We start from the raw sequence: 72089 nt of genomic DNA, 5'->3' as shown, positions 1-72089 counted from the left end.
AGGGAAATATAGGGTGGGGTTGGGTACATGGTAAAAATAAATAAGAAGTATATTTTGAAAGATTTATCTTTTTCCCATGAATAGACATATATAAACTTGACACTCTAACTGTCACACCTTACTTTTTTATAGGATATAACATAATTTCGTAATATACCTAATAAATTAACACACTTCACTTACAGATAATTCATTAAATATATTACAAAAGATTTTAAATCAAATTCAATTTATTTTAAGATATAAAGTGAAGTTGAATCATCATTAAAAGTCTTTAATTAGAGTTTAGGTCATAGGTTAGAATTTTGATTAATTTGACATTTTAAAAATTTTAAAAAAATTTTCGCAGAGTGCCGACTGTAATTTAAGAAAATAATTCTGCAAAACCTGTTAAAAATACTTCCAATATGTATTTCAACCACAACTCCAATAATTTCTAACACAATTCACCTCAATCAACACAATGCAACACATTCTCAATAAACCTCATTATTATTTAATTTAATGCAATTTACATACAAAAGTCTTAAGTGACAGAAATGAAAATAAAAAATATTATTAATACAAACTTTAGGGTACAACTACTCGATTATTTCAATAGATACATATGAATAAAAATATTTATATCAAAAGAAATTACAAGGGTATAAAATATTATACCTATAAAAGTCCTCCAAAGATGCTTCTTCGCCACTATAGCAGCTCACTCTACTGCTTTATCCTTTTCCCTATCTGTAACAGCAATAAAAAGTCATCGCTGAGTAATTTTAATTAGTGGTGCATAATAAAAATTTAAAGTTATTGAACATAAAATCATATATTGATAAACGAATATTTAAACCATTTCATAATCACATTTCAAAAAATTGATGTCAATATTTATAATATCATATTATCAAAATTATTTATAAATTATAGTGTTACCAATCAATAACACAACTTAGGTCATGATACAAAATTTCCAATCAATGTCGTGTTGTACACCACGACAAAGCAAACTCAACCCCACTAATCGAAATCAATGAGGGAGGTGGCTAGCTAGCTATATGAGTACTCATCCAATCTCAACCTCAAACTGGCAAGCCAGAGAGGGAGGAACATAGTCAATTTTAACCCCATAAATGGAGGAGGAACACAATGATATTGTCATGCCAAGTGTAAATCCAAAACCAAATTCAAATCATATTGTACAAACATTTCATGCAAAGCACTAAGCATTTTTCATTTCAAATTTTCATTTATAAAATAGGCAACACAACATTTCTAAAAGCTATAATAAGCACAAATTGTTCTCCATACATATTCAAATAAATGTTTTTCAAGTAGCAAATAAGAAGTCAAAAATTATTGTACACAAACCTCTTATATTAGTCTTGTCTTAGTCCACACTTCTTCCTTTCTTAGAGGGCTCATTTTCAACTGAAACACATAATTTAAAGTGTTTCAATACTCATTTCCAATTATTTTTTACAATAATTCTAATAATTAAATTTTGTATTTAAAATTTACTTATAAGGTCTTCTAAGTTGAGTTCTTTATATTTAAGATTATGAGATTACTATTCATTTGACTAATTAGGTAAAATATTGACTTTTTCATATTTAATAGGTATACTAGTTCTAATTACACTCACATACCACATTTTGGATTACAATTATGTTGGCATTGATTGCCAATTGAAATTCAAAACTCCCTAAGATAAATTCCAAATTTTTAGTTTTTGTTTCTAAAGATTACTATTCCATTGGACCTATCTACAATGGAAATATGACCAACTTTTCTTTATCAAAATTGTTCCTTAACGTCTTAGTTTTAATTCCTTTTTGGAATCACTCCATTTGGAGTTTTGTAGCTCAAGTTATGCCATTTTTACTAAGGCTGGCCTGATTGACCAAAACTCAGAAATTCTAGGCAATTTAGGTACTAGCAGATTTAGTGAGTCAACTTTGATTGGCAATTTGACTAGGTTATGGTCAGAATTTAAGTTTGTGTTCTTCATGAAAGTTGTTCTAATATGTTTAAGCTTTCCATTGGTATAAAAATCAGTTCATTTGGACTTTTTTTATACCAAGTTATGACCATTTGAATATGTACTATTTATATGGTCAGTTTTGTCTAGTGACAGGGTACCTAATCCGGATTTAACCAAATTTTAAACCAACTTGTGGTCGGTTTTAGAGAAAGGTTTCTACATGAAAATTGTTGCTTTGGATAATTAGTCTCACACCAATTGGAGTAACAAAATTCTAATTCTAGCCATTTGAGTGGGCAAGGGTCAAGCTGTCCAGATTTGGGCATTACCTCATTCAATCCCATTTCAATTCCATGCATTCACATGCACTTATAAGCATACCAATTGACTAATTTAAGCATTAACAATGTCAATTGGTCATCAATTCACCAAATCCCCAAATTTTCTCAAAACTCTAATCACCAAGAACCCTAAATGTCTAATTGCCATAATTCATGAAATTAAAGTGTACCATTTACATCTACACACTCATTCAAGTATGAATACATATTTAATACCATCAACTACCATTAAACCCTAATTCCCACATGTTGGCCGAATTTCCTAGGGTTCCATACATGCATGATTTCTTGATTTCCTATGTAAATTCCTACTTATTCAATTCCATCTCCATACATAATACTTAATTTAAGTGGAAAAAAAAGACTTACCTTATATGGAGCTTTCCAATCTTCTTAATTCCCACTTCTTCCTTGAATTTCTCTCTTCAATCTTTCTTACCAAGGTCTAATTGAGGGTTTTTAGTGGAGAGACTACCAAAATTAGGGTTAAGTTTGGGAGTTTGAAACCTTGGATTTGGTTGTTAATGGTAGAATTTGGGAGTGAATTTTAGAGAGAGAGAGGCCGGCACAAGATGATGAAGAAGAAGACTAATTTTTTTTTCTTTTTTTTTTATTTCATTTCTTTCCTTTTATACTTATCTCAAAATAATTAAATTAAATTAAAATTCTTTATTGTGTCATGCTTGCGTCATGGATGATGTCATAATTCTTTTTAAATTTGAAAATTTCCTTTTCTTTTTCTTTTTCTTTCACACACACCTCTTCACTTTTAATCAATCTTTTATAATTTTAATTTCCTACATTTTAATGAACATTTAGGTCAAAAGTCACCTCTAAGGGTGAATTGACCATTTTGCCCCTTACCGGTCTGATCCATTTTTTCAATAGCACTAAATTGCTTCTGGAACTCTAGTTCAATTATTTGAGCTGGTTCTCTATTCTTTTCTGTGGTTTTCACAATACTATTAGCTTCGCAATAATCCTTAGGCCTAGGGTGCCATAGAGTCCCACTCGAAAATAGGGCAGCGACTGAACTCGCAGTCACTTTCCAGTTCGGTTACCCATCACTGTGGCCTCGGCTCATTTAACCCATTATGCTTTGTTTTCTTCATTTCTATTTTACCTTCATATAATTGTTATTAATTTTTATTTAGGGCTTTTCTAAATTGCACAGACTTAGTTTTAGACATCATGACTGTCTGATAGACACTAATCACCAGAACAGTGGGATGTATGAAACTAATGAATATATGGGTGTTGCAATTCTCCCCCCCCCCCCCCCTTAAAATAAATTTCTTCTCGAAATTTTACCTGGTGTTAGTCTCTGAACAGCTATGGGTACTGCCTCCTTATGTCCTCCTAGCGTTCCCAAATAGCTTTCTGGCCTGAATGGTGGTTCCACAGCACTTTCACCAGTGGTATCTGCTTGTTCCTCAGCTGCTTTACCTCATATGTTAGAATCTCTATGGGTTCTTCCTCATAAGTGAGGTCTGGATTCACTTCAATCTCTTTTTCTAGTAGAACATGAGAGGGGTTTGATCGGTACCTCCTTAACATAGATACATGGAAAATATTATGTATCTTTTTCAACTCTGGAGGCAGTGCTAATCGATATGCCAGAGGACCCACTCTTTCCAGCACCTCATACGACCCAATGAAATGAGGACTTAGCTTCCCCTTTCTGCCAAATCTCATAATCCTCTTCCAAGAGGAAACCTTGAGGAATACTTTTTCACCCACTATATATTCAATATCCCTCCTTTTCAAATCAATATAGGACTTCTGCCGGTCTGATGCAGCCTTGAGTCAATCTCTGATAAGCTTAATCTTCTCCTCTATCTGCTGAATAACTTCTGGGCCAATTAGCTTCCTTTTACCCATTTCATCCCAACACAGAGAAGTTCTGCACTTCCTGCCATACAGAGCTTCATATGGAGGCATCATTATGCTTAATTGGTAGCTGTTGTTCTAGGCAAACTTAATTAAAGGCAAGTGTGTATCCCAACTTCCTTCAAACTTAATCACATAAGCCTATAGCATATCCTCCAATATATGAATCACCCTCTCAGACTGGCCATATGTCTGTGGATGGAATGCCGTACTGAAATTTAATCTAGTTCCTAGGGCTTTTTACAAACTACCCCAGAACCTAAAAGTGAACCTTGGATCTCTGTCTGATACAATCGATACTGGCACTCTATAAAGTCTCACTATTTCATCAAGGTATAGTTTAGCCAATCTGTCCAGGCTATAGTCCATTCTCACTGGCAGAAAATGTGTAGACTTGGTTAATCTGTCCACAATGACCCATACTGCATCATAATTCTTCTATGTTCTAGGAAGTCCCATCACAAATTCCATTGTGATTCTTTCCCATTTCCACTCTGGAATCGGCAATGGATTTAATAAACCAGCTAACACTTGGTGTTTAGGCTTCACTTGCTGATAAGTCAGGCATTTGGATACATATTCAGCTATGTCTCTCTTCAAACACATCCACCAATAGTGCTTTTTGACCATTCTATACATTTTAGTTCCACCAGGATGCATAGCAAAAGGAGAGTCATGTGCTTCTTTCATAATGATTTGCCTTAGTTCCACATCATTTAACGCACACTCTGCTCTGGTATAGCAATAACCCATCATTGTAAATTCAGGTTTCTTGTCATCTCGAGTTTCTTCCATCAATTTCTGATATTTTTCATCATTCTTGGCTGCCATTTGGATCTGTTCTATCAGCACTGGTTTCACTTGCCAAGTAACTATCATCTACCTCTCATCATCAACCTCCAAACTAGCATGCAGTGCTTTTAATTCATTCACCATAGACAAAGGAGAAACTTTTAAGCTAGCCATGATTTTACGGCTCAAAACATCAGCGACCACATTTGCCTTTCCTGGCTGGTAGTCTATTAAGTAATCATAATCCTTAATCAATTCTAACCACCTCCTCTGCCTCAAATTCAACTCTTTCTGGGTGCCCAAATACTTCAAGATCTTGTGATCTGTGTAGATATAACACTTCTCCTCATACAAATAGTATCTCCAGATCTTCAGAGCAAATACTATGGCAACAAGCTCCAAGTCATGTGTAGGATAGTTTCTCTCATGTGGTTTCAGCTGACGTGATGCATAAGTAATAACATTTCGGTCTTACATTAGTACACAGCTTAACCCATTGTGAGAAGCATTGCTATAAAAAATGTACTCTTTACCCGGTGTAGGTAAAGTCAAGACTGGAGTTTCAGTCAAATATCTCTTCAATTCATTAAAACTCCGCTGGCATTTGTTAGTCCACTAAAATTTTATATCTTTTCGAAGCAACTTGGTCAGTGGAGATGCCAACATAGAAAATCCCTTAACAAAACAGTGGTAGTATCTAGCTAAACCCAGAAAACTGCAGACTTCTGTAACATTTATGGGTGACTTCCAATTAAGGATAGCTTTTACCTTGCTGAAATCTACCTTAATGCCCTCAACTGGCACAATGTGCCCCAAGAAAGAAATTTCTTTAAGCCAAAATTCACATTTTAATAATTTGGCATACAACTGTTTCTCTCTTAAGGTCTACAGTACAATCCTCAAGTGCTTATTATGCTCCTCTGCATTCCTCGAATATACCAATTTATCATCAATAAACACAATAACAAATTCATCTAAATATGGCTTGAAGATAGTGTTCATCAGGTCCATAAAAGCAGCTGGAGCATTGGTTAACCCGAATGGCATAACTAGAAACTCATAGTGGCCATATCGAGTTCTGAAAGTGATTTTTAAGATACTCTGCTGTTGCACCCTCAACTGATAATAGCCCGATTTCAGATCAATTTTAGAGAACACAGCTGCACCCTTCAATTGATCAAACAAATCATCTATGTGAGGCAGTGGATATCTATTCTTTATTGTCACCTTATTCAGCTGTCTGTAGTCGATGCATAGACGGAGAGTACCATCTTTCTTCTTAACAAACAGTACTGGTGCTCCCCAAGGTGACACACTAGGGCGAATAAAGCCCTTGTCAAGCAATTTTTGCAACTGAACCTTCAACTCCTTCAATTCAGCAGGTGCCATTCTATATAAAGTAATGAAAATTGGGTCCACACTAGGAATAACCTCTATTTCAAATTGCACCTCTCTTTCCGGAGGTAATCCTGGTAACTCATCAAGAAAGATGTCCGGGAAGTCACATATAGTAGGAATATCCCTCAATGTTGGATTCCCTGCTTGGGCGTCTATCATATGTGCTCAGTAAACTTCACACCCCTTTTTGATCATATTTCTAGCTAATGCAGCCAAAATGAGATTTGATGTCAATAATTGCCTCTCCCCATGTATTACTATATCACCATAGTGAGGGAGACCAAAAGTGATTGTCTTCAATCTACAGTCAATCATAGCATGATGCCTGGCTAACCAATCCATGCTCAAAATGATGTCATAATCTCTAAAGGGAATTTCTATCAAATCTGACAAAAAAGTATCTCCTTAGATCACCAAAGGACAATCCTTATACATCCTGTTTACCCTAACCTCTTGTCCCAAAGGACTTCTCACTAATACCTCAAAATCTATTTTCATACAAGGAACAGCAGTAAAGTAAGCAACGCTGGCACTGACATAAGAGTGTGTAGACCCCGAGTCAAGCAATACATACACATCTTGGTTAAAGATTGAGAAAGTATCAGCAACTATGTCAAAAGTCTCGGCCTCTTCTCTCTGTTTCATAGTATACACTCTGGTTGAGGTGCCACCCTGTTCTGGCTGGTTCACTATACTCTGACTACTAGGTGTACTACCCCTACCTCTGCCTCTGCCTCTGCCTCTACTAACTGATGGTGAACTCCTCAAGATAAAGACTTGGGTTGATCCCTCTGAAGTAGTAGGTGGCCCAGAATGGCGTGCACTTGTACAATCCTTAGTAAAATGATCGGTGTCTCGACAGTTAAAACATGCTCCTGTGGCTCTATAGCATACCCCACTGTGTGTCTTGCCACAAGTTTCACAAAGTCAAACTGACAGTGCAGATCTGAGTGTCTGCTGAGTTTGTTGACCAGATCAGGGTGGTCTCTGTCCAGAAGATCTGCCTCTACCAGACTTACGTGAACTAGATCGTCCAAAATTTTTTCTCTTCCCTGACCCACTATCAGGAGCTTGACCAGTAGCCTTTCCACCCTTCTCTTTTTCCTCTGATCCCTTTTTATGTGCCCCTTCCATTTCAATTCTCTCCAGCTCTAGGGCTTGGAAAATCAGTTTCAAAAAATTTTGATGTCTGAACCCTACTATTTGCATTCTCAAGCTAGGCCTTAACCCAACCTCAAAGCGTTTACACCGATCTCTGGCAGTAGTGAGTAAGCTCCTAGTGTAGTGACTCAGCCTGGAGAAATCCCTTTCATACTCTGCTACTTTTATGTTCCCTTACTTCAAGCTCAGAAATTCTTGTAACTTCATGTCAACATATGTGTTGGGGACCTATTTCAGCTGAAACTACCTCAGAAAATCCAACCATGTGAGGACTGGGAGCTCTACTAGACTGTGGGGGATGGTTTTCCACCACTCATATGCATCCCCTTACATCAAAAAAATAGTGTACTCGAACTTTAATTTTTCTTTACAGTGTAGCTTCTTAAACACCCTTTTCATTCTCTCCAACCATTGCTCAGCTTCTAGTGGTTCCACAGTTTTTTTAAATTCAATAGCCCCATACTTTATCAGCTTGTCATACTTTCTGGTTGGAGGTTGGGGTTGCACTGCTTGTGTTTGAGTTGGAACTTGGGTGGGCATACTTCCATCCATTTATTAAAATAATGCAGCCATCTGCTGAGCGAATTGAGCAGGAAGCTGCAGCTTGGGTGGAGCTGGTGTAGCTGACCCACTAGTATTCTGTAAAGCTAGGGCTTCCTCTTGTGCCTCAGGCTCAACTAATTACTCAACAGAGCGGTCTCCTTCCTCTATGTCACTTACAGAGATTCTCTACTCCCTGTCAGCCAACACTAGGAGGATTATCCCTATTAGTTCATATTCATGATGTAAATGCATCATATGTATCAATTAAGAACACTTGAGTAGTTGTACTTATCAAGAAAATAATTCAAATGCATAGTTCAAAACTCATTCAAAACATGGCTCTGATACCACTAAAACATGTCACACCTTACCTCTCCGTGAGGCATAACATGATCCGATAGTATACCTAACGAATTAACGAACTTCGCCTATCGATAACTCATTAAATATACTACAAGGGATTTTAAATCAAATTCGATTCATTTTAAGATATAAAGTGATGTTGAATCATCATTAAAAGTCTTTAATTGGAGTTTAGGTCACAAGTTAGAATTTTGATTAATTTGATATTTTGAAAATTTTATAAAAAATTTTGGCAGAGTGCCGGCTGTAATTTGAGAAAACAATTTTTCAAAACCTGTTAAAAACACTCCCAATATGTATTTCAATCACAACTCCAATAATTTCCAACACAATTCACCTCAATCAACACAATGCAATACATTCTCAATAAATCTCATTATCATTTAATTTAATGCAATTTACATACGAAAGTCTCAATTGACAGAAAGGAAAACTAGAAATATTATTAATATAAACTTTAAGGTACAACTGTTCACTAGTTCAACAGATACATATGAACAAAAATAGTTACATCAAAAGAAATTACAAGGGTATAAAATATTATACCCGTAAAAGTCCTCAAAAGATGCTTCTTCGTCACTATAGCAGCTCATTCTGCTGCTTTATCCTTTGCCCTATCTGCGACAGTAATAAAAAGCCATCGCTGAGTAATTTTGTTCAATGGTGCACAATAAAAATTTAATGTTGTTGAACATAAAAGCATACATCGATAAACAAATATTTAAACCCTTTCACAATCACATTTCATGAAATTGATGTCAATATTTATAATACCATGTTATCAAAATAATTTATAAATCATAGTGTTGCCAATCAATAACACAACTTAGTTCATGGCATAAAATTTCCAATCAATGCCGTATTGTACACCACGACAAAGCAAACTCAACCCCACTAATTGAAATCAATGAGGGAGGTGGCTAGCTAGCTATATGAGTACTCATCCAATCCAAACCTCAAACTGACAAGCCATAGAGGGAGGAACATAGTCAATCTCAATCTCATAAATGGAGGAGGAACACAATGATATTGCCATGCCAAGTGTGAATCCAAAACCAAATTCAAATCATATTTTCAAATATTTCATGCAAAGCACTAAGCATTTTTCATTCAAAATTTTCATTTATAAAATAGGCAACACAACATTTCTCAAAGCTATAATAATCACAAATTGTTCACTATACATATTCAAATAAATGTTTTTCAAGTAGCAAATAAGAAGTAAAAAATTATTATGCACAAACCTCTTATATTAGCCTTGTCTTAGTCCACACTTCTCCCTTCCTTAGAAGGCTCCTTTTCAACTGAAATACATAATTTAAAGTATTTCAATACTCATTCCCAATTATTTCTTACAATAATTCTAACAATTAAATTTTGCATTTAAAATTTACTTATAAGGTCTTCTAAGTTGAGTTCTTTGTATTTAAGATTATGAGGTTACTATTCATTTAACCAATTAGGTAAAATGTTGAATTTTTCATATTTAATAGGTATACTAGTTCTAATTACACTCAAATACCACATTTTGGGTTACAATTGTGTTGGCATTGATTGCCAATTGAAATTCAAAACTCCCTAAGAGAAATTCTAAATTTTCAGTTTTTATTTTTAAAGTTTACTGTTCCATTGGACCTATCTACAATGAAAATTTGGCCAACTTTTCTTCATCAAAGTTATTCCTTAATGTCTTAGCTTTAATTTCCTTTTTAAATCACTCAATTTGGAGTTTTGTAGCTCAAGCTATGCCATTTTTACTAAGGCTGGCCGCATTGGTCAAAACCCAGAAATTCTTGGCAATTTAGGTTTTGGCAGATTTGGTGAGTCAAATTTGGTTGGCATTTTGACTAGGTTATGGTCAAAATTTGAGTTTGTGTTCTTCATAAAAGTTGTTCTAATATTTTTAATCTTTCCATTGGTATAAAAATCAGGTCATTTAGACCTTTCTACACCAAGTTATGACCATTTGAACATATACTGTTCATATAGTCAGTTTTGTCTAGTGGCAGGGTACCTAATCCGAATTTAACCAAATTTTACACCAACTTGTGGTCAGTTTTAGGGTAGGGTTTCTACATGAAAATTGTTGTTTTGGGTCTTAATTTTCATCTCCAATTGGCCTTACACCAATTGGAGGAATAAAATTCCAGTTCTAGCCATTTGAGTGGGCAAGGGTCAAGCTGTCCAGATTTAGGCATTACCTCATTCAATCCCATTTCAATTCCATGCATTCACATGCACTTATAAGCACACCAATTGATCAATTTAAGCATTAACAATGTCAATTGGTCATCAATTCACCAAAATCCCCAATTTCCCCCAAAACCCTAATCACTAAGAACCCTAAATGTCCAATTGCCATAATTCATGAAATTAAAGTGTACCATTTACATCTACACACTCATTCAAGCATGAATACATGTTTAATACCATCAATTACCATCAAACCCTAATTCCCACATGTTGGCCGAATTTCTTAGGGTTCCATACATGCATGATTTCTTGATTTCCTATGTAAATTCCTACTTATTCAATTCCATCTCCATACATAATACTCAATTTAAATGGAAAAAAAAGACTTACCTTATATGGAGCTTTCCAATCTTCTTAATTCCCACTTCTTCCTTGAATTTCTCTCTTCAATATTTCTTACCAAGGTCTAATTAAGGGGTTTTAGTGGAGAGACTACCAAAATTAGGGTTAAGTTTGGGAGTTTGAAACCTTGGATTTGGTTGTTAATGGTAGAATTTGGGAGTGAATTTTAGAGAGAGAGAAGCCGGCACAAGATGATGAAGAAGAAGACTATTTTTTTTTCTTTTTTTTTTTATTTCATTTCTTTCCTTTTACACTTATCTCAAAATAATTAAATTAAATTAAAATTCTTTATTGTGTCATGCTTGCATCGTGGATGATGTCATAATTCTTTTTAAATTTGAAAATTTCCTTTTCTTTTTCTTTTTCTTTCACACACACCTCTTCACTTTTAATCAATCTTTTATAATTTTAATTTCCTATATTTTAATGAAAATTTAGGCCAAAAGTCACCTCTAAGGGTGAATTGACCATTTTGCCCCTTACCTGTCTGATCCGTTTTTCCAATAGCACTGAATTGCTTCCGGAACTCTGGTTTAATTATTTGAGTTGGTTTTCTATTCTTTTCTATGGTTTTCACAATACTATTAGCTTCGTAATAATCGTTAGGCCTAGGGTGTCATAGGGTCCCACTCGAAAATAGGGCAGTGATTGAACTCGCAGTCACTTTCCGATTCGGTCACCCATCGCTGTAGCCTCGGCTCATTTAACCCATTATGCTTTGTTTTCTTCATTTTTATTTTACCTTCATATAATTGTTATTAATTTTTATTTAGGGCTTTTCTAAATGGCACAGACTTAGTTCTAGACATCCTGACTGTCCAGACAGACACTAATCACCGAAACAGTGGGATGTACAGAACTAATGAATATAAGGGTGTTACACTAACCTTGGAAAAAAAAATTAGAACAATTCTCCAGCTCCTGCACAAAAATAAAGAACAGAAGATTAGGGTAAACATTGGGGAAGGTGACAGTAATTAGAATAATAAGAAAAATAAAAATCAAAATAATAAAGGAAAACTTAAGGCGTGGGCACGCCTAAAACTTGGGTTGCCTCCCAAAAGCGCCCTTGTTTAATGTCCTAGGCTAGATGACCTATATTTTCATTTTTCGTCATTAACCCTGTCTAGGATTATTTCCTCCTTCCTTTGAGCTTGGAATCCTTCATAAAATGTCTTGAGCCGCTGTCCGTTCACCTTAAAAACTTTGTTTGTCCCTAGGCTCTGTATCTTCACTGCACCATGAGGAAAGACATTAGTAATAATAAAATGGCCAATCCATTTTGACCTTAATTTTCAAGGATATAATTTTAAATGGGAATGATAAAGCAAAACTTTTTGTCCAATTGAAAATTGCTTTCTAGAAATCATTTGATTGTGAAAAGTCTTTATCTTTTCCTTGTAAATTCTAGAACTCTCACATGCATCATTTCGGAGCTCTTCTAGCTCTTGTAGTTGCAATTTCCTATGTCCCCAGCCTCATCCATCTTCATATTTCATTGCTTAATAGCCAAATAAGTGCGGTGTTCTAATTCCACAGGAGGATGGTAGGGCTTACCAAAAATAAGACGATATGGAGACATGCCTATGGGAGACTTGTAAGCTGTTCGATAAGCCTAAAGTGCATCATCCAACCATAAACTTTAGTCCTTCCTATTTGGATTAACTGTCTTCTAAAGTATGGACTTAATTTCTCTGTTTGATACTTCGGCTTGTCCACTCGTCTATGGATGATCGGCAGTGGAGGTACGATGAGTTACGCCATATTTGGTGAAGAGTGCTTCCATGATGGGATTGCAAAAGTGAGCCCCTCTATCACTTATAATCACCCTTGGCACTCTGAACCTAGTAAAGACATTAGACTTGACAAAATCTACAACAGTCTTAACATTATCAGTTCGGGTAGCCTTAGCTTCCACCCACTTAGAAACATAATCCACAACAATAAGCATATAAGTATGACCAAATGAAAGTCGAAAAGGACTCATAAAATCAATACCCCACACATCGAATATTTCACAAAGAAGTATAGGAGTGAGTGGCATTTGATCTCTGTGTCCTAAATTACCAGTTCTTTGATAATTAGCACAGGACTTACAGAACATATAAGCATCACAAAATAAGGAAGGCCAATATAGTCCACACTTTAACACTTTACGTGCTATTCTCTTAGGTCCAAAATGAACTCCACATGCATAAGAATGACAAAATTGTAGAATTGATTCAACCTCTACTTCAAAAACACATTGCCTAATAATCTGGTGTGAATAATATTTCCACAAATAAGGGTCATCCCATACATAATATTTAGATCCCTTTTTATCTTATCTTTTTCAGACCTAATTAACTCATTAGGAAAGGTACCAGCCACTAGGTAGTTTACAATATCGGCATACCAGGGAGCTATACTATGCACTGAAAATAAATACTCATCAGGAAAATCATCTTGTAAAGGTTGGGCTTCTTCAGCAATAGGTAGGCGGCTAAGATGGTCTGCAACCAGATTTTCGAACCCCTTTGTGTCTCTTATTTCTAAATCAAATTCTTGTAATAAGAGAATCCACCGTATCACCCTCGGTTTCGCCTCCTTTTTCTTGAGTAAGAACTTTAATACTACATGATCAGAATAAACAATTACTTTAATACCCAATAAATAAGAACAGAATTTTTTTAAAGCAAATACAATAGCTAAAAGTTGTGGAGTAATTGCACTGAGCATTATCTAGTGTCCTTGAAGCATAGTATATGATATGTGGGCTCTTCTCAATCCGCTATCCGAGAACCGCACCCACGGCTTGATTGTTCGCATCACACATAATCTCAAAAGGATAATTCCAATTTGGTGGTTGAATAATTGGTGTAGAAATTAGCATCTCTTTAAGAGTATCAAAGGCTGCCTTGCACGCATTATTGAACTCAAACGGGACATTTTTTTTACAACAATTAGCATAAGGGTTGAGTAATCTTCAAAAAATCCTTGATGAAACACCTATAAAAATCTGCATGTCCAAGAAAAGAACGAACTTTCCGCACACTCACAGGGTAAGGCAAGGACTTTATAACATCTATTTTTGCTTTATCAACCTCAATCCCTTTGGTAGGCATAATATGTCCTAAAATTAATCCTTAATCCACCATAAAGTGACATTTTTCATAATTTAACACAAGATTAGATTCCAAACACCTTTTTAAAACTTTTGTAAGGTTAGCTAGGCATTCATCAAAAGAGTTACCATAGAAGGTAAAATCATCCATAAAAACCTCTATGATATTCTCAATACAATTAGAAAAAAATACTAACCATACACCTTTGGAAAGTCGCTGGGGTGTTACAAAGCCCAAAAAACATCCTTTGATAGGCAAAAGTTCCAAACGGATAGGTGAAAGTCGTTTTCTCTTGATCTTTGGGTGCGACTGGAATTTGGTAAAAACCTGAATATCCATCAAGACAACAATAATGAGTTCTACTAGCCAATCGTTCAAGCATTTGATCTATGAATGGGAGAGGAAAATGATCTTTTCTAGTTGATGCATTTAATTTTCCATAATCTATACAAACCCACCACCTGTTTTGAACTTGGGTGGGCACCAACTCATCATCAGGGTTTTCTATCATAGTGATACATATTTTCTTGGTTACTACCTGGACTGGGCTTACCCATTTACTATCCAAAATTGGATAGATAATTCTAGCGTCTAATAGCTTAACAATTTCTTTCTTCACAACTTCCATCATAGGTGGATTTAAACGCCTTTGAGCTTCTCTACTAGGCTTGTTGTTCTCTTCCAATAGGATCCGGTGTAGGCATGTAGATGGACTTATTCCTTTGATATATGCAATTGTCCATCCTATTGCCCCTTTATGTTCTTTTAACACCTCAGTTAACTTCTCTTCTTCTTCCTTGTTAAGTTTGTTTGAGATTATCACTCGGAAGGTATCACCTTCACCTAGAAATGCATACTTCAAGTGGCTGGGCAATGGCTTTAAGTCCAATTTAGGGGGCTATAAAATAGAAGGTAAAAGAGTGGTGTGAGATGTAGAAAAATCTATAGAAAGACTAGAGCTTACCTTAGGCTTAAGTGCCTCTAGTTCATACACCACTTCTTGCAATTCACCGTTAATTAAAAATTTTCTTGCTACCTTACTGATGCTCTCTAGGTTTAAATTATTGCAAAGCGCAACCATCAACTTGTCGTCCTTACTTAACTCAAATGTCTTTTGGGTGAATGGTTCAATAACATCAATGCTGGAAACACAAGATATATCATTAGGATATTTTATGGCATCATAAGCATTAAATTTAATCACCTCACCTTCAAATTCCATAGTTAATGTGCCATCATGAACATCAATTTTTATTCAAGCAATACTAAAAAAAGGTCTTCCTAGCAAAATATCAGATGAGTTTGAGGATTTATCACCTACATATCTAAAACAAAGAAATCAGTAGGGAAAATCAGACCATTAACTTGAACTAACACATCCTCTAATACACCCTTGGGTAAAAGTATTGATCTATCAGCAAGTTGTATTACTACCCTAGTTTCTTTTAATGGCCCAGCATTTAAAGAAGAGTAAATTGACAATGGCATCACATTAATTGAAGCTCCCAAGTCACACATAACCCTTTTTATTCCCACACTCCCAATAGTGCAAGAAATAGCAAACATACCTTGGTCTTTACATTTGGGGGGTAATTTCTTTTGAAGGACAACAGACACATTTTCCCCCACACTTACTTTTTCATACCCAGTTAACTTCTTTTTATTAGTTCACAACTCTTTAAGAAACTTTGCATACCTGGGTATTTGCTTAATAGCATCGAGCAAGGGTATATTTACCTCGACCTTTTGAAATGTGTCAAGAATTTCTTTCTCCTCCTTTTCCTTCTTTGATTTCGCTAGTTTGTCAGGAAAAGGGGGTCTGAACTCCAGAATTTTGGGATCTACAGGTGCAAATCTCTCAAGTTGATTTGTTTGTTTTGCAACTACCACCTTTGTTTTTTGCCTCTGACGCTAAGTCATGCCCACGTCTCTTTCCAACAATAGATTCTAGCTCTTTTTCACTTCTTAAGGTAATTGCGCTTGCATTTTGTTTTGGACTTACCACGGTCTATGAAGGCAATTTTCCTTGAGATTCTAGCTTATTTAAGGATATCGCCAATTGGCTAACTTGATTCTCTAAATTTTATATGCTTGTCCTTGTCTCCTGTTAAAATTGCTGAGTGTTAGTTGCAAAAGACTAAACTATATCCTCAAGAGACATACCTAATTTTGAATTTGCTGAGGTGGGACTGGTGGTCTATGCTGGAAATGTTGGAAATTTACTGCTCTAGACCCATAGCTAAAATTAGGGTGATCTCTCCACCTAAGATTGTATGTATTTGAATATGGGTCATACTTCGTTTGTGGTGGGCTAGGAAAATTCCCAATGGCATTTACTTGTTCAGGGACATCTTCATGCAAAGTGGGGCACATATCTGTGGTATGATCGGTATAAGCACAAATCCCACACGCCTTGACTTGTACACTCCCTACAACTAGATTTTGAACCAAAGAGGTTAGTTGATTTAATTTACTATCAAGGGAAGACACATTTACCTCATTAACCATTCTTGAGGGTTCTTGGCGAGATCCAAATTGTTAGGAATTTGCAGCCATGGTGGAAATTAAATCACGTGTAGTTTGGGTATTTTGTTAATAATGGCCCCTCCACTTGTGGCATCCATCATCCTCCTCTCCATAGGCAACAATCCCTCATAGAAATACTATATAAGGAATTGGTATGAAATTCCATATTGAGGATAGCTTGCACATAATCTCTTGAACCTCTCCCAATATTCATAGAGGGTTTCTATATCCCGTTGCTTAATACAGCAAATGTCTCTTTTTATTCCAGCAGCTCGGGAGGTAGGAAAGAACTTATAGAGGAAAATGCTAACCAGTCTTGTCCATGAAGTAATAGTCCAGGAGGTAGATAAAATAGCCATTGCTTGGTTACATCAGTTAGAGAAAATGGTAAGGCCTTCAGTTTAATTTGCTCTTCTGTCACCCCTTATGGCTTCATAGTTGAACAAACTATATGAAATTCCTTAAGATGTTTGTGGTCTTCATTCTTCAATCCACGAAAAGTAGGCAACAAGTGGATTAAGCTCGATTCAACTCAAATGGAGCATCCAAATTCGGGTAAGTTATGCATAAGGGCTGCTGGTTGACAGGAGGGGCTGCTAGCTCTCTTAAGGTTTGATTTTCATGAGCCATCTCTTCTCCTTGATCAAATTCACTGGAAGAATAGGGTGGTTCAGGAACTGTTTCTTCTTTGGCAGCTGAAATTATGGATGAAGATGTTTGTTTTCTTAATTTCGCTTCTTTTCTCAACCTTTTAGCTGTTTTCTCTATTTTATTATCGTACTAGAGTTCACCCGTACGATCAAACCCGGTCATCAGAGAACAAAATCAATTAAAATCAATCCCCGATAATGGCGCCAAAATTTGATCAGTGCCAAATCTACCAAAAATAATTCTAACTCTCTAATTGCAGTTAGGATGAGTAGAGTCAAATCCATAGGGACTGATATTTTGCCAATTCTCTAAAAGCCAAGTTAACACATATAAAATTGAAACAGGGTAATTTTTGCAAAATATAGCTAAATTAAATTAAATAATTATAGATCAATAATGAAAAAAATCAAATTATGCAATCATCTAGCAAAGGTAATCTCAGTCAAGTTCAGAAGTTGATCATCGCCATAAAGAATAATCTTAAAACACTGCAATAGATTGGTTATGGTTATTGAAAACGCTTCTAATAACCTAATCCTTCCTTAATTTTAAATTAATCGGTCATGCACCTATGATTAACCCCTTATTAGCAAACAATCCTGACACGCACCTAGGATTCAATCCGCTAATAGCATAAAGAACTAGAAAGACTTGACCCTAACCAACACGATCAATAAGCGTGATTGTTCATATTAGATTATATATTCCTATAACACGACCTACAAATCTGAGTATAATCAAATCATGTTATTTGCCACTTATTATCAAGATATCTAAACAATTACGGTTTTACATATTCGATTAGTGAGTTAATATCCTATCAATTGCACAACGAGCTCTTATTGCACAATCAACAAAATAATAATAAACAAAGATATAGAAAATATATAAATACTGCAGAATTTTAAGAAGAGAATTAAGGCTAGATCTCACAACTTGAATGAATCTTGACTTCGATTAACCTTTTCTAGATCAAAGAAGAATTAGCCACACATGGCTTACAAAAAGCGCAAAAGAAAAAAATGAAAGGAATTCTGTAATTTCTGGCATTAATCTAAAACCTGCGTTCCCCTCTATATATAACATAACAAGTCCTAATAAAGGGAAAGTTCTAACTAACTTTGGAAAAGAGAGAAAAAGTAGGCATAAAACTTGTTCTTCCTAATTTCCCTAATCAATAGTCCTATTTAAAATACAATCTTTCCAAAATCGGGCCTGAAGTCAATTTAAATAGAATCTTTAGTCATGCATTTGACTCTGCCTCTGCTTTGTATCTGCACGACCTTAAGCTATGGGCACGGCTAAATGGACAGATTCTGGAAATTGGCCTATAACATGCGAAATTCCAACCAACAGTTTAAATATTCACAAAAAGCATCCAAAATCTCCACTTTTACAATCATTCACCATCACCTAGCCAAAAAACACGAAACCAAATAAATTTCAACATATTTATTTCAATATTTTCCCAAAATATAAAGCAAAACCAATAAAATATATGCTAATTATGCACATTATCACTTAGGTTGAGTGTGATGGTAAGGGATTAATTGTAGAGCACTTCCTAGTTAATATAATCTATATGAAAAGATAAGAAAGTTGTTAACTTTTATAACCAAGTTACTCAATTAAATAAATTTACATCTTTAGTCAATGATTGATACATGTTACATAGTGGATACACTCTCTCTATTGAATTTGATGCAATCTAGTTGTTTATTATATTCATAAGTGTCATTAGCTTTAGATTTATATTTTAGCACTTTTAGTTTTAGCTTAAATAGTTTAGTGATTGCAAATTAAAACCCCTCTTTTACTTTACTTTGCATATTTAGTTTGCTAGATTAGGTGTGTATTTTGTGTGCTCTAAATTCCTTTTGTTTATTTGTGTCTCTAAGATCTATTTTCTTGTTTGCATTTACTTATTTCCTATGGGATTGATCTTTGCTTACCCTATATACAAGTAGTTTGAGTATAGTTTGAGTATTTTTAATTAGTGCATTTGGTATCAGGGAGTGATTATTATTTGTTTTAAACTTGAATTCAGATCTGTTTATATTTAGTTTTTGTGTTTATTTTCAGGTTCCATGTCTAAAGAAGAACTTGTGACAAGGCTTAAACGTATCAGGGAATTCGTGAAGCATCAAGCTGAATCATCCATTCCATTCAGAGCTGAAACTTTTATTGAAGACGAACCATAATTAGAAGAAAATCCTTATCATCTTTTTGGGCAAGAACCTTCAGATTCATCAAATGATTTAAAATTGGAAATCATGGCTACAAATGCTAATGAAAATCTCACCATCAAGGAGTTTGCATTCATATGAACCGAAAACCATTAGGCATTGAATATCCCACACTTACAGTACCTTTTCAATTGAAATCTGGCTTAATTCATTTATTGCCTACTTTTCGTGGTCTTGCAATTTAGGATCCTTATGAACACTTTAAGGAGTTTCATGTTGTGTGTTCAAGCATAAAACCTATGGGTATTATAGAGGAGCAAATTAAGTTGAGAGCATTTCCATTCTCATTGAGGGATACAACTAAAGATTAGCTCTACTACCTACCTTTTGGTTCCATAAACACATGCAATGATATTAAAGAGCTATTATTGTAGAAGTACTTTCCAACTTCAAGGGCAACAAACATAAGGAAAGAAATCTATAGCATTAGGCAGTTTAGTAGAGAGTCATTACATGAGTATTGGGAGAGATTCAAGAGATTGTGTACAAGTTGCCCACATCATCAAATAAGTGACCAACTACTCATACAATATTTTAATGAAGGTCTTTTTCCTACTGATATAGGCATGATATGTAACACTCCTATTTGCATAGCCTAGTATATGTTACTGTTCCGGTGATCGGTATCGGTTCGAATAATTAAGAGGATTAGAACTGTGTTTAAGACACCTAGAAAAGCCCTAATTGAAATAAATAGTGATTACCAGATAGAAAAGTAAAAATAAAAAAAAAATAGAACATAAAAGGTTAAATGAGCTGAGAGTCACAGCGATAGGTGACCTTCTCGGGAAGGACTGCGAGGTCGATTTAAACTCAAATTTTGAACTGTAAAATGTGACGTCGCGGTCCTTAGGACTATTGCGAACACAGTGGAAAAGAGAAAATCACGAAAAAGAATTGTTAAGCTAGTCAAATAATTAGGTCAGGGAGTCGGAAGAAAAATTGAATTATTTGCAAACCGGGTCGAACTGGCGAGGGACAATTTGGTCAATTGACCCCTAGAACTGACTCCTGACCTAACTTTCAAATAAAATAGGAGAAAAGAAAATTTCGAGACTAAGAATTAAATTAAAGAACTAATGGAAAAATAAATACAAAAAAAAAAAAGAAAATTGAAAAAGTTTATTACATCACCTTTATGACATCATCATGATGTCAAAACTAATTTTGATTTTCCTACCTAAATTGACCAAGTCAAAAGCAATTTTAAAAGACATAAAATACCTAAAAAAAGAAAAGAAAAATCATTTTCTTCCTCTTCCAACCAAGTGTGCCGCCCCACCTTTCCCTTAAATTACTATTGTAGCACCACCATGACAGCTTGAGTTTAAGCTTTCTTTCAACCACTTAAACCCACTTTGACCCCAAAATAATCCATAAAAACTTGTTAGTTCAACTTGAAGAAGCTTTAGAGAAAGAAAAGAAAGGAAGAAAAGAGAGGAAATTAAAGAGGTGAAAATCAAAAAAAGGTTAGTAATAAACTCTAATTTATTTCTTTAAATCTCATGCAAATATGCTTTAATAAACTTAGAAATTGAAACAAATCAAAGGAAAACATGGTTTAGGAACCAAACATGAATTTTGGCCAGCCTTAGTTAGGGTTTGAAATGGGTGAATTTGATGCATTTGAATGGTTGTTTAAGTTGAATTAAGTATGTAAACTATGGATAGATGTTTAGAATGTATTAGGTTTGAATTTTATGAGTTAGGGTTTTTGGCACCTAGGGTTTGGGAGGCAAAAATGTGAGAATTGGTCAAATGGTGTGTTTGACCTTGTTTGAGATGAAAAATGGTCATTTGTGACCAATTGAGATGTGTTGGAAGTATTAGAAGTGAGTTTAAATTCGGATTGAAAATGGTCATTCTGCAGGCAGCAGGACCAAGGTCCCTTTCAGGGACCAAAACTGAAAATTTACAAGCCTAATTGGTGTGAGGCCAATTGGGAATGAAACTAGACACAAAATGACACAATTTTTATTTAGGAATCATGCCCAAAAAGTGACCAAAACCTAGTGAACAAATTGACCAAATCTGGATTTCTACAGTCTGACCTGTACAAAAATGACCAAATGAACAGTATGGCCATAACTTGGGCTAGGTAGGTCTAAATGACCTGAAGTTTTATCAGTGGACAGCTGAGATATAGACCTAAAACTTTCATGGAGAACACAAACCCAAATTATGCCATTAACCAAGTTATTTGGCCACCCAAAATTGGTGACCTAAAACTGCCAGAACCAGTTTGGTGCCCAGAAATCTGGGTTAAGTCCAATCCGGCAGCTATGATTCAAATGGCTATAACTTGAACTACAAAACTCCAATTAGAGTGATTCAAAAAGGATAATAAATTTAAGACAATAGGGAACATTTTCTATGAAGAAAGCTTAGCCAAATTCTAACAGTAAAATGACCAATGTAATAGTGCAACATAAGATACCAAAAACTGAAAATTTGCAAATTTGTCTAAAAGACTTAAAATTTGAGTAAACAACCAAAACCAACAAATTTAGTAACCAAAATGTGGTATGTGGATGAAGTTGGAATTCCCATACCTATTAAGCCTTAGAAAGTCAATAAATTGACTTAAATAGTGTCATGAATAGCAACATCGAAATACAAAATTTAAAGAACGTCAAGTTTAGCATATTAAAGCTAGGTATAAGTGAATTTGAATTTATTTTTAGATTTACGATGAGTTATGATACTGAAATACTGCGAAACTGTGTGTTTCAGTTGAAAAGAACACCGGGAAAGAACCCAAGGAATCAAGTCAAGGCCAAAAGGTGACTTGCTTAAGGTTTGTGCACAACTAACTATTTTGTTACTTTTCACTTCTAAATTGATTTGAACAAGTTTATTTTATGATTTACAATTTTGTTGTGTTGAGGATTTTAATTTGTTGAATGAAATTGTATAAATTAAATGTAATTTTTTTATGCATTTAAGGATTTATTGCATGGTTTTGAGGATTGTAAATTTTAAGTTTGATGTGTTGCCAACCTTGAGCATGAATTTATGATGATTAAATATGTTAATAATTTGTAAACATTTTGTAAATAGAAATTGTTTTGAATATGATTTGTAACCACAGTTGACATGGCAAAATATGTTGTGAATTCTCATTAGCTTGTCTAGTGAGATATCTCCTCCACTAGATGGGGCGAGTTCCTTCCTCTCTGGCTTGTCAGTTGGGGAAGAGTTTGAATGAGTACTCATATATACTAGCTAGTCTTTGTTCTTCCCTTTTAGCCTCGGTTATTGGGAGAGTGTGAAATGTCGTGGTGTACAACATGGCATCTATTTGAATTTTGGGTCATGGGTTCAACTGTGTGAATTGTTGGCAACGCCCTTTAAATTATGCATAGTTTGATAAATTGTGGTTGAAATAAATAATTTGTCAGTGATTCAAAATATTTTCATATTGTTTCAGGATTTGAAAGAAATGTAGATAAATAGTTACTATTTGATCAAAATGTTATTCAAATGAATAATTTGCATGAATGAAAATATTGATTTCTAAACGTTATGAATTTTGAAGAATTTAGAAATTTTAAATTTTTATTTGTTATGAATTGTCAAGCATAACTTGTATTAAGTTTTAAATTATTAGTTTATGCACCACTGAGTTCACCACTCAGCGATAACTTTGTATGCTGTCGCAGGTGAAAGAAAATATAAAGCAGCTGAGCATGATTACTGAAAGGCATAGTGAGACTATCTTCGGGTATATCATAGGTATACCCTTGTACTTTAGATTTTGATGTAATTCTATAATTATATGTATAAAATTTCCTTTGAGCAGTTGTACCAACTCTTTTGTAATATATTTTTGGATTGTAATGAAATACAAATTATTATAAGGTTATCTTGAGATTTTATGTATTTATAAAGTTTTGCCCTACTAAACTTTTTATGATCCCATGAATGTAAATATTAATTTGGTTACCTTAATGAGAGGTTTCAATGTTTGATTTAATTTAAACTGTGTATTGAGTTGCTTGTGTTGATTTATGAAATGAGATTGAATAATGGAGTTGTGATTGAGGAAAATATTGGGGGTGTCTTTATTTTCAGGTTTTGAAGAACTATTTTCTCAAAATACAGACGACACTCTGCCGACATTTTTATAAAAATTGCGGAGATTTTAATCCCTTAGGCAAATCCCACATCGGCAAAGCACGGAGATGGTCTTGGGTTCAAAAAGTAATGATATATAAAATGGAGGAAGTAATCACTAGAGGCACTTTTTGGTGGAATGGCTTAGAGAGTTGGAAGAACTCTAGGGTTAAGCGTGCTCGCTTGAGAGAAATCCTAGGATGGGTGACCTCCTGAGAAGTTCTCCATTCCACCTATGGGACAAAACCGTGAGGCTTATGGCCAAAGCGGACAATTCCTCTAGTGGTTGGAGCCCGATCGTTACAATTGGTATAAGAGCCACTCACATGTCCTTTTGAGTGATGGTGGGGCAAACCTCAGCGAGGACGCTGAGTCCCAAAAGGGGGGGAGAAAGGTCCCTTAGGCAAATCCCACATCGGCAAAGCACAGAGATGGTCTTGGGTTCAAAAAGTAACGATATATAAAATGGGAGAACTAATCACTAGAGGCGCCTTTTGGTGGAATGGCCTAGAGAGTTGGAAGAACTCCAAGGTTAAGCGTACTCGCTTGAGAGAAATCCTATGATGGGTGACCTCATGGGAAGTTTTCCATTCCACCTATGGGACAAAACCGTGAGACTTATGGCCAAAGCGGACAATTCCTCTAGTGGTTGGAGCCCGATCGTTACATGATAGATTTAGCTAATGGAGGTGCTTTAGTAGTTAAGACACTTGAGGCAACAAAGAACCTAATCTTAAACATGGCTATAAATTCATAATGGTTTGGAGTAAGGAATGATACTCCGACAAGAAAAGTCAATAAGGTAAGTACATCTTCTTTAGAAAATCAAATAACTAATTTGACATCACTTGTTAGCTAGTTGGTTGCAAGGACTGTGCAACAAGTGACGACATGTGGTATATATTTAGTATAAGGACATCCAAATGATATGTGTCCTACATTGCAAGAGGATTCCATTGAGCATGAAAATGCAATTGGAGGATTTCCTAGTCCACCACAAAGGAAGTATGATCCTAATGCAAACATATACAATCAAGGATGGAGGGATCATTCTAACCTAGCTATGGCAATCAAGCATAAAGGAGCACCTTTCCTAACCGACCCTCTAGTTTCAATTAAGTGCAACCTTAATTTCAAAGGCAACTATAACTGGCAGCTTAAGATCAAGTTATTTCTTTAGAGGATATTGTCGAATCTCTTACTACTAATACTCTGAATTTTCAGAAAGAGACATGGGCAAGTATCCAGAATTTGGAGAATCATATAAGCTAGCTACCCATATCAGTTAGCAAGTTGGAAGCACAGGGGTCTAGCAAGCTTCCTTCTCAACTAATTAAACCCAAAACAAAATGCATGTGCAATTGTGTTGAGAAGTGGCAATGAAGTGAAAGCACCAACCAAGGAGACTTTAGTTGAACAAAAGGTCGACCATAAAGATGAAAAAGAAAAAGTGGTTACAAAAAGAGCAAGAGGCAGAAGACCCTTCAAAGGTAAGTCCTTTTACACCTCTTTCAGATTATAAGTATGTACCTCCCTTTCCTATCACGTTTGCAAAGGCAATGAAGGAAGAGCAAGAGAAGGAGATTTTGGATATGTTCAGAAAGGTAGAGATTAAAATCCCTTTTTTGGAAATTAAGCAAGTGCCTAGATATGTAAAATTTCTCAAAGAGCTATGCACATCCAAAAGAAACCTAAAAGGTAATGAGAAGGTAAGTGTAGGACAGAATGTTTCTACTGTGTTACAAAAACAAGTGCCTCCCAAATGCAAAGATCCAAGTACATTTACTATTCCATGCACAATTAATAATACTAGATTTGAGAGGGCTATGTTAGATTTTAGAGCATCTATAAATTTTATGCCTAGATCCATTTATACTTCTTTGAATCTTAGGTCTTTGGAAGAAACTGGTGTTATCATGCAATTAACTGATAGATCTAATGCATATCCTTATAGGGTAATTGAGGATGTTTTGGTTCAAGTCAATGAATTAGTTTTCCTTGCTGATTTTTATATTCTGGATATGGAAAGTGATAATTCTCCTAATTCAGCACCAATGTTGTTAGGAAGACCATTCTTGAATACTTCTAGAGCTAATATTGATATGCATGATGGTTCACTCACTATGGAATTTGAAGTAAAATTGTGCATTCTAATATTTTTGATGCCTTGAGATATCCTAGTTATGTGCATTTTTTTTATCATGTTAACATTATTGATCCATTTGTGCAGTAAACTTTTGAGTTAAGTGGTGAAGACAAGCTAAATGTAGCTATTAGCTATAATGTGGAGAAACAAAGCAAGACTAATTCACAAAGAGAACTTGCCATTGGTGAAGAGTGGAAGCAGATTTTAAAGCTCCTTGATGTTGGATGAAAAGAAAGCTTGAAGTTGAGTATGAGACTTTAAACATATGCACTGCTTGGGAGGTAAACCTTAAATTTCTATCTCCTTACTTTTATTTTATTGTTTTTAGTTTCTCTTCATTGCATGATAACTTGCATAATAACTTACATTTAGGACAATGCAAGATTTAAGTGTGGGGGAGGATTTTTATGTGTCTAGTTCTTTTTTTTAGTTAATTTTTTTGAAAATTATGGGTTTTTATGTTTTTAGGTTATGTTTGATAGAACATAATATAATGCAATGTAATCAATTATGTAATACAATCAAAGTTGTTGTAACACTCGCCATTTTTTGAAGTGAAAATATCTATCCTTGATGGAATATTCTGGTGAAGAGTGAGACTTCACTAACAAGGGAGTAGTGGTAAGATGTAAAAATATGTTCATGTATGTGTGTTCAAAATGTATTTAAGAATGAAAAAATGTTCTAAGGGTTTTTGTTCTTTTAAAGTTTTAAAGGAGTTATTTTGGGCAGAAGGAACTTCAACAGCTGAAAGACAAACTTTCGACAGTCGAAGTCCCTTTTTGGTTAGATGTCCATTTGGACAGAATTGACTCTGGCAGCTAAAAGTCCCTTAACAAAAAGGGTATAAAAGGGATCTTAGCTCATTTCCTGCTCAAAACACTTTAGTTTCTTTGTTCTCTTTCTCTTTCTCAATTACTGGAGCATACAAGGAGCTCTTTGAAGAGATCTCCTTGGGTTTTTGAAGATCTGGAGATGGATTCTTCCATTTAGAAGTATGGATGAGTATATTCAAGTTTTGAAGTTTTGATTCTCCCGCCTTTAAGCTCCAAAAAAAGAGATAACCTTCTTTTCTTCTTGATCAAATAGATAGATCTAAGAGAGTTGATGAGGAATTAGGTGTCTTCAGCTTTAATTTCATAAAAAGTTCTTTAAGTTAAGTTTTTTTATGGAGTTCATGCATGTTGGGTTTGGGGGAAACCAAAGATTTGAGTTTTGATGAATGTATATAGGTATTAAGCATGTTTTCTAGTCATTCTAGGCCCTAAAGATGTGTATATGTGATGAGATTGTGTTTTGGAAATTTGAAATGAGTTTTGAAGCTTGGATCTGCAGGTTTTCGACTTAGGAATTTTGAAAATCCTAGGTTTGGTTGCCAAAAGCTAGAGGTTTAGTAGCCAAAGCTTGCATTTCTGTGGAAAATCTGAAAATTTTCCAAGTTGGGTAGTCAAAGTCCCAGACTTCAACAGTTGCAGTGGCTACTACTTAAAATGGGCACTTAACGTTCCAAGGTTCGGTAGCCTAAACCCAAGGCTCTGGCACTTTGTTTCTCCTCTAATTTCAAGATTCTACAACCTAATTTTATGGTTCCTAAGGGCCTAGAATAGGATGTTTATATTCTGTTTAGAGTTTTAGAGCCTTGTATAACACTATAGGGTCTGATTTTATAGGATTGGGCTTGAAGAACTTAGAAGAGTAAGGATCCGAGAATAACTCCCATTCAAGTAAGGAGGTTGATAGACTACAAGAGGTGAGCAACTCTAACCTTAATAAAATAAAAGCTATTTATAAGTAATTAATGAACATCCTCGTGCATCATGTCATATTTATTTAGGATGTATGTATCTAGAACACGAAGATGTTACATAATTGCATAAATTACTGTTGGTAAATTAATGGATATTGGATGACCCATTACTCCCCTCATGCTATGTTATGCAATGTTATGGATCCATAAGTAAATCCTAAGGAGAGATCTTAACGTTACTCTTCAATGGAGATCTAATAGTTGCCCCTAGGTGCATGACACAAGTCATATTTAAAAGAAAAGTTTGGGGAGTTATTGGCGATAATGTCCATCTTACGTTAAATGTTTGTCATGTGAAAATCTATGTGTATGATGCATTTCACATAAATGAATGAATGATGAAATTAATGATGGTTAGTTTACTCACTGAGCTTATATAAGCTTACCCTATTTCCCTAACTCCCAGATGCAAGTTATAGGACTAGAAGAGTTCTTAAAGAGAGAGCTTCAGGGGTAGTCTTAATTCTTCTTTATGTACGATGTATAGGTAGATGGACATGTGACTTGTGAATGGAGACTACTGTGCTGGTGTTTTAAGGAAGAATGTAATAATTATTTTAGTATGATTATGTATATGTTGTATTACCCCTTTTAAAGGTATGAATGTTGAACTATTACACTTTGGATCTTATGCATGTTAAAGCTCAAATTATAAACCTTTATTATATTAAGAATGTTTATGTATAGATGAAAAGGCTAAGGTGTAATGATTTGATGTATGTTAAGATTATAAGATGTAGGATTGTATGTATGTTTCATAAGTTTTAGGCTTGTTGCGAGTTTCGACGGCCTTAAGCTAACTCAATCCTTAATGTCGGTAATGGTCCTCGGTTTGGGTCATTACAATTGTAATATAATGTAATGTAATTGTCATTACATTCCTATGTTTGGTTACAAAATAAAAATATAAGTACTGTATTGTAATGATAATTTTTTTTTTAATATTTAATTTACTTATAGTGTTAATAATAAGTGATAATATTTGTAATGATTGATAGTCGAGTGATAGTACTGGCTAAGTGGTGGTGGTGATGGTGACAGCACTAATTAGATAGTGGTGACGACGGCAAGATGAGGTAGTAGTGGTGTTAGTAGTCAAGTGGTATAGAGGTGTCAATGGCTAAATGGTGATAGTGATAGTCAAGTAGTGGTGGTGGTAGTAGTAATAGTGATGATAGTAATAGGATAGTAGTGGTGATTGTGGTGGTGATTGTAGTGGTGATAGGGTAAGGATAATGGTGGTTGTAGTAGTGGTGATAGAGTAGTGATAATGGTGGTGGTAATATTGATAATAAATAAAGAAATCAAAATAAGTAATTATGATTATATCTATTTTTATATGTAATGATCATTACACTACTTTCAATATAATTAATTATATTATGCAATTATTATTCCATTACATTAATTTTCTTGTTGTGTTACCAAACAACGTAATCAAATATGTAATGTAATCACGATCACATTACAACTTTGATTACACCATACCAAACCTGACCTTAGGTTCTTTTCACAGATTGATGAGATTATGCACATTATGAGCATGGATGGATAAAGTTTGATGAAAGCATGAATAGAGTGGATATATTGACTTACAAATTAGGCTTTCTTTATGTTGTAATTGAATTGAATGGTTAAATATGCTACTATGAAAGATCAATACGTTTTATGAGCTTTTGAGCTTATGATTGAAACATCAATATCAATATATTTCTTTGTTGTGTGGATATTCATTCATTGATTATGTATTTCTAGAATATGTTTTTGGTCCGTCAATCAAAGATTAACACAATATCCAATGGGTACCAACATTAGGTAAGTAAATCAAGCACACAAGGAAGGAATCAAAACTCATATTTATATAAAATAAGGAAATACCCAGTCCAAATCCACAAATTAATCTAAAACATATTGCTCAACTCTAAAATCTAAAGAGTTTACTCACTCATAATGGTATTTACAAGAAAGATTGATGAAAAAGTAAAGAAAAACATGATAAGAGGACTAAAATAGAAAAACCCAGGTAGAAGAACCCAAAACTCTAGTTTCTGGAGCTCCAAAAGATGGTTGCAGCAGCTCTTCTCCAGAAAAAATCCTCTCCTCTCTATTTATATTTCTTTCCTTTTTGTTTTCTCCCTTTCCTCTTATGGCAAAAACTAGGAACTGATGAATTTATGTGGTTCCAAAGAGTTGCCCTAAAAGTAAATAGGAGCCAAGGAGTAGATATGAAATGAGGTATAAAATTATCCAAGTCAGCTGCATTATTCACGTTCTGACAGTCTGCTTAGGGTACGACTTAACCCTAAGCAGCTTCTTAGCAAATTTCAGCATTTGGTTGCATTGTCTGCTTAAGGTTAAGCAGATCCTCAGCAAATGTAGGCAGACTTGGAGTAAAATGGACTTTTCTACTCATGCTTGACTTCTAGCTTGACTTATGTTGCACCTTAAGCACTGCCGCTTTACCCTAAGTAGGATCTTAAGCAATTCTTGGCAGGTTGTGGAGTAAAAGCATGAATATGTAGGATTTAGGCTGTGCTTGACTTTCAGCTTGAACAGGCTTAAGGTTAAGCTTATATGACATACCCTAAGCAACATCATAAGCAAAGTCTCAAGCAAATTTCGGCTAACTTGCTCTTTCAAAGCTTGATTTCTTCAATTTTTCTCCATGCTTAAAGAATTCCAAATTTCTTCAAATCACTTCCTAATGCACTCATTGATCTTCAATTTGCCACAAAATCCTATAAAAAAACAACAAAATTACAAAAATCAAATATAAAGTATCTAAAGTTAACAAATAAGCTAAAATAAAGCTAAAAACATAAAATATACTAATATATAAGGGCAAAATGGATGCGAAACCACCTTAAAATGCCTATATGAAATGAGTGTAACAAATTCCCCCAAACTCAAACATTTGCTTGTCCTCAAGTAAATTAAAACAATTAATGCAACTTGGGGTACCTTACCTTAAATTTATGAAAATTACTTATTCAAACTCTCAAGCTTAACTTTAGCCACCGACAAACCATATACCCACTTTCAAGATACAAAGAGTTTAATCCTCACCAAAGTTATCACCGCTTAGCCTTGGGTCAATTATCCATATCATCAAGTCTAAACCAATCAATCACAAAGAATAATCATGCCTAAATAGATTATAGGGTAATCCATAAACTAAAGTGTCTCAAATAATGATGGAAGTAAATAAATGGATTAATGATATCCTAATTCCATAGGCAATTCTCCTATTCCAATCTCCACTAATATAGCAAAACACCATCAAAAGATTAAAAGGACATTCAAGGGTTGTAATGAGGCTAAGGGGGTGATAATGTGGCTAACAAGGAAATGATAAAGGTAACGAAATATGAGAATAATCAAATTATTAAAAGATCAAGATACACAATTTTTTTTAGGAAGAAAATGGGAGAAAGAACTTTACAACTATTCACCAATGCTAGCATATAATTTTGAAGCTTTTGGAGGGACTATATAAATAACATTGACTTTGAATTATAATTGTCCCTTTCAATTTACCCCCAAACTCATTTCTTTGTGTACTTGGGTGGTGAATTATTTTATATACCATAATTGAATTTGCTAACCTTTTTATTTTAGTCACTTCTCCCAACTAATTATTATTATATTTTTTTTCTTTTATTTATTTATTTATTTATTTTTAGCTGTATCTATCACTCAAAGAATTATTCTTATAGAGGGTAGGTAGGTGTTTGGGTTTATGGTTAGGCATTAATGTGGGATCCAAAGGAATAAGAGGGATAAATGTAGGCTCAAATTGGTTCCAAAGGGAAATTTTAAAGTGAGGTTGGCTAAAGCTAAAATATGAGTTTAAAATTCAAAGAATGCCTAGATCATTTCTTTCTCAAGTGCATGCTATGATTTCGCCTTGAAAGGTTTAGAAAGATTGTTCTAGGATTGGTAAGACATCAATTAGCTAGGATTGGTAAGACATCAATTAGCTACTTCTCACCCTAGAGTTTTCTCTAGGCACTCAAAGTCAACGCAATTGATTGGTTGGCCCTTGGCTAAAAAGATATAAACTAAGGCAAGGATCTAATAACTTTGCACCTATCCAGAACTTTCAATCCATCAAACCCTTCTAAGTAAGCTTAATTGCTCTTCAAAGCAATTCTCAATCCTCTAAGGACAAGGTAAAAAATTATTTTTATGATATGCATAATCCTAAAATGAATGCATAAATCAAATTAAAACTAAGTGTAATCTATACGAAAACTATATGCAAATGTATGTGTATAAGTATAGACATGTGTGTGGTATATGTATAAGTGTATGGATTATCTATATATGGATGAATGAAATGCAATAAATGAATGAATGAAAATTTTAAAGAAAATTTTAAAAATTTTGCAAAAATTTTGCCTCACCCCCAAACTCAAATGAAACATTGTCCTCAATGTCTAAAATGAATGCAAAGATAGGCAAAATTATGTGAACTAATCAATTAATGAAATAAATACAATTGGGGATTAAATCAATGAAGGCTCAAGAATTTCAAAATTAGCTCAAAATGATATTAACAATGAAGCTTTAGAGAGAAAAATGTGAAAAAGTATCCCAAATATATGAATTTACACTACTTAAGAAATTGCTTAAGATGTTGCTTAAGGTTAAGCGAGATCTGCATAAGGTTAGGCGAGATCTTAAGCACTGGGAACATGCTAAAAAAAAAAAGTATAAAAAGAATTGGAAGTGATTTAGTACCTCATGATGAAATGAAATAGATTTGGTTGAAGGTAAACTATACCACTCATTAATGTCCACAAAATTAGAACTGAATAAAGGAGAAAATGCAAAGATAATGTGTACTAAGGTGGAAAAATACGAGTACTCAGAAAAGAACTAGATTCACTACTGCAAAAACATATAGGATAATAAAACAGGAGAGAATAAACTAAAGAAAATATGTAAGTGTGAGCACAACCATAAAATAAGATAAATCACATCTGTTACCAAAGTTTGAAGTTTAACAAACAAAAGATAAAATGAAACCAAAGACTGGAACAAACATAGGAACAAATACAGAAATAAAAACTTGTTAAACTAAATAAACTGCTGCTACTGCTATTGCTATTAAGGCTTTATTGCTGCATCAGGGTCTGCTCCAGGTTCTGCAGTAGTTTCATTGTGATCTGAAGCTTCAAAAGCAATCTAAAAGTTTTATGTGAGTTCTTTCATTTGCTGGAGCATGTCTTGGCCCTATTGATATAAATTGTTATAAGATTGAGCCAATTTGTTGTAGAGCTCCAATATTTGAAATTGTTGTTGCTGCTGCTTCTTTTTAAGAGATTAAAATCTCTTTTTAAGTTTCTTTTCTAGCTTCTTCTTCTGGTTGTCCTGCTGCTGACCCATGGTATCAATTTTAACTTCTAAGCTCTTTAAGGTTGCAAGGATATCTGTGGTGTCAGGTGAGGGAGCAAATGGTTGGGCAGTGAAGCTGGCTACTTTAGATTCCAAGGATCTTAGGATGGACAAAATATTTGCTGAAAACTGTTGGGCAGTGGCTGCTTGAGGTTCTGCTGGTGCAAAAGCACTTGGTTCTGCAGACCCACTAGCATCAGCATGCTGCTATAACAAGACATATGTATCTCCTACCTTCTTACAAAGATCCATGTGGAGCAACATTGTGCTGTCTATAAAGGACTCACCAGACACTGGCAGCAACTTATGTAAACTAGCATCAAAGCCAAATGAATTGGTTATGGCAGTTATATAGCCTCCAAAAACTATGCTACCTGTGGTATGCCTTGTGACAGTTTGGTGCTAATGAGTAGCTAGGAAATGGGCTGTGCTAACTGGTTTTCTCTCCTTGATGCACCACAAGAAAAATAAATCTTCAGCACCCACAATGCTATTACTGTGTCCCCTGCCTAAAATAGTGTAAGAGATAAATCTTTGGAGGTATTTTAACATAGGATCCACTATCCTAGTGGCCTTTGCTGTCCTCTGCCTGTAATAACCCCCATAAGGTGCAATTTCTTTCCAGAACTTAACAGGATCATAAATGTTTTATTGCCACTCAATGCTTTTATAGCCCAAATCTTGAAAACCAAAAATTTCACTCATAGAACCCATGTCTAACTCCCTATCAATGCCAGCACATCTAAAACAGATCACATCTTTATGCTCAGGGACAGTAGGTTTGAAATTTAACCTTAAGGAACTCAAAAAATCCAAGGTCAAATCTTTGTACACTGGTTCCCTAATCCTAGCAAACTTAGTCCAGTTGACAGCATCTAAATAAGCAAATACAGAGTCATAAATTCCTAACTCTTTTAAAATCTGCTCATCCATATATTTGTTTGCCGAAATGGTCTTAGAGGCTAAACTCTTATAAGCATTTTTCATATCCATGTCTTTAAAAGCCCAAGGTAATGGAGAAAGTACCTCCTCTATATCATCGACAGATGTCGCAGGTGCTGCTGGAGCACTGGCAGGCTAGGGAGAGGCTAAGGGTGACTGAGATACAGGGATTGGAGCCACTGGTGATGAAATTGACGATGATGACCTAGTTCTTTTACTGACTGGTTCAGAGGAAACCTGAGGTGAAGAGTTAAAGTCCAAAGAAACAGAGGGGTTTCCTTTTCTTTTTCCGACAGGGGCTTTCTTGGGTCTACCAGCAGTCATTTTGGCTTTAGCTTTAGATTTGGCCTGGGTTGGGGCGGGTTTAGGCATCGGTTCTTGAATCTGGGTTTCGAAAATGGATGTTTCATTTTGGGCTTCATTTTGTAGTGTGAGGGGGGGGGTCGGCGGGATGTGGGTTGGTGTTTGGTTTTGGGGTAGTGGTGGTGAAGATGGTGGAGACGATTGAGGTAGTGGTGGTGTTTGTGGTGGTGACTGGGATAGCGGTGGTGGACTGGGACTGGGGTTAGGGTTAGCAGAAGGTGAAGATGGAGTGGCCATTTTCGATTTAACTGAGTGTTTGGATTTTCTGGGTTTACGGGTGGACCACATCTTGGTTCTCACCATTTAATAAAGAGAAATAATCTCTTTAACTTCCCAAGAATGGCAGGAAAAAATGGTGGAGGGAGTGGAACAGCGCTTTGGTTAATCGGGAGTGAGGGTGGAATAAAAGTGGCGAAAATTTGGGACTTTTAAAATGTAGAGCAAACAATTGGTAACTTGGGGTTATGCTTGGGGTTAAGCATGTATTGCAAAGGGTACAGCTTAGGGTTAAGCAATATCATCATTTGTTGAACTAAAGATTCTGGTGTTGCTTAGGGTTAAGCAGAATTTTGCTTAGGGTTAAGCAGAATTTGCATAGGGTACAGCTTGGGGTAAGCAACATCATCAGTAAATTTTGGCAGGTTTTGGGAAAAATTGTGATTTTACTTAGCAAAAACAGTCCAAATGCTATGGAATGTTATCATGACCCTTAGCAATTACCAAATACACATTAACACTACAAAGTTGAATAATTTAAGCTCATCATCTCTCATAAACTTAGCAAGCATAATACAACCATGAAGGAATTGAAAGGCAAATAGCTCAAATTAGGCATGGATTGTGATTACCTTTCTGCAAACCCAACGAAATGGTCTTACTCCTAAGCTTATACCCAAAGGACATTTTTAGTAGCATTTGAGACAAGTTCCAAGCATTCAAAAATTGTAGAAAAGACATAGAAATTGACTTCTTTAGCAGCATGAACAGTAGCGTGAACAGTAACAAAAACTAACAGACTACAAAAACTAGTAGTAACTCAATAAAAAACATGCAAATTCTAACTAACTACAAAACTATATATACACTAAAAGATAAAACTTAACAAACACTATTTTTGCACTTTAATAAAGCTCACATCAGTCTTAAATATAAAAAATGATCCTCATTTAAGTTGCATTTCATAGAATTTACACAAGACACAGAGTCAAACATGTGCTATCAAGTAGATTTCAATATCAGCAATTTAGCATGAGTTTAAAAGTGTTACTGTTCATAGGTACTAGACAAAGTGCAGAATTTTACTTTATACTTGCTCCCTTTCAATTCTTTCTTTTTGCTACAAGTATCAATTTGCCCAATCTTCATGAATGACCTACAAAAGATAAACAAATGTCACTTTTGAGTTTAATGAGGGTAAAAACTGAAAATGAAATGAAATGGAAAATTAATAAACTATAAAAGGATATGTTTGGGTTGCCTCCCAAGAAGCGTTTGTTTAAGGTCTTAAGCTTGACCTTCCACTCCAAATCACCTAAATATCCCCAATTGGGGAAGTAAGCCATAAAACCTTTACAACCTTTTGTATGGGTTCTCCAACAATATAATGCTTTAATCTTTGCCCATTAACTTTGAAAGTACCTGAGGTTTCATTCCCTATCTCAACAGCTCCATAGGGATATACCTTTATAATAGTGTAAGGCCCTGACCATCTTGACTTTAATTTTCTGGGAAATAACCTTAACCTAAAATTATATAAGAGAACAACATCCCCTTCCTGAAATTCTTTCCTCCTAATATGCTTATCATGCCATCTCTTAGTTCTTTCCTTGTGAAGCTTGACATTTTCATAAGCATCCAATCTAAGTTCCTCAAGTTCATTTAATTGCAGCATTCTTTTTTCTCCTGCAGTTTTTAAGTCAAAATTCAGGGTCCTTATGGCCCAATATGCTCTATGCTCCAACTCCAAAGGTAAATGACAAGCTTTCCCATAAACTAATCTAAATGGGGTGGTCCCAATAGGAGTTTTAAAAGCTGTTCTATAGGCCCAAAGAGCATCATCTAACTTTAGTGACCAATCTTTCCTTGAACTATTCACTGTTTTCTCAAGAATTCTTTTCAACTCTCTATTTAAGATCTCCACTTGACCGCTAGTTTGTGGATGGTAGGGTGTTGCAATCTTGTGCTTTACTCCATATTTTTGTAATAATCTCTCAAATTGATGGTTGCAAAAATGAGAACCTCCATCACTTATAATGGCAGGTGGAGTTCCAAATCTTGTAAAAATGAACTTCTTAAGGAATTTAATCACAACTCTAACATCATTAGTTGGAGATGGTATAGCTTCAACCCATTTGCTCACATAATCTACCCCAACTAACATGTACTTGTGTCCAAAGGATGATGGAAAGGGTCCCATGAAATCAATGCCCCACACATCAAATAGTTCCACTTCCAATATGTTTTGGAGGGGCATTTCATCTCTTTTTGAGATATTACCCATCCATTGACACCTATCATATACATTTACAAACTTTCTCACATCTCTAAACATATATGGCCAAAAGAACCCTGCTTGAAGAACTTTTTCTGCAGTCTTTGTCACACTCATAGGACCCCCATAAAGTGAAGAATGGCAATCTTTAATAACATTCCCTATCTCCTCATTAGCTAAACATCTTCTAATCAACCAATCTCCACATCTCTTAAACAAAAATGGCTCTTCCCAATCGTAATCCTCAAAAAGAAATTTCTTCTTTTGCTGCCATGTTAAATCAGGTGGAAGGATTCCACACACCAAATAGTTCACGAAATCTACATACCAAGGGATTTTTGCACTCATGATTACCAACAGCTACTCATCAGGAAAATAATCATCTATTGAAAGCTCTTTCCCCAAATTATCTCCTTGTTCTTGCCTCAATCTAGACAAATGATCTGCTAATATATTTTCTACTCATTTCTTGTCTTTAATTTCCAAGTCAAACTCTTGAAGGAGTAGTACCCACCTTATCAACCTAGATTTGGCCTCTTTTTTCTGAAGGAGATACTTGATAGCTGCATGACCTGAGTACACTATTACCTTAGACCCCACAAGATAGGACCTAAATTTATCTACTGCGAATACCAACGCCAAAAACTCTTTCTCTGTAGTAGAATAATTTATTTGAGCATCATCTAAGGTCCTACTTATATAATATATTGCATACACCTTCGTATCTCTCCTTTGTCCCAAAATAGCCCTAATGGCATAATTGCTAGCATCGCACATCAACTCAAAAGGTAATGACCAATTGGGTGGCTGCATAATAGGAGCAGATATCAAAGCCTCCTTTATCCTGCAAAAAGCATTCATACAATCAGTATCAAAATGAAATTCCACATTTTTACTCAATAATTGGTAAGAGGTTTAGAAATCTTAGAGAAATCCTTGATGAATCTCCTGTAAAATCCAGCATGCCCCAAGAAACTCCTCACTCCCTTCATAGATGTCAGGGGTGATATTTTCTCAATAATTTCTACCTTTGCTTTATCCACCTCAATACCCCTGTTTGATACAAGATGTCCCAAAACAATTCCTTCTTGTACAATAAAATGGCACTTTTCCCAATTCAAAACTAAATTAAACTCTTCACATCTCTGCAAAACTTTAGACAAGTTAGATAAGCATTCATCGAAAGATTTACCATACACAAAAAAATCATCCATGAACACTTCCATAATATCCTCAATCATGTCAGAAAATATGGACATCATACATCTTTGAAATGCAGCTGGGGCATTACATAGTCCAAATGGCATCCTTCGATATGCAAAGGTACCATAGGGACACGTGAAGGTGGTTTTGTCTTGATCATCTGGGTGAATAGGGATCTGAAAGAACCCTGAATAGCCATCCAAATAGCAGAAATAAGAATGATGAGCTAATCTCTCAAGCATCTGATCTATAAATGGTAATGGAAAATGGTCCTTTCTATTTGCATTATTCAGCTTCCTGTAGTCTATACACATTCTCCATCCAGTTACAGTCCTTGTAGGTATTAGTTCATCATTTTCATTTTCCACTAATGTGATGCCCCCCTTTTTGGGTACAACATGAACTGGACTTACCCAATTGCTATCAGAAACAAGGTAAATAATACCTGCATCAAGCAATTTCAAGATTTTCTTTTTCACAACCTCTTTCATATTTGGATTCAATCTCCTCTGTGACTCTCTAGAGGCTTTTTTATTATTTTCCAACAAAATTCTATGCATGCACACAGAAGGATGTATTCCTTTAATATCATCAATGGTATAACCAATTATCCTTCTATGCTTTCTAAGAATTCTTAATAATTTTTCAACTTCACAATCATTCAGTTTAGCACTAACAATCATAGGATATGTAGAATTTTGACCAAGAAAAGCATACCTGAAATTTGTTGGAAGAGGTTTCAACTCTACCTTCAGTGCTTCACTTTTTTCAAACTTTGATGATGAAGTTGTATCTTGCTTCAAATCTCCAATCTTCTCAATATTAGCCATAGGCAAAGGTGGATTTCCTTCCAAGATTGTAGCATATTCTACAACTTTTTCAATCTCATCCCCCTTTTTGATGTTATAAACCAAATAAACTTCTAAGGGATCTTCAGGATGTTGCCTTTTGAGCACTTCTCTGACCACTTCATCTATCACATCAATTCTTAAGCATGAATTTGAATCATCTTTCTTTTTCATTGCTTGAAACAAATTAAATTCAACTTTTTCTTCCCCAACTTCTAATGTAAGCCTTCCATTTTTTACATCAATCACAGCTCCAGCAGTAGCAAGGAAAGGTCTACCAAGAATAATAGGAATGTGTACATCCTCCTCCATCTCCAATACTACAAAATCTACTGGTATGAAAAATTTTTCAACTTTCAGACGAACATTCTCAATCACCCCAATTGGAAATTTAATAGACCTATCTGCTAACTATAGTGAAATGGTGGTAGGCTTCATTTCTTCAATCTTCATTTTCTCATAGATAGACAATGGCATTAGACTAACACTAGCTCTAAGATCACATAAAGCCTTATCTATACAGATATCCCCAATGTGACATGGTATGGAAAAACTACCAGGATCTTTCAGTTTGGGTGGAAGTTTATTTTGCAAAATAGCATTGTTTTCTTCTGTGAGAGCTACGGTCTCAAATTCCTCCAATTTCTTCTTGTTAGACAAAATCTCCTTCAAAAATTTAGCATATGAAGGCATTTGTGCTAAGGCATCAGTGAAAGGAATAGTCACATGCAAAGACTTCAATACCTCCAAAAACTTTGCAAATTATTTATCCAACTTCACTTTCTGGAACCTTTGTGGGAATGGTAAAGGTGGCATGTAGGCTTTAGGTGCTACATATTTAAGTTCTTCCTCTTTGCTCTCTCTCTCCTTACTTTCTTTTTCTTCCACTGAACTCTCTTTCTCAGCTTCAATTCTAACTTCAACTTCAGTTTGTTCATCTCCTTCTCTGTTTTTCTCTTTTTTAATTTTCTCTTCAATCTTTTTATCTCCACTATCTAATATTTTTTCACTTCTCAATGTAATAGCCTTGCAATGCTCCCTTGAATTTTTTGGTTGGCTAGGGAGCTTCCCAAATGCTTTATTATTTGAAGAGCTAGCTTATTGAGCTATTTGATTTTCTAACATCTTGTTGTGTGTTGCCATTTGATCTACTTTAGATGCTAATTAAGAAATCATATCTTATTGACTTTGATGGCTCATAAGTAGAGTCTCAATCATAGCTTCTAATCTAGCTATCTTGTCTGGTTGTGCTTGTTGTGGTAGAGGTGGAGCAGGTGCATTTTGAGGTTTAGGAATTCCAGGAGAAGGACCACTATTCTGCTAAAAATTCTAATGTTGTTGATACCCAGAAGGTTGCTAAAAATTTTGGTCTTGTCCTTCTCTACCTCCCCAAGAAAAATTAGGGTGGTTTCTCCATGCTGGATCATAAGTTGCAGAAAATGGGTTACCACCTGGTCTTTAATTGTAGTTCCCCTCATAATCCACTTGCTCACTTGAAAAATCTTGACTAAGTGCAGAAAAATCAGCTACACAATTAACATTTGCAGCTCCAACTTCTACTGAATTATTAGAACCTCCAGCTGAAGAATCTACTTTCATGCTTAGCTTGTCCATTTTCCTTGTTAAAGCATCAAACTTAGCATTAATCATATTCATGGCATCAAGCTTGAACATACCAGCTGGTTTCTTGATCTCATTCCTCTCACAACTCCATTGGTAGTTGTTATAAGCAATTTTATCAAGAGCAGAAAAAGCTTCATCTTCAAATTTCTCCATAAGATCACCTCCAGAAGATGCATCAATTGTACTTCTAATAGCTGGTGAAACTCCATTGTAAAAGTCTTGAACAAGCATCCATTTAGGAATCCCATGATGTGGACATCTCCTTTGCAAATCCTTGTACCTCTCCCATGCTTCATATAAGCTCTGATCATCTCTAGGTTTAAAAGAAGTCAGCTCATTTCTTAGCTTAGCTGTCTTGCTTGGAGGAAAATATTGAGCTAAAAATGCTTGAGAAAGTTCATCCCATGTTGTGATAGAACCTGGTGGCAAAGAATGTAACCACTCTCTAGCTCGGTCCTTCAAAGAAAAAGAAAATAATCTGAGTCGAATTGCATCATCAGAAACTCCATTTATCTTCAACATATCACTGATCTCAAGAAAGTGTGCTAGATGCAAATGTGGACTTTCACTTGGACTTCTCCCAAATTGTGATTATTATACCATCTGACAGAGTGCAGGCTTCAGTTCAAAATTATTAGCTTTTACTCTTGGTCTTGTGATACTTGGCATGAAATCCCCAATGTTAGGATAGCCATGATCCTTCACAGAGCGGTTGTTATTCTTGTTGGCCATTTCTTCTTGTAATTGCTCTTGCTCTTGTGCTCTTTCTTATTGTTATTGAGCTTTAAATTTAGCTTTTCTCCTTTTTGATTCTGCTCATAAAGCTCTTGCTGTCTTTTCTATTTCTGGATCAAAGAATAAATTGATTTCTTCACTTTTTGTCCTTCTCATAAAATAAAGTACCTGAAAAATAAAATAAATAAATTCTCAAAGTAAAATGGTAAAAAGAAAATAAAATAAAATGCCCAAATTAACCAAACAAACAATCGTTCAATATCAAACAAAAATCAAATCCCTGGCAACGGCACCAAAAACTTGATGGGCGTATCCGCAAGTATACGGGTCATCTCAAGTAATAGAGTGATAAATCAAGTATCGTTCCCACGAGGATTTTCCGTTTGAGTACCAAACTATGAATGAAGCGATTATTTGGGCTAATGATTGATGAATAAATGGTAATTGTAAATAAGCAAGGTAAAATGATTAATCTAATAGGAATGGGTAAAGAGCAAACAACTAAATTCTAAATCTAGTTTGCAATTAAACTAAATTAATAATGGGTAATTTAAATAAAAGTCTAATTATGTCAAAAGTGATTCCAGAGTTGGGGGTTTATGCATAAATTAATTGGAATTTGTCTTGGATATTCCAATTTTAAGGGAAAAATAGAGTTTGAAGGAAATTGATTCTAAATTCCTATGATATCTTTTTCAAGAAAACCAAAGTGTGTTCTAAAATAACCAAACCTACTTTCGTATGTTATTTGATTACTTTAAAACCCATTAAGTTTTGTAACCAATCATTAATTCCTCTTAAAATCCTAATTTATTTCTAAATCTAGGTGATTTTAAGTTTCAATCCTTGATTATCTATCAATGACCTTCACCTTTCGGTCCTTCAGTCAAAGATTAACACAATACCCAATGGATACCAACATTAGGTAAGTAAATTAAGCACACAAGAAAGGAATTAAGACTCGTATTTATGTAAAATAAGGAAATATCCAGCCCAAATCCACAAATTAATCTAAAACATATTTTCCAACTCTGAAATCTAAAGAGTTTACTCACTCATAATGGTATTTACAAGAAAGATTGATGGAAAAGTAAAGAAAAACATGATAAGAGGACTAAAATAGAAAAACCCAGGTAGAATAACCCGAAACTCTAGTTTCTGGAGCTCCAAAAGATAGTTGCAGCAGCTCCTCTCCAGAAAAAATGGCGTTCTCCTCCTCTCTCTATTTATATTTCTTTCCTTTTTATTTTCTCCCCTTTCCTCTTATGGCAAAAACTAGGAAATGATGAATTTATATGGTCCCAAAAAGTTGCCCTAAAAGTAAATAGGAGCCAAGGAGTAGATATGAAATGAGGTATAAAAGTATCCAAATCAACAGCATTATTCACGTTCTAGCAGTCTGCTTAGGGTACGGCTTAACCCTAAGTAGCTTCTTAGCAAATTTCAGCCTCTGGTTGCACTGTCTGCTTAAGGTTAAGCAGACCCTCAGCAAATCTCGGCAGACTTGGAGTAAAATGGACTTTTCTGCTCATGCTTGACTTCCAGCTTGACTTGTGCTGCACCTTAAGCACTGCCGCTTTACCCTAAGTAGGATCTTAAGCAATTCTTGGTAGGTTGTGGAGTAAAAGCTTGAATATGTAGGATTTAAGCCGTGCTTGAATTTCAGCTTAAACAGGCTTAAGGTTAAGCTTATATGACATACCCTAAGCAACATCATAAGCAAAGTCTCAAGCAAATTTCGGCTAACTTGCTCTTTCAAAGCTTGATTTCTTCAATTTTCCTCCATTCTTAAAGAATTCCAAATTTCTTCAAATCACTTCCTAATGCACTCATTGATCTTCGATTTGCCACCAAATCCTATCAAAAACAACAAAATTACAAAAATCAAATATAAAGTATCTAAAGTTAACAAATAAGCTAAAATAAAGCTAAAAACATAAAATATACTAAAATATAAGGGCAAAATGGATGCGAAACTACCCTAAAATGCCTATATGAAATGAGTGTAACAATATATGCATGCATTTAATCGATGAAGGCAAATTAGGTGTGACCAGCTTAAATAGCCAACCTATTGACAACTAAGAATTATTCCTTTAATGAGCTAATTTTGAGCCTATATTATTCCTATTATTTGTTATTGAGCCACATTATTAGCCTTAGTATTAAAGACAAGTGTTTCTACCTAACCATAGGATCAGTAGAGCATTTAAAACTTTTTGAATAGATTTTGGTTGGAATATTTGTAAGAGTGGTATGAATTGGGTTATGAGTTTGAAAGTATATAGTTGATGTTCTTGTGACTTAAAAAGTAAAGTGAAAAGTATGGAATGAAAAGCAAAAAAAAAAAAAAAAAAAAATTCAAAGAAAAGAAAAAGAAAGAAATAAAACATAGTATTTTGCACTCATTCCTATGTTTTCATTCCTGTAATGAAAGAACAAAAATTGTTATAATTATTATTGTTAAAAAGGTGTGAATAAGAAAGTTGAAGCTAGAAAAGAGCTTGTTTTGTAATGTAATGAATTCTGGTTGGCATTTATTTTATGTTATGAATTCATGAGTTTTGGATGCTCTACTAGTTTCTTTGGTTCTTTAACTTATATATCATTTGTTCCATATCTTATCCCTAGTCCCATTACAACCAAATGAAAGAACTTCTGTCCCTAGTCCCATAAACTTGTTAATGCTTGTTTTGATGTTATTTGGTGTTTATAAGAGCATGGAAGACTTATGAAGCATAAAAAGGTGAATCAAGTACAAAAGAAGCAAAACACACATCAACCATTTTAAGGCATATGATGATACGATTTTGATGAGGACTTAGCCAATGACAAAACAAGCATAGAGGAGTCTTATTCATGATATTTGAAGGCTAATGGAAAAAAATGAACAGATTTGGACATCAACCCATGTTGAGCTTCTTTGGACAACTTTAATGGAGCTTGTATGTGATCTACTATTTAGAGTATGAATTTGACCTTATGGGCTTAGATGGACCTTAATTCACATATTCTGAAGTGATATATGAAAAATGAGAGCAATTGGGCTAGATTACATTAAGGTTCACATATTGAGTGTGTTTGGGCTCTTTAGGTTGAGTTATATAGAACTAGGAGTTAGGGCCTTAATTGGTGGGTTTAATTATTTTATTTAAGGCCCAAAATAAATGAAATACAAATGTGTAGGTCCCCTAGGTCATGCAAGTGGCAGATCTATATAAAGGGGAGTTGTTTTTAACTTGTTTTCCTTTTTTAACTTGTTTTCCTACTTTAACTATGATTTTTTAGAGAGAATTAAACCAAAATGCAACTAAGACTTCTAAATCAGATCTGGAGTCTTAGTTAACATATTTTTTTTTCTATGAAAAGGTCCAAAATACATAGCTAGTGCTCATCAATTCTCTTCTACTTATAGTGGACAAATTTCCTCTTTGTGCATTCAAAGGTATCGATTGTTTGATCTAGTTGCTGGTGTGATTTCTTCTTATTTCTTTTGGCTTGTGAAGTGCTTTTATATCCTTAGGAGTGGTGTGCATCATCCTGAACATCAGATCCAAGTTGTTTGAATTACTTCTAAAAGGGTTAGCATGCTTTTCTCTCTTCTTTTGTTAGTTTACTTTTGTTTAATATTCTTAGTTATGTGTGAGTAGTTTTATAATTCAGTAGGGAGATAGTTGAAGCCAAGGAACATATTATCATGAGAATTTAATTTGAGTTTAATAAAATCCAAATTTGTTATATATTGAGTATCACTTATTATTTGATTTATTTTATGAATGTTGAATATATAATTAGTTAGGGTGGCCAACTAATTAATTGTGCATAAAAACATATTGCTAAGTTAAAATAGTTTGAGTATGTAACAGCGTGAATAATCTGACAACAAATAACACATAATGATTTATTTCATTATAAAGATGAGTGTCTAGGTTGAATGAATTATGCTAAATAAGTTTGTTACCTTGAATTAGGATGTCTTTCTAATGATTAATGCTATCATTAAACTTAACTATAAGCTGCTCTGTCTTAGGTTGAGTGTAATGGTAATGGATTAATTGTAGAACACTTTTTTGTTAATCTAATACATAAGAAAAGATAAGGAAGCTGTTAATATCTATAACCAATTTACTCAATTAAATAAATTTATATTTTTAGTCAATGATTGATACATGTTACATGGTAGATACACCTTCAATATTGAATTTGTTACAATCTAGTTGTTTATTATATTCATAAGTGTCATTACCATTAGATTTATATTTTAGTATTCTTAGTTTTAACTTAATTAGTTTAGTAATTACAAATTAAAACCTCCATTTTATTTTACTTTACATATTCAGTTTGCTAGATTATGCACTTATTTTGTATGTTCTAATTTTTTTTTTTGTTTATTTGTGTCTCCAAGATCTATTTTCTTATTTGTATTTACTCATTTCATGTGGGATCGACCTATACTTACCCTATATACAAATAGTTTAGGTAGAATATTTTTAATTGATGCATTCGGTATGCATCAATATTTATAGCGCATTAGGTCAATAACAATTCCTTAGTAGAGAAGAATTGGACAGTTGCCAAGTACATTGTACATATACGTCAAAATTGACAACTTGGAAAATTGCATAATTATTATTATTATTATTTTAATTACTTCAATATTAAGTCTTTCCTACTTGGCACCAATTATAGATTTTAAGGCCAAAAAAAATCTTAACATGTAAGAATTCAAGGCGCCGTCTAACTTACTAGAATCCTACAGCGCTCTTCTAATTTAATGTAATTTTGAATTCTCCATTTATGTGGATTTAAATCCTATAAATTTAGGCTTGGATTTCTAATTCCATAATGAATCGTTTAAATAGCTAATTCTTTATAATCTGATTCCACAATTAAAACTCTAAATTCTTATTTCTTAAATTATGAATTCACAAATTGTAAAGTTAGAAAACAAAAAATTTGGTGAAAGTTGAATTCACAAGAAGTCAAAGATAATTCACATATAGTATAAAGCTTATTTAATTTATAGCACATAAATTATACGACATATAAGTGATGTAATATCAATTAAACAATATTATGGAATATCTATGTAATAGTAATTGATTGATTTATGTAATTCATATTATGAATTGGTAGAATTATATGTGAATTTGTTGTTGGAGTCTTTATATTTTCAGCATGATCGAAGAGATTACAAGAACAAATATCTTAATTAAATCTCTAAAACTGAAAATACGTAGAATTAGGGCTATTTAATTATATAGTTTTATTATTTTTTTTAGTAAAATAGTTAATTTAAAAATTTAGCAATCGATTTAAAAATTGATTATTAAATCAGTTGCTAATTGATGATAGAAAAACTTTAAATATAAGATTAGCAATCGATTTCAAAAGTCAGTTACTAATAGCAATCGATTTAGAAAATTTATGGCTATATTAAAAAATTATTTTAATTGACTCTAAAATTAGTAATCGATTTGTAATCAATTGTAAAAATATATATATACATAAAATAGAGATTAAATTGATTTAGGTAATTCATATTAGGCTTTGATAGAATTATATATGAATATGTAAAAATATATAGATTATTTTTTATGTTAATGAGAATTGGAGAGCCTTTATTTATTATGATTAGATTGAACATTGAAGATATCATAAAAATAGATATTTTAAAGGCCAAAGGCTCATTCCCCCCCCCCCCTTCCCCCCAAAATAAACTATTATTCAATGGTTAAATTGCGCCTTTTTTTTTTCCAATTGATCCCTTAAACTATTTAAAATAAACATTTAAAATCGAAATTGATAGAAAACAAGTTTAGAAAGAACCTGGCATTGGTCACGACATTGAATCACCAATAACCTTACTGTCATCTTTTATACTTATAAACGCTCAATGACAAAATAACTTTTGGCCTATTATTCATGCAATGCACCTTGTCCCTTGTCCTCTTTGCCTTCCTCACAAGCTAACTTATTCAAGTTTGTTAATTTGTTTGTCTTGGGTCAAATATTACCAGAACGTCTAGAAATTTTATTACCATCAACCTCATACCACTCTATAACCATGATTCCTTCATCATCTGCTACTAAAAACCCAATTACAACAGTATTTCTTAAAAACCCAAATTTATGTTTACCTCTTTCAAAGTTATCCCACTTCCATTTGAGATCAATTCATTGCTCTTTTCAAAATCAAAATAAAAATCCCAATATCATCAACAAACTTGCAAAACCTAGAACCCATGTTTTTGGAATAACCGAAGTCTAGTTTTTCCCTAGAAAAGCAATACAAGTAGAAGCAAGGGATATGAGGAGAAGAGAGGTTTTACTCAAATGGGTAGCTAATAGATGGTTGTACTATGGTTCGGCTATTGGATGCAGGGTTTTAGGTCCTTTCCATGGTTGGCTGTCAACTTCCATTTGGCCCACAATCACAACCTACTACAATCAATATTGCAGCTTGCACAGCACTCTGCTAACCTTCCCATGGTGGCCTAACCTCTCTATGGAGATTATTGTCCTACTCAATATCAATTGTCAATCAAAGAGTTTTTTAGAGAAAATTTCAAAGGAAATGATGATGATGATTTTGTGTTTTGACATTGGAGACTTTACCTTTTTATATTAGGATGTTGTGAAACAAGAGAATTGTAGCTACCCAAAGTAATAAGCAGGTTTCATAACAATTTTCAATTGTTAACACTATCACCTTCTGCTAACTTTTGGTGTTATTAGAGCAATTTTGAATAGTATTGGGGTCAATTGGACAAAAAAAAAAGTTTAGAATGCAATTTAATTATTAGACAATAATTTTGTTGGGGGGAGGGGAGGAGAGGAGCTTTGACCAAGGGCTTTTTTTCAAAAGGTGGAAAATTGAAAAAAAAAATTACCAAAAGGGGGTGATTTGAAAATTATTTATCAAAAATAGATGTTTTAGCTAACGTGAAGAAGAGAGAGAGTTGGTCGCTAGTATGGGTAGCATCCAGCAAATAAAAAATTACAAAAAAAAAGACAATTGCTGAAAAGTAGTTGGACACTACTTTGAGTTGCGTCTGGCTATTAGATGCTACTCTAAGAAGCGTCTAACGATTTTTTGTCCTTAAAAATATGAATTAATTACTTTAAAATTCTTTAAAAAATTTTAATTACAAAATCATCCATATATTTTATAAAATAACCCTAAATATTATAACTATTTATAAATAAATCCTCATATTTTTGTAATTAATAAACATATAAGGATTAATTTATAAAATTAAAAAATTAATATTTATGATATATAAAAAATTTAAAAATTGTACATAAAATTAATAACTATATAATATAAAAAATTTAAAAATAAAAATATTATCTATATGTAAAAGAGCATTAATATTTATTTAGAAAATTAATAAAATTAGTATAGTGAATGAATTACATTAAATATTTTATAAATATTTGAAAATTGTATTATTTAGTATTTATTAATTTAATAAAATATTAAATTATGATAAATATTTTTAATATGAATTAATAAAAAAGATATAAATAAATAATTATTAAAATAAATTAATTCAAAATAAATAATTTATAAATATTAAATTAATATTTACTAAATAAATAATTTTCAAGTCATATCCTTTTGCTAAATTTTTTTTTAGTTGCCACCCTTTGAAAAAAAAAAGTCCTTCGACCTATTTTAAATTTGAAATAAAAAAATTATTCAATATATCGTTCAAACTTCACGTTCATATGAAGCTTTTGGTCTCGAGAAAATCAACTGCTAATTTTCCCTGAATTTTCTCAAGAAGCAAACAGAAATGGTCAATAATTAATCAAACGATAGGTTATTAATCTTCTACGAAAACAAAAACAGCCGAACAGCAATTTATAACTTCTAAAGAAAGGAACGACAGCTCATCATGACATAGACCAACCAAAACCAAGTCTCCTGTCGGTCCCACCACCCACCACCTCACCACCATATAATCCACCCATCCCATTGCCTCTCTCTCCAAGTTGAAAATTTTAACATTTTCCTTTTAGCCATAGCGGTCTCTAGCCCACCAGGCGAGGCCCCCCGGCCGCCGCCGCCGCACTCCCCCGCACCCGGGGCTGTGCCTATGTCGCTCCCCCCGTCCTACGTGCCGCCACTCCCGCCACCACAGCATCTGGTTCCACCTCTAGCTGCACAACCACACCAGAAACTGCTGGCGCCATCTCCGCTTTATAAGCAGCATTCTTGGTCACCGGATATTTACCGGGACGAGGCTTGGCTTCGGCGGAAAGGAAACAGCAAGAATAGGAGAAGCAAGAGCGTTACTGATGAAGATCTCGACGAGCTCAAGGCTTGCATCGAATTAGGTTTCGGTTTCGACTCACCTGAAGTGGATCAACGCTTATCTGATACTTTGCCTGCTTTGGGATTTTATTATGCTGTTAACAAGCATTACTGCGACACCGTTTCAAAGTCAGTCACGGCAACGACGTCGTCTTTGTCCACGGCGTCTGACTGCGACTCGACGTCCCCCCTTGGTAGCCCCCTCACCATCTTCGGTCCAGGTACAAAATTTTGTTTTTCTTTTCTTTTAAAAAAGTTTGTATGTTTGTTTGATTTTCTTAATTGCGGACTGATTGTTTCATGGGAAAATTGGATAAAGATGACAATCCGCAGACGGTGAAGACGAGGCTGAGACAGTGGGCGCAGGTGGTTGCTTGTTCGGTGCGGCTATATTCAAGTTCAAGCTCTAGGTGATGATGGTGATATTGATATGTAGCTAACTAGACATGATCAGGGTTAAATGGGAACAAACTAGAGTCATCAAATTAACCAAACACATCAACATCAAGATTCATCAACTTGTTTGATACGACAACGATTCTTTTTCCCACCAACTTCGTATGTTTGGTCTGAAGAGATATTTAGAAGAAGAACCAAAAGACGAAAAAAGGGGAAGGGGAGAAGAAAAGAAAGGCAATGTGAAAATTAAACCCCACCTGGCAAAAAGAAAATCGAGCTTTTACTGTTACTGGATTGACTTTTTATGTCTGTTCCTGTTTGTTTTTCTGTTGTTTATTCCTGTTATGGTTCTCTGAAATGCTTTGTTGAATGAGCTTATACAGATCAAAAGATGTCTGCGTTGCGTCTCTGGACTGATTGAACTTGTACAACTTTGGCTTTAAAAAAGGTTAAATTGGCATAAAGCTTTTCTTTTTCATTAATGGGAATGAGAATACGTCAAAAAACTTGATAGGTTTAATCTCTTTCTTTGATGGGTGGCAATCGTTTTCTTCCCTCCAAGGCAAGGCATTTCTTTTATGAGTGAGAAAAGATTCAAACCAAATCTCAATAAGTAGAGGTCATGGATCTGGAAGTTACTAGAACGTATAATTCTACGCGTATATATAGATTCTGTGTTGGAAGAGAGGAGTTGGGGAACGGTACAGTAGGCACTGTTTTGAGACTTCTGACATGAAAAGTGCAATTGATATACAGGCGATGCAACTGGCCACTAAAATTGGTCTGCTCTCCTTTTGTAATGCTATTATATCAGCACTACCAAAATCCTAATCAATACTTTTGTTCATTGATTATGGGACAGCTGCCACTGTGATCAATCTGTGATTTAAAATCCCATTTTCAATACCACGTCTATCATGATACAAATTTCTACCACTATCTCAGTAATCTTGTTGATACTAGCTAGAATTATATCCTGGAAATTAATCAGTTTTAGTTTATTACTATTAGATTCGTTTTCAATAATTATTTGGAATTTAAATCACAACCAGTGTAAAATATTAAAAAAAAATGCTAAAAATATGATGTTATGAATTTAAATTCTAATTAAACCATTTTAAAAAAACTCCAAGGAAATTGACCCCAGATTATTATTATTATTATTATTATTATTATTTTATGCTGCTAACTATTACTGGGCTTTAGGATGTGGTTCTTTTGCAACAAGATATGGTCCACTCACATTGCTTGACCCTACATAATGAATTATTGAATCCCAACATCAATGGGCTGATTGACCTTAAAAATGTAATTAGGCCTAAATTTTCATAACTCCACTATTTGGAATAAGGATTTTTCTTTGCTTAACTCTTGTCTATTGTGAATTTAAGATACAAAATATAATAAGACTCATATATTAAATATATAATATCATATGTTTATATTTTGAGTTTATAATAAACTAAATCTAATTAAAAATTTTCCTTGAAATAAATGCATGGAATTTTTTATTTGCAAACTCAAGTAATAGCCTAAATTATTAATTTCTAAGAATTAAAAGTTTTGGTATATATTGATACTTTTGAATGAATTGCTAAAATTAAAAGAAAAGAGAATTCTGAAATGGATTTAATATAGGGGAAATTACTAAGGAAAATTATGTACTTTCAAATTTTTTTTCAATTCTACTCTATACTTTAAAAATTACCAATTAAACTCTACACAAGGAGGTTGTCTAATTCCAGCCTACCGTCTCTCAGGCTGTTAAATGACTAATGGAAATGCCATGTTACTACCACGTGTCATGCCACATCACGCCCTAAACTAATCACAATTGAATCCGTAAATGACCCATTATTTAAACCCTTGTTTCCCCAAATTAGCATTCACTTATGAATTTAAAATCCCTAATTAAGTTGGCAAAGATTCCATGCCCGAGAGTGTGTGTAACACCCCTATTTGCATAGCCTGGTAAATTACACTGTTCCAGAGACCGGTGTCGGTCCGGATAATTAAGGGGATTAGAACTACATCTAAGACAACTAGATAAGCTCTGAACACAAATAATTAGTAATTGTCAATTAGTTAAGTATAAATAAGAAAAACAGAATATAAGAGGTTAAATGAGCAGAGAGTCACAGCGATGGGTGACCTTCGCAGGAAGTGACTGCGAAGTCAGTCTAAACTCAAATTTTGAACTGTAAAATGTGACGCCGATGTCCTTAGGACTATTGCGAACACAGTGGAAAAGAGAAAATCACGAAAAAGAATTGTTAAACCGGTCAAATAATTAGATCAGGGATCCGAAAGAAATATTAAATTATTTGTAAACCGGGTTGAACCGGCAAGGGGCAATTCGGTCAATTCACCCCTAGAGGTGACTCCTGACCTAACTGTTAAATAAAATCGAAGAAACGAAAATTTCAGAATCGAAAATTAAATTAAAGAACTATTGAAAAATTAAAGAAAAAGAAAAAGAACAAAAATGAGACTTATTACATCATGATGATGACATCATATATGATGTCAAAATTAAATTTAATTTTCTAACCTTTTTGACCAAGTCATTAGCCACCCAAAGTTGATGACCTAAAACTGCCAGAACCCATAAATTTGCCCAGAAATGTGGGTAAGTCTAATCCAGCAACCATGATTCAAATGGCTATAACTTGAGCTACAAAACACCAAATGGAGTGATTCAAAAAGGAGAATAAAGTTAAGACAATAAGGAATAAGTTCTATGAAGAAAACTTAGGCAAATTCTAACAGCAACATGACCAATGGAACAGTACAAAATAGAATACCAAAATTAAAAATTTTCAATTTTACCTAAAAGAACTAAGTTTTGATAAAACAACCAAAACCAACAAAATCGGTGACCAAAATGTGGTATGTGAGAATAGTTGGAGTTCCCATACCTTTTACGTATAAGAAAGTCAATATTTTGACTTGAATAGTACCATGAATAGTAACCTCAACATGAAAATGTTCAAGGATGAAGTTTAAGCTATAGGAATTAATTATTGGAATTGTTGTGAGAAAAAGTTACTGAGATACTACAAATTTTGTGTTTCAGCTAAAAAAGACCCGGAAGGCCTAGAGGTGACTAAGTCCATATTTGTGCACAAAAATTTTTAAATTATAGTTTTCATAATGAAAATTGATTTGTTATACATTGTGAATGTATTTTATTCATTATGAATTTCGAGAATGTTGTGTTGTCTATTTTACAATAGAAATTTGGAATGAAAATTATTTATTGATTTGTATGAAATATTTGAACAATATGGTTTTGAATTTAGTTATAGTCTTGGAAATTTTATTTGAGAATTTGTGTGTTGCCTACTTTAGAAATGGAGATTTTAAATGAAGTTTGTTTAATTGTTGTATCAATTATAATTGAACATAATAGTTTTAAATTGTTTTGATTCACACTTGGTATGACAGTCCCTTATTATATTCCTCCTCCATTTATAGGGTAAGTTTGACTATATTCCTCCCTCTCTGGCTTCCCAGTCTGAGGGGTGAGTTTGGATGAGTACTCATTAGCTAGCTAGCCACCTCCCTCATTGATTTCGATTAGTGGGGTGAGTTTGCCTTGTCGTGGTGTACAATACGGCATGTTTGGAAATTTTGTGTCATGGCCTAAGTTGTGTTATTGATTGGCAACACTTTGTTTATTAAATTGTTTGATTAAATTTGTGTTATATTAAGCTTTGAAAATTATGATTTGTTATAAATATGATTCGAAAAAAAATTGTGAAATGTGATTATGAGATTTTTGAATTATGAATTATTCATAAATGATTTTATGTTATGCATTTTACGTTTTATTGTGCACCACTGAGTAAATTTTACTCTGCGATAGCTTTAATTTGCTGTCGCAGATAGAGAAAAGGACATAGCAGCAGAGTGAGCTGCTACAGTCAGAGAGGAGCATAGTTGAAGAATTTTTGTACGGGTATTTGTCTATACCCTGATAGTTTAGTTTGATATAAATATGATAGTATACATATGTATCTCTGTAATTTGAGCAGTTGTACAGATAAAATTGTAATAATATTATTTTGGATTTTCTTTCTGTATATTAAGATTGTGTATGTAAAATTAATTTTAATGCCACATTTATGAAAGGAATTATTTTAACAATATTTTGAAAAGTGAATTTTGATTTAAATTATGGTTCACTGTATTGTTTGGGATATTATTGGAGATTGAGGCTGTGCAATGAAATTATTTAGAAATATTTTTCACAGGTTTTGAAGAACTGTTTTCTCAAAATATAGACGGCACTCTGCCGAAATTTTTATAAAATTTGCGAAAAAATAAAAATGGATAAAAATTTTTACTAGTTTTGAAACTTCAATTAAATATTTTTAATTCCTACCAAAATGCTCACTACTTCGAAAATGTAAGAAAATTGTTTTAAAATCCCTTGTAGTATATCTAATGGGTTATCGGTAGACGAAGTATGGTAAATCATTAGATGTACTATGGGATCATGTTACATCTTACTAAAGGTTAGGGTGTGACAGTGTGGTCCCTTCCTTTCATGTGTTATTCAGTCAAACAACAAAGCATTTGGTGCCAACAACAGTGAGTGATCCTTACCTGTCTCCTACAGTTGATTGTGATTTGTGCTAGTCGAGGTATGATTTTCTATTATATTCTTTTCTTTTCTATGTAGTTGTAAAATATGTTTCATTCAACCAGGAAACAAATTTTATATAAAAATCCACATACACAACCCTTTACATTCAATGCAACATAAATAACCCAGTTCCATTGACCCTATTACCATACATTTTCAAATTCAACACATAAAGCACAACCAATACAACTAACACAAAATAAACCACACTCTTTCTCCTCTGCAACCCCAACTCTTTCTTCAATTCCAAGATTTCAATTTGCAATGTTTCCTTCGACCTTGTCAGCTCTTCAATTATGCATTGTAATTGAATTGTAATTGAATGCTAAGCGTCTCCATTTTCTCACACTTCTCATTTACCACTACTCATTTATCTGTCACTTTGTTAATGAGCTCCTTCAAGGCTTTTACTTTCTCCTTCAGTGAATTTCTTAGCCTCAACAAAAAAGCAAGGATCTCGTTCTCATGTCCAAAGCATGGTGGATCATACCACTAGAAAAAGGCACAATCATTTGCCCATTCATCACCCACCCACAAAACAACTGACAAGTTCCCACTTCTCTGTCATTTTGGTTTTTATTCATAAACAAACCTAAACATCATGTAACAAATCAAATATATTTACTTTCTAATATCTATGAAAAACATTTGCCCTGGGTTGCCCATTGTCCATGAAGTATAGAGTGAGGCTCTCACCCAATACGCATAACCACAGACACCTCTTCACTTTGAGTAGGCGACATCTCACTTGAAGACGAAACAGTAGCCATTTTATGGGAATAAGGTGTCTACTTTAAGGAGAGTGAAGAAAAAAAGCTTTGTCGGGTATGGAGAATGGGGAAGAAGGAACATAGAGCTTTATGGTTTTCATTTAGGACAATTTGGGATTTGTGGGATTTTTAGAGATTCAAATGGGATTAATTTAGTGGTTGATGTAGCATGCGACATGGGAGAGACGTGGCATTTCCATTAGTCATTTAACGGTCTAAGTAACGGTGGGGTAGAATTGGGCAACTTCTCAAAGAGTAGGGTTTAATTGGTAATTTTAAAAGTATAAGGATAAAATTGAACAAATTTTGAACGTATAGATTTTTTTTTTTTTTTGGTAATTTCCCCTTTAATATATATTAATTTTAAATGAACAATGAGCTAAATTAGCAGTCCCTCTCTGTGCCCAAGTAAGAGGAAGTAGAAACCATGAGGCCTTTGAAATCATGAATCCAACTGAAGCAGCATTAGAGAAGGGAAATCTACAGAAGTATTATCCTTCAGCATTTTTGCATCACTATTTTATTACGCCTCAAACTTGCAAATAATGTTTTAGAAAAAGACTATCTGGATTACCCCATCAAGGACCCTGCTTTGGTATATCAAAATTAGATCATGGTTTGATGCACGATATGAAGTGTTATCAAAATTGGTATTGGAAATCCAGCATCATTTAACACCTTGGCTCAATAGATGCCACTGATCCAATGGTGTACAATGTTTTATGAAAACTAAACTTGTGAACAAATCCTAAAACTAGAATGGAAAAATCTTAAAATAATTGACCATGTTCAGGACAAAGAACATAAATTAGTAAGATGCATGATACAGTCAGCTCTTGGAAAATTTATATTTTCCGGCAGAGTATTAACGATTTCCTTTAATGTAACATTTCTTGGAAGTGGTTCTCCTATCTGTCTGAAGCGGTAACTTTCTGCAAACTGCTCTGAGCACTGTTTGCCGAAGGTGGTGCAACTAGAATGGAAACTGCTTGAACAGGTTTGGTTTGGTCCTTTTCAAGTGGAATAAACCACTTTTCTCTTTCTTTCCCTTCGGAAGAAGCCTGTCCCATGTCAAGTGATGAATGCCTGTTTATCAAACAAGCATCATAATGTGGAAAATTACGAATAAGAGAAATTATACAAGCAGTGGCTGAACATAAAGACATAAGTCTTGTTCTATTTCAAATGATGAACACAGATTATAAGGGTGGCAAAAATCATTCAAGCCAATGCTCCAGGGCTAGAGAGAATTATGAGAAACGCATGAAGAAAATATTTAAAATTTGGTATAGAAGCAAGACAATCTTGATAAATGGCAAGAAATGATGAATAAGTGAAGGAGCCAAGTTATTATACACATTAGTGAAATTTCATTATAACTGAGAACAATAGAACTTTGAGTTGTCCCAAGAAAGCTGCAAAAACAATGATGAGAGTTTTTCTTTTTACATTTCCTATTGTTGGGTTAGATGAAGTAACTATTGCAAGTTTACGAATGTAGCTTATCAAATTGTCAAATATTTCAATGCTACAGTGGTATTTTTCTTTAGAGAAGGAATACAGATGAAGACCGAGACAGGGACAGAAAACACTAGTTATCTAGATCAGAAGCTATCAAAAGCAAAAATATTAAGCAATAATTGGATATCAATTATTAGTTTCCAGTACTGTTAATCTGTTACTAAAGGAAAGAATTGGCAGCAGCTAAAGCAGAAACGATACTACCTAAGAATGCAAGCACCAGCAACCGCAAGGCTCTAACCAGGTGCATTGTAAGGCTACAAGTCACATGTGAGCATAGAAATCCTACTTATTTCAAAACATAAAATCATATTCTAAACCATTCTTGCGCAAATCTTGAATTTCCTCTTTGCCTAAAAGTACAGCACTTATCCTTCTCTGAATTTGCATCTAAATTGATGTGATGAACTTACAATGCAGTAGAGAAGCAAGCAACTCTAACTAGATAGAGACATTGAAGTTCCAACCAAGTAGTAGAGATTGAGAAATAAAAGTACCAGGAGGGTAAAGTGTTGTCATCTTCTTACTCCGGATTGGCCTTGGTTGGGGGTTCTGAGAATCAAAACAAATAAACACCAATAAAATTCACAACAAAAGGGGAAAAAAAGAAAAAGAAAAGGACAATTTTTCACAAACACTGAGACAAGGAGAGATGACTATACCATGAAAAGGAAAACAAAATCTGCAAGTCTGCAATGCATGGAGCGAAAAAGAAATACGCTTTGTTTCCTTTTTCCAAGGACTAGAAAGAAGCTCAAGAGTAGGCTAATTATATATATATATATATATATATATAATGATAAAATCCCGAAGAGAAAAGAGGGAAGGAGTTGTGGATAGAATTTGAGGAGCCATAGCAGCCTTTTGTTCCAGATGGTTAGTAGCTGTGTGCCATGTGCGTGGCTGCTAGGCTGGCCACTTATCAAACGCTCAGCATAAAATTAAAAGTAACTAACATCTACTATATCAACTAATCAAATAAAATTAAAATTAATGAAATAATGCACTGTATTGAATTCCTCAGGCCTTGAGCAAAGGGTTTTGAAAGTTTTTTTTGCTGCTATTTCTTGTACACTTGGTAACACTCCTTGGCAAAACATGCACAGTCACTATAGGAAGGGTGCTCTACCACCACAGCAAATGCTGGTTCAGAGGATTTCTTTATTCTCACCCCACATCACAACATTTCAGTACAAAGAAAAATTGCAAATACTAAAACACTTAGAAGATTCCCCGGGTTGTTGAAACAAATTCATTCATGGTATCTTCTCATTACTTCCATTGATAAGCATTTCAAGCATCATCAGTGGGATTTTCTGTTGTCTTTTGCATTCTTGTACTTGATACTAGCAGATATGAATTCAACAACTAGCAGTTGAAAATATTTTTAATGACTAAATTCTCATTCGATTAATTAAAAGCACAAAGTCAAATTACATGCTCGCTATTTTTCACTAATATAACTAATGATAAATTTTATGAAATAATCAGTCAATGCATTGAAGTTTTTAAAAGATGTCGCGAATGAGCCATTCTGCCATGAAAAAATAGGCCTTCTGTTGAATGTACTCTATCCCAACTAATACCTTCTCCAGGTTCCAGTACATTAGAAGCTCCACACATTCTAGCAAGACTAAAGTCATAATCACCTCCACTCCCACAGCAAACTTTTTGCAATGATTTTGGATCAAATTCTGTTTAAATCAAACCTGTGAATGATGTTAGTTTTAGCTTTGTGCTATATATGTCTGTTAAACCCACCATTTACAAATTTTGAAGACTCTCCTAGCTATGCAGCTTTTGGCAAAATCCACTTGTAGGCATTGTAGTAATCTCCATATGCTATAGTCACATTTGGATGCTCTTTTTGCAATTCTTCAAATGCTTGTTGGAGTTTTCATTGTGACACATTGAAAAGTTATTCAATCCTTTGAGGCAATGAAATTCATCATATCTACTATAATCTGGTCAACAGATGTACACATTACTCAAAGCCATCCAACATCCACGCATTATTCAAAACACAAAATGTGTAGTCAAACCATCCTTTTGCAGGAGCAAAACTTGAGTTTTTGCTCAAATATAAACCTGAATTAGAACTAACAAACAATAGTCTCTAATTTCTTGGATCATTATTCTATAGTCGTGACAATGCAAGAATAGCACTGCAAGCATCTCCATAACCAATTTCAATTGTATTATAATAATAATAATAATAATAATAAAATCCAAAGGCACATGCTTTTATATACTACTTTTATATCTTTAGAAATTGCCATGCACGACAAACTTTTGATTAAACAGTATAAGAAACGTGTATAAGCATAATATATGGAGAACTAAGGTCAGGATGAAGCAAAAAGAGAGTAAAAAATCTTACAAGATCTTTACCCCTAACTTTAATTTCTAGATCTATGAATATTTCTAGATCTACCATTGATAGAAGGGCTTAATTTTTAGGGATAAATACACTTTGGTATCCTGTGATTTGCACGTTTTATTAATAGAAGCTTGAGGTTTTTTTTTTTTATTTTGCACCTAAGGACATGTATTATTACCTCATTAGTACTTCAGAATAAAATTACTAAATGGTGTCAATGTATGCTAATGTGGCAAGTCTCATTGTACTCTTAAACTGACACAAGTAATCCCACTAATTTGATTGTATATATCAGTCTGTTTACTGATTTCCTCACAATAAAAAGGTAAATATTAGCATATTCTTTTTTTTTTTCTCATTGTCCTTGACTTAATACTGGATGGATGATAACCAAATAGGCGAGACTCATTTGTCATGTCAGTTTAAGAGCATAGGAAGACTTGCAATGTCAGCATACATACATTGTTTAACAATTTTATCTTTGAATATTAATAATATAATAACACAAACTCTTAAATAATAAAAATAAAATAAAAAAAAAACTCAGGCTACTATCAATAAAATGCCAAAATCACATTTATCTTCAATTTTTATATCCAGTCAACAAATGTAAGCTCTGAATCACCTAACCCATCCATCAACTTCTCCTTTTTCTTTTCAGACGCCGTGTGGTTGATCTATAAAATGTATGATAAGAAGACCTACATCAAAAGAAACAAAACTGGTATCAAATTATGATTTCTACAAGTCTTACTTTTACACACACACACATATATATATAATTTTCCGAGCTCCCACACTATGCACGCACTGTTCAATTAGCTGCGCACAAAGAGATATTTTGGAACATTTTTTATCCGTATGAACCATGAAGCCTCTCTCTCTCTCTCTCTCTCTCTCTCTCTCTCTCTCTCTATATATATATATATATATAGCGTTATGATAAAGTGTTCCATAAAATGCCAATTCAACAAATAAAATTAATTAAATTTAAAAACAATTTCACATTTCAAATAACTAAGACATTCAGAATTGAGAGAGTATTAGTGATTGAGTGAAATTGCTATAACTTGTTTTCTTCTAAGATCAAGAACCAAAATTTCCTTGGGATTTGAAAATCACAGACCATCTCATTAGGGTTTATGGGATTGTGATATCTCAAATTCATATTGAAGCTACATTTGTTAAATCAAAAATCAATTGTTATTGTTTTTCATTGTCACTGATCATGTTATAAACTATATTCATATCACATTTACTCATCTATAATTTCATTTCTGATTTTAAATGTTATAAGGCTAAAAGGGATGCTGAGAAAAAATTTGAAGGGAACGTAAAAGAAGAGTATAGAAGATTGTGGGAACTGTGAGGGCATTAAATCCATGTAGTATGGTAAAATTGGAGACATGCTTGACTACTAGAGCTGAAGAAGTTAGAGAGGATGATAAGGAAATGGTGGAGAGCATTAGTAGCATTCCAAAAGAGGTTACTATGCTTTAATTTGATCCCGCCAGCAAGAGCCGGTTTAGAATTGAAACCAGATCAAAATCGGTCAAACTTAGATTGACCAAAATTGGCTATGAATTGAATTGAAATCGGCTAGTTCAGGCTTAATCAAGATTTTTTAAAAATTTTAGATAAAAATTTATAAAAAAAAAATTCAACCGTTGGATTTGATAAACTCAAAACCTCAGAAACTCTGTGATTTTGGTTTTGATTGCCTAAACCTTGAATCAAAACTGTTATTTTAGTCCTTATTAACTGTAGGTTCTTCGACGGAAAAAAAATTCGTAAGTTCAATACATTTATATTAAATTTACTCCTAAAAAATTATTATCCTTTCGTATTAGGCTAATTATAAGATTAAAAGTCTATTTAGCATTGCTATTGAATTTATTATTGAGAAAATTACTATTTTAAATATATTAATTAAATAGTATTAAAAAAATTTTAAATTAAATTTAATAAATTTTAATTATAAGAATACTAAAATAACAAAACTATTTTTTTTTAAATTTCTTTTCTCAACAATATCTAAATGATGCTAACAGTTTTGACCTTTCAATCTCGATATTGGCAGACACTAAATGGTTACCATTTAAAGACTTATTTAGGGTGCAACTCTTGTGTGCGGTTGGTATTAGATGGTTAAGATGGTTACTGTGAAGTCCACATTAGCTGGCAAATAGTGATCAAATTATACAAATTGGGAAGGAAAAGTAGAAAACCAATGAAAAGTGGGTGGAGCATAGAAGAAGAATTGCCAAACCCATTCACATTTTGATCTGAACTTTTCTAAGTCATGGAAGGGCGTGGCAGTATCAGCACCCACAGGAACAAAAGAAAAATACCCGCCGAGGATTTGAGCCGAAAACCACTTACACATAGTCAATTAAGCCGCATCGCATTGTACAGGGAAAAGAAGTTGTAAAACTTGCTCACAAAGCATACAACAAAAGGTGATCGCAAGTTTATTATTCATGCATGGTATATGTTTGTTTGTTTGTTTGTTTGACCAGAAAATAATTTGATCATGGACGCATCTCTCACTACCCATTTGCCAGCTGTTTCTATTTGTCTCCACTTCAAGACAATATCATCAAGCTCCAATTATTATTATTTTTTTTTATTTAATGTTCTAATTGCTGCCAATTGTTGACCAATTCATTATTACAATAGCCAGAGCTATCAGTTGCTGGAGCCTCCTTGTATGTTCTGCTGTTGGTTTCTTCTACTTTAGTTATATTTTCTAGAAATGAATAATTATTTTTTATTTTTTATTTTTTATTTTTTATTTTTTGCTATTACAATAAGATCATACCGGACTTTTCTGCGCGCTATATTTGGCTTGATGAAGGTAGACTATTTCAATGAATTAATTTTATAAAATAAAATTTTTATTTAAAAATTTAAAATTTTTTTATTGTCAATGCCACCTTAGCTTTTTACTACCGATTAAACAAGTTTTCACGGATTTTAATATACATTAAATAGAAATTCAAGAGATTTAATTGATAAATTAAAAATAAAAGGCGATAATATATATATATATATATATATATATATATATATATATAATAGAGAGATATTTTTAAAGAAGTGACACGTGGTATTTTTTTTTTTAAATTTATCACGTGTCATATTTAATAAATATTCTCCTATACATTAATTATTATTTAATTTTTTTATTTTTATTTTAATTATTATTATTATTTACAATACTATCTTAACATTTATTATTTAAATTATTATTTTTTTAAATTTATTTTTTAAAAATTAAGATATTTTGTAATTAAATATAATATTTAAAAATTATTTATATTATTTTATAAATATTAACTATCATTTAATTTTTATTTTTTTAATTATCATTATTATTTAAAATACTACCTTAACATTCATGATTTAAATTATTATTTTCTTTAAAATTTGATTTTTAAAAAATTAAAATATTTTATGATTAAATGTAATATTTAAAAATTATTTGTATTATTTTTTTATAAATTTATTTATATAAAAATATTATTTGTCACATGTTATCCTCAATAATAATAATAATAATAATAATAATAATAATAATAATAATAATAATTAAAAGTCATTGATAGCTATTAGTTTAAAGAAAATTAATCATTAATTTGTGATATCATAATCAATCATAAATATTATTTTTTATACTAATTCTTATTTAATTTTTTTTATTTCTTTTTTAATAATCATTATTATTTATAATACTGCCTTAATATTTATAATTTAAATTATTAATTTCCTTAAAATTTAATTTTTAAAAATTAAGATATTTTACAATTAAATGTAATATTTAAAAATATTTATATTATTTTATAAATGCTAATTATTATTTAATTTTTTATTTTCTTTTAATTATTATTATTATTTATAATATTATCTTAACAATTATGATTTAAATTATTATTTTTTTAAATTTGATTTTTAAAAAATTAAGATCTTTTATGATCAAATGTAATATTTAAATTTATTTATACTATTTTTTTTTTGTAAATTCATTTATGCAAAAAAATTTTTTGCCACATGTTACCCTCCATAATAATAATAATAATAATAATAATAATAATAATAATATATCATTAATTATCATTAATTTGTGATATCATAATTAACTATCATATAATTTAATCAACCTTAAATTATTTCATATCTTTAATAAATATTTTTATTACATTGTTATATTTTCTATTATTTTTATTATAAAATCTTTGTTAAAAATTTTGAGAAACAAAAAGTGTAGCCCACATAAAAAGTGATAAAAATAAAATATAGAGATTTGACTTATTTATAATTAGTATGTATTATTTTTTATGTTAATAATTTAATATTCTTTTTATTTCATTTTTCTTAGATTAATTAATGCTTATTATAATTATCATTATGGCCAACATATAATGATTTAATTGAAACAATTAAGTAAGTAGGAAACATTTTACTGTTATAAAAATTGAATTTGAATGCTTTTGTTACCTTTTTCAATTAAATAATATTTATTATAAATTAATTTTTTATTTAAATGGTTTTTATTTGTTCGTCTATATATAGTATGTCATACGAGACATTTGATACATATCAAATACTCTCATCTCACTAATTATTTTCATTTCAGGTAAATTGTCACAACCCGATCCCGTTGGCCAGACCGGCATTAAGACCTAGGCCGGTATAAAGCCTCCGAGACCCGTAGTAAGTCTTACTGTTCCCCAAATTCATAATCAGGACCTAAAACTGAGACCCAACATGTGAATAAAATAAAATAAAATATTACATTTTTATTTAGATCAACTCAACTCGATAACCATTAAAAACTAAAGTTAGGGGAGCCCAGCTTAATCATGATACCACCATTTGTAAACATTTTAAGTATCATAAAAATTTTGCTTTTATTGAAAACTCCAAAAATTAAATTTACATGGCACCTGACAAGATTATTACTGCTGCTAACACATGTAGAGTTCTAAATTACAATTTAATAATAATACAAATAACTAAATGCTAATAAACTTGTGAGGAAGGAAGAAGGTTATTTTGAAAAAGAACTCCTCCTGTAGCCTGGAAAAATAGGGTGAACAAGAGTGAGCATTCGACTTATAGAGTAAGATATTGATTTCAAATACAATTTCTATAACTATCTAAAGTTAGTGTTGAAGGAGCGGAAGTATGAAAAACACAAGTTTATACCATTGAATTAAAAAATTTTCACCTAGAGTCACATGCATCATGTAAGATTTATTTTTATCTAATTGATTTTAATGATAAACAACATATTAAAACTCTTTTAATATATTTTGGGATCTATATTTGCCATTTAAGATTTTAAAAATTAATCAGATTAATTTTAGAACCCTAGATTAGATCAAGAACAAATACACTAATTTCTTGATGCACTGCAGTGTATTTGTGCCTTTTGGATGCGTCTTCAGGACACCAGATGTTACCCCTCTAGCTTGTCCACACCAAGTTCACCTATGACAGCCCTTGAATAGCTTCTAAAGCTTTTTATATTAATTAGAAAATCAAGTTTTGCCTTTTAAGAGATTAAAGATATAAACAGGACACTAGAAATAATTTCTAGTATTTTTAATTCAAGAGATTGTTTGCTAATCTCTTGAATAGATGAGAGAAGAAGATGAAGAGAAGGGAGAGCCTCTTGGTTCGCGGTACCAAGGATGAGGCAGCAGCTTGTGTTATTTTTCTTTTCATAACAACACTTATATAAGTAGGTCAACACATAAAACCCTTGCCACATATCATCCTCTGATTGGTTCTAGGTTTAATTGACCCAATCACATTGTGCCAAGAATCAAACCTATATTTAATCTTAATTTTAATCATCTTACATGATTAAAAAAAAATATTTGGCAAGCTTATGTGTAGTGCCATGTGTCACCATCTCATGGTGCCACATGTCACCCTGTGAACCTATGTCTTAATTTTGAGTTCTCAATCTAAAATAATTATTTCTCTTCTTCTAATCAATTTATATCAAATATAAATTAATTAATTAATCTCTATTAATTAATTTCTCATTAATTAAATTCATATTTAAATACTTTAAATATAAATTTAACTTATACTGTACATCCAATAACTTAGATTTGGTTTTAAGTCATGCTAGGGATTTTGCAATCTAATTGCAAACCAAACCTATTTAATTAATCAATTAAACTCTTTAATTAATTAATTAAATCATATTTAATTAGGTGATTACTTGTGTATGTGTGTGACTTACTAAGCTCATCACTAATTGGCAATGAGACATGATATCAACTCTTAATATCATCAGAACTCTTTCTTACCATAAATGATTTCTCTAAATCATTTTATGCACCTCATAGACTATGGTTAACACCTAGCATAGCATGCCATGGCCATCCAATCAGTAATAAGGTTTACCTTAAATGAACCTATAATCATATGTTACTATGCACTAGAATCTCTCTGTTACAAAATCCCAACTCAAGCTGGAGTCATGGTTTATGTCAAACCCCATTTGCTATGAATATTATGTTCTCTTTTAATTCCAGTTCTTGATTAAAAAGATTTTCTCATCAGAAACTCTTTTCTGATTAAATCTATCTGTTTTGGCCAGGAACTTGAAACATCAAGAATAATTAAATGAACATAGGATTTTATCTCTATTTACTTAGAGGAACAGATTCCATCTTGATCAACACCTATTTCCATATATAACTAGTAGGAGCCAACACATGCCCATATACCAATACATAGTACAAGTATAAAAGCAGTATCAAACTCAAACCACCTATATACAAGATAACTGTGCTATCTCAGGTCTAAAAATTATATGCACTGATATGATTTATGACAATGCATTAACAAGAGTAAACTCCATGTGCTTGTCATAAGTGTCACTAGTTCGGCCTACTTATCATGTATAAGTGCCTATCATGTTTGTTATATGGCATGATACTCACCATTCCATCTTATTTATATCATATAAATAACTTGGGAACAAACATGAATACAATCTTTCTGGATAAGTCATGTCCTTATTATGAAGTATCCTCGATTGTGAACCTATTTATGATACTTTGTACTAGAAATACTGTCACTCATATTCTTAACAACTTAAGAATCGAATTTCTAATAAAATATCAATGGACCTTTTCTATTACACATAAATATATTATGTAAACGGAAAAGTGGAAATGCCTTTTATTAATAAAAATATGTACAAGATATATACTCAATGATATACTCTAAGGCGTATAACAAGTGCATCCCTAAGGATAAAATGTAACACAAATCATCATATTTAGCCAAATTCAAGCAACACTCACACAGAACAATTTGGAGCACTCACACACCTATATATCACATCATATATATATATACATATGAGAGCTGATCCCTTATACAACTCTTTTAATCTAATGCCTGCCGGTGAGATTAACTCGAGCCGGACTTTCGCTTAATAATCCAAATGCGGGGGTTAGCGAAATCAATTCAAAGTCGTACTCACTTCGACTTTCACAAAAAGGATCGGGCCCTAAGCGATACTAGCTCAAGCTGATTTTCCCATCCTACCCATATCCATTACATCACACCACACGCACGCCGACACACGTATACAGCTCCAAATTACTCTAAGGCGATATCCACATCTGTTTTTGCAAATAAGAAAATGCAATATAATGCGTGCCTAGTATTTATCTATATATATATATATATATTTATTTATTTATATGTGATTTATGAGCATATCTTGAATATAAAATAATACTGAAATTATAAATAAAATCAATATCTACTCATTGATTGATCGACTGGACTACAGCTGATCCAGCTGGAAGGAGAAGACGGCCGACACCGACCACCTAAACATACACACTGACCTTTATAAAAAAAATTGATAAAATTAATTAATTGATTTAAACCATAAAATCAAAATAATTCCTAAGACCTTGTCAAAATTTCGGCAAAGTTTTCCTGTACCTAGAACCTATCCAACATGTAAAGTGATTCAAATATTACTTCTAAATTACAAATCCCATATCCATATCTCATCAACATTACATGACCCCTCCTGGGCCCTCCAAACCAGGCAAAACCCACAAAATAAAAAAAAAATTATGTTTTGATCCCTAAAACTAACATTCCATAAAAATTACTCAAATGAGCTCTAAAAATTCTAAAATTGTGCCTCGCAGTCCTTAATAATGTTATAAAGCTATTGCAAAGAGAAATATAATTTTCTAATCATTCATGAATATTTAATGAATTTTTATTCTAAACCCGATACTAGATAATTAAGGAAACTTAGGGTTTGGGTTTACCTATGCTGATTCCAATACTTGGAATGCGTTTGGGGCATCTGAAAACTTTAGGATCGACTATAATATTGGCCAAATTCTGGGACAAGCTGCCAACCAGCTGAATCTAGCTAAAAACGCAATCCCGAAGGGCCGGTGAGCTATCATCGATCCGATCGCACCTAAATTATGCTCAACAATTGTTAATAATTATCATAAAATTATTTTTATTTTTTGAAAATTGAAAAAGTCTAAAAATCTCACTAAGCGATTTGGACCGTCCGATGATCGCCTTTTTCAAACGGTATCCGATCTGAGCGAGGTTGATCTCATCTCGAAGATTTCGTCTCCCTGAGTCCATTGGTGGTGTCGAATTTCCAATCCAATGGTCGAATTGCCAGAAAAGTGATTGGAAAGCTTGAAGAATGCCCATTTTCTCTCCTCTAGCCACCACACCCACTGCTGCTGGTTGAGAACAGAAGCCTGGAGGGAGAGGAGTCGAGCGCCACCCTTCCCATATCGGTAGGCTGTCGGAGTTGGCCGAAAATGAGGAGAGAAGGTGGCACGCACTCTTTCTCTCTCTCTCTCTCCTCACTTTTGCCATTTTCCTCCACCGTCAGCAGTAGTTCGCGGTCCATGGGAAGACGACGGTCATGTAGAAGCCACTGGAGTCCTTGCCGGCCGTTGTTGTCTCCCTGGTGATGGTAGTCACGTTGGCATATTGAAGGAGAGAGGGGAGAAGGTGACGAGGGAGAGAGGGGGGAAAAAGAGGGAAAGGGAGAGAAAGGGAACAAAAGTTGTCTTCTCCCTTTTTTTTTTAATTTTAATTACACTATTGGTCCTTCAACTTTTCGGGTTTATTCAAATAAGTCCAAAATTCTTTTTCAATTGGGTCCCAAATGTAATTTATGCAATAATAATAATAATAATAATAATAATAATAATAATAATAATAATAATAATAATAATAATAATAAAATTAATAACAATTTAATCAAACCTTAGAACCAAGGTTAAAAATAATATATTTTGTTAATTAATTTAATATTAATTTATAAAACTAACCATTTCAATTAAAATTGGGCTATTAAATAATTTATAAATTATGTTTAAAAATAATATTAAAAATATATAAATGAAAGCTTTACAAAAATTATAAATTAGTTAGATAATATGAAAATATTGTATAAAAATATGAAATTTATATTTTTTTTAAAAAAAATTGGGTTATTACATAAATGTTCTCAAATTATTTTTTATTTGCACCATTTTTATTATTATTTCTATCAAAGGTTATTAGTTATCATTTTCAAAATTTATTTATTTAAATATATTTAATTAATATTTATTTAATTATTAATTTTTATGAATTTTTTATTTAATATTTCTTAAACTTTTGAATATTTTATTTCATCATAATTATATATCAAATGCAATGATAATTATTTGATTATCTATATTTTATTATCATTAATTTTTAACAAAATTATTTTTAAAATTTAGTTAAATCTCTATATTTTAATACATAAATTATATCTCAACTATATTTTTATATAGAAATAGAATTTCAAAGATAAATTACAAATATGATTGCATCGAAAATTTAACTATAAATAAAGATAATTAAAAATAATTAAAGTTATAGTTTATTTTTTAAACAATAGTATAAATTTTTAATATTTATTATATCAATAGAAAATGATGATATTTTAAAATTTTAATTTTTATAAAATATATTTATTTTATATTATAAAATTTATTTAAAGTGATAGCCATTTTTATCAAAGAATTATTTTATAAAAAATATATCAGTTAAATAAAAAAAATTTATACTTAGAAATAGTATTTTTAAAAAATAATACAATAGAATGTTATTTTTAATTAACAATAATGTTATATATTTTCATTATTATTAAAATTAAATAATTCAATTCATTATTCGTAATTTAATTTTTTTATTATATTAATAACAAAAAAATATTATATTTGTATTTTCTAAATAATATTATTTTATCATTAATTTAATGTATTTTTTGTGATTTATAAAAAATAAATATCGATTTACATAAATTAAGAGACATGAAATTTAAATTATTTTTTGAATAAAGTATTTTTATTACATTTTAAATGAAATAATTATAAAAACTAATATTAATATATGTATAAAAAGAATTAAATAGCTATTTTAATTAATTACATTATAAATTAATTAAAAAATTTATTATTATAATAGGCAAAAATTTATTAATTAAATTAAATAAAAGAGAAATTTTAATTTAAAATTAATTTAATAATAATAGTTTATTTTATTTAAAATGTAATTAAAAATTATAAATTATAAATTACGCATGCATAGCATGGGCATTATGCTATAAATAGTATAATTCAAAAAATTAAGCCAATGAAATTAAGCCTAGAATTTTGAAGTAATTTAAGTTAAATTCAGAAAAATTTGCTATCTTGGCACCATTAATTAATTTCTCGTGTGAGAAAGGAAATATTAATTAATTTTCAAGAAAATAAATTTGAGTGTCCAATAGTTTAGTGGACGTAATTTTAAGGTATTTCATTATTTTCCCAAAGAACATTAATTTGAGCTGTAATGATATAGTTTGTCCAAAAACGAGTTAAATGGTCAAAGGCTCGATTAAAGAATCAGTGCAGTGATCAGAGAGTCAAATGACTATAAGGTTTGGTCAAAGAGTTAGCATAATCAAGTGGTCAAGAGAGGTTCACTAATGATCATTCTGAATGCTAGATGGCTCGAACTAACCCAACCAAGAATATCTTTAGTAACAAATTGAAATTAAGAAACAGAAGTAAAACAACAGGCAAAATTTAGCGATTGACTATAAAAATTACCTGACAAGATTGTGGTTAACCTTAGCGTTAGTGTTTCACGTGAACATCTCGTGAGGTACACATAACATCATTCATGATTATTTTATTATTTTTACAATTTGACACTGTTTCCATAGAAAAGAATTTGGCTAGCTAACAGTTTAAGAAAGTATAGGTGTGCTAAATACTAAGTGTATCAGCTATATGTTTTATGACTTTTATCAAGCGGTTGCATGAAATTGGCTATATTGAATACAGTTTTGTTAAAATCTCATAATAAATTGAGGAGAATTTGTATTGATTGCTTGAAAATTGAGTGCAAAACTTGAAAATTAAATGTAAGGCTTGGAAAATTAAATGACAAATAAAATAAAGATAGATAGACTGCTAGAGTCTGTTATTGTTGATTGGTTGGGGGTTTTTCCATTGCATAAACAAAAGTATTTATAGCTACACCTGATGTCTCTGGAAGCCTATGGAACCAACACGTTCCACGTCTTGGTAGTTTTTGTTTGATGCTACCGGTGGTCCTTGAGTCTTAGTCCTAATGACATGTAAGCCTGTAATAAGAGAGAAAGATGAGGTGAATGGCCTTCTGGCAAGCCACTCTGACACTCAAGTAAGAGATCTCTTCTTGAGAGAAAAACTAGAAAATATTTTTAGTAGAATAGAATAGTAGAGTGAGCAACTGTACTTTTTTCTAGTTACTTGTTTGATATTTATAGGTTTTTTAGGAAATAGCCGTTGATTCATTTCTAGATTTGATCTTGGCCAAATCTTTGGGATTTTCTTCGTGAAAATCACTTTTACTTGATTACTGGCATGATTGTCGTTTGACCCGTGAGATCTTGGCTCTTATCTGATTCTTGGTTACTTGTTCGATAAAACCCTTTGTTCGACCTGCTGGGCGAGTGAAGGTCTTGTTCGATCCACCTTTGTTTAGCTCTTTTGTCCTCAAATCATTATTAGACTTTGACTATCACGCTAAACAGATATAACACTTTTGACTGCCATGGTAGTTGAGTTTGACAATCTGACTTAAGACTTTTAAATGGGTAATATCATTAGTCCCTCATGCTAGTTTTGGCAAACATTTATGTTCACATATAGTTTGTTCATCCGTTTGGGATATAACACAACTAAAAGTGTGTTCTTAGGCTGTCACGATTACCATTGTGGACAGCTGTCATCAGATATAAGACTTCCTCGGGAAGATAAAATTTTTTTACGGAGTAATAATGATGGTTTTGAATTTCGAAAAGATGCTTAATGTTTTTTTCTTATAAAAGTGATATTTTCTCTTTCCTTTTTTCAATTTATGTTTTCTCTTAATTGTGGTTCTTTTGCTTTTTTGCTACCTGTGGTGTTTTCGGTGAGATCTTTTCCCAATTCTAGCCTTTTCTTCCTTAAGAGGTAATTTGCTTCTCTTTTCTCTTTCCCTTTTTTCTTCTTAAAAATATGAGTGAGAATCGAGGTTTGAGTGCTACTCCTACTTCGCCGGGGGTTGTTTATAGTCAAAATATCAGTATCAGAGAACTTTTTTCCAAATCTGCCCAATGTCAAAATGACTTTCCGGAGGTGACTAGCCCCTCTACTCCATTGAAAGTTGTTGGGTCCTAACCTTATGCCAATGCCGATTCGAGTT

At 33.0% G+C, this 72089-nt stretch overlaps 3 protein-coding genes, 1 long non-coding RNA gene and 2 other non-coding genes across 6 annotated transcripts; 3 read left to right on the top strand and 3 right to left on the bottom strand.

Annotated features, from left to right (window-relative positions):
* Positions 1-19983: 19983 nt before the first annotated feature.
* On the bottom strand, positions 19984-20090 carry LOC131181830 (small nucleolar RNA R71). The gene has a single exon (XR_009150306.1). It is a non-coding gene; the product is annotated as a small nucleolar RNA R71 (small nucleolar RNA).
* Positions 20091-25134: 5044 nt separating this feature from the next.
* LOC131181395 (uncharacterized) lies at positions 25135-26072 on the top strand. Its single transcript, XM_058149442.1, has 2 exons — positions 25135-25833; positions 25941-26072. Exons 1-2 carry the CDS (start codon positions 25135-25137, stop codon positions 26070-26072), a joined length of 831 nt encoding a protein of 276 aa, XP_058005425.1.
* Positions 26073-32763: 6691 nt separating this feature from the next.
* On the bottom strand, positions 32764-34593 carry LOC131181394 (proline-rich receptor-like protein kinase PERK14). Its single transcript, XM_058149441.1, has 3 exons — positions 34159-34593; positions 33039-33258; positions 32764-32828 (listed from the first exon to the last, which is right to left on the bottom strand). Exons 1-3 carry the CDS (start codon positions 34591-34593, stop codon positions 32764-32766), a joined length of 720 nt encoding a protein of 239 aa, XP_058005424.1.
* Positions 34594-40762: 6169 nt separating this feature from the next.
* LOC131181936 (small nucleolar RNA R71) lies at positions 40763-40869 on the top strand. Its single transcript, XR_009150406.1, has one exon. It is a non-coding gene; the product is annotated as a small nucleolar RNA R71 (small nucleolar RNA).
* An 8342-nt stretch (positions 40870-49211) lies between these two features.
* On the top strand, positions 49212-50442 carry LOC110673685 (uncharacterized). Its single transcript, XM_021836843.2, has 2 exons — positions 49212-49800; positions 49899-50442. The coding sequence occupies exons 1-2, from the start codon at positions 49362-49364 to the stop codon at positions 49991-49993; spliced, it is 534 nt and encodes a 177-aa protein (XP_021692535.2). The 5' UTR covers positions 49212-49361; the 3' UTR covers positions 49994-50442.
* A 5593-nt stretch (positions 50443-56035) lies between these two features.
* Positions 56036-57704, bottom strand: LOC110673690 (uncharacterized). Its single transcript, XR_002498524.2, has 3 exons — positions 57583-57704; positions 57418-57472; positions 56036-56485 (listed from the first exon to the last, which is right to left on the bottom strand). It is a non-coding gene; the product is annotated as an uncharacterized LOC110673690 (long non-coding RNA).
* Positions 57705-72089: the final 14385 nt, after the last annotated feature.

This window comes from Hevea brasiliensis, chromosome 7 (genome assembly GCF_030052815.1).
Source record: "Hevea brasiliensis isolate MT/VB/25A 57/8 chromosome 7, ASM3005281v1, whole genome shotgun sequence".
Classification (NCBI taxonomy): domain Eukaryota; kingdom Viridiplantae; phylum Streptophyta; class Magnoliopsida; order Malpighiales; family Euphorbiaceae; genus Hevea; species Hevea brasiliensis.
The sequence above is the reverse complement of the archived record's forward strand: the minus strand, read 5'-3'. Positions and strand labels throughout refer to the sequence as shown.

Excerpts from the sequence above, each read along its gene's own strand:
- LOC110673685 (XM_021836843.2), top strand. The coding sequence starts at position 49,362 with ATGTCGCTCCCCCCGTCCTACGTGCCGCCACTCCCGCCACCACAGCAT. Across the intron at positions 49,801-49,898 it reads CCTCACCATCTTCGGTCCAG|ATGACAATCCGCAGACGGTG; the intron begins GTACAAAATTTT and ends AATTGGATAAAG.
- LOC131181394 (XM_058149441.1), bottom strand. The coding sequence starts at position 34,593 with ATGGCCACTCCATCTTCACCTTCTGCTAACCCTAACCCCAGTCCCAGT. Across the intron at positions 33,259-34,158 it reads CACCAGTGGCTCCAATCCCT|CAGCATGCTGATGCTAGTGG; the intron begins GTATCTCAGTCA and ends GTCTTGTTATAG. Across the intron at positions 32,829-33,038 it reads AGTTAAAATTGATACCATGG|CTTCAGATCACAATGAAACT; the intron begins GTCAGCAGCAGG and ends TTGCTTTTGAAG.
- LOC131181395 (XM_058149442.1), top strand. The coding sequence starts at position 25,135 with ATGAAAAAGAAAAAGTGGTTACAAAAAGAGCAAGAGGCAGAAGACCCT. Across the intron at positions 25,834-25,940 it reads CACTCACTATGGAATTTGAA|TTAAGTGGTGAAGACAAGCT; the intron begins GTAAAATTGTGC and ends TAAACTTTTGAG.